This window comes from Anguilla anguilla, chromosome 17, assembly GCF_013347855.1.
Source record: "Anguilla anguilla isolate fAngAng1 chromosome 17, fAngAng1.pri, whole genome shotgun sequence".
Taxonomy (NCBI): Eukaryota; Metazoa; Chordata; class Actinopteri; order Anguilliformes; family Anguillidae; genus Anguilla; species Anguilla anguilla.
In genome coordinates, this window is record NC_049217.1 from 14772108 (window position 1) to 14844196 (window position 72089).

A 72089-nucleotide genomic window follows, 5' to 3' on the forward strand; every position below is an offset into this window, starting at 1 on the left:
GCCACGTTACTAACACATGTAAAGCACTGTCTATAACTCATTCATTAAAATTTAATGTCAATTTACAAGAAACATATTGGCTATCTTGCCTCACACAAATTAAACAAGCTGCATTCTAAAGCAATGCTAGTCAATGTTTTCACAATTCTGTGTGTACAGGCATACAGTTCATTAACATATGTGTGGATAGGTTTGTAAGAGTCAGGATTGATTCAATAGGCCTCAATATGTCGATTTTTTATCTGTATTTATGGGGTTTTTTCTGTATATCCACCTGGCCTTTCTGTTGCGTGAATGATTGTATGTTTCTTAGTATAAATGTCTGTTTGTACATGTCAATGTCATATGCTGCTAGGGAAATGTATCCATACGGATAATTATATGTATTCTACATATGTGTGCATGTATGCATGGATGTATAGTATTTATTATAAAATAACTTGTACATTTTGTAAAATGAATTTGACAACCAGGTATAAACATATTCTCTCTGGAGGAATGTGTTTTCTGTATGTATTCACCAGCAGTTTCACACATTAATTTAAATGTCTTGCATGAGGCAATTTGTGTTATTTGACACTTTCAGGTGACACAAATTTTGAATCGCCAAATTGTCTTCAGATGGTAAAATTAAGAAACACAGGGCCAAGTTACTTGAAACAATTTTGGAAACATTGGGTAGCATTGCATGGTAATACAGCTTCTTTTATTTGTGTGAGGTAAAATAGCCAATATTGTTTATTGTAACTTGGCATCATTTTTATATCAATACTTTTAATGCCAGGCCTGGATTTTGGCAGTTTGAATGAATGACTTATAGACAGTGCTTTGTACATGTGAGTAACGTGGCATCTTTAGACGCCGAAAACGCATTTTTCATCATATATCATTTCTTTTTGTACTGTGTTTGTAATGAGTAGCTACGTGATAATGGTAGGGCATATATACATGTAGGATATGACAGACATGCATAAACATACATGCATGCAAACACACATAGCCTACAATGGATTTGCAAAGCTCCTCTTCATCTAAAATGGGCACACCCATAAGTACATGGGTACATACACATAAGTACGTACATAATAACTTTTGCCTTTTGAAGTTGTATTGCAAGCTACAGTAGAAAAAATCTGTCATTTTTTCAATAACTAGTTTTGTGAGATTTGACGAACGGTTTCCCAAGGTGAAATGATAAAGAATCCATTATTCTATACTGCTTGTTTGGCCCCTTGAACTGTTGCTGGAAGCTTTATCTCACTTTTTAAAATTTTATTTTTCAAAAATGCATTTATCCTGCATTATATCTGGGCTCAGAGTCCCACTGAGATTAAAATAAAATCTCTTTTTTGAGAAAGCCCTTGCCCAGAGGTTTCAAAACAAAACTTGTATTTGACATTATTTTTTTTGAGATTTCATTCATTCAAAAAAAAAAACGTTTCAGATATCTAGATAGGAGGAATGCATTGTCCAAGTACAGGTCATGTCTCCCATGTCTGTGTTCACAGGACTGGTATGCGGTTACAGAGATTAATTTATCAAAGAACATGGGCTGCTGCCCTACTGCCGCAACAGGCACTGAACAGATTCATTAGTCTGCCGCAGCTGAGAAACGTGCTAACGTGCTTCCATAAATAAAACAGCTGCGTGCTAATAATTCATTTTGAATTTGACTAAGGAACGGCATCGGGTAGATTTTTAATTTAAAACTCAGTGCAGGCTGTATATTTCTGCTTTGTCTTTAAGAAGTGATTTGTGTAGAGCTTGAGGAAACATTATATCACCAGGCAACGGTGTCAGAACAAAGGCAGTGAGTAATAAACAGTCACAACATCTTATTTACCAGCACGGTGGCAACAGGAGTAAGTAATCTGAGCTGGTTTACATGGAGAAACAAAGATTAAGGAAGTATGTCTGGCTTTACCGACATCTTTCTTGTAAATTCTTCTTTTTTCCCCCATGTAAAATGATTTTTTTCTCCCTAAAGAACCCTCCTCAAAATCACAAGAATGGTTATTTTGTTACTTTCCCTGTAAGACAGTCAACACACTGTTACAAAAATGACCATGGTAACTCCAGCACAAATTACACCACAAAGTAAAAAGTTCAAAAGTTGTAATTCAGTTTGTGTGTGTCTAGTAGGGGCAGCATGAGCTTTATCAGAGTTCCATATTCTATGTGAATTTATTTAAGAATTAAGAATTAATATTTTCTGTGCATACCTAAATGGAATATACCCAATTAGACCGTAAATGTGGAATTTTCTTTGGAAATATAATGATACATATATTTCACAGCAGAGTAGGCTATTTGTAAAATAATAATAATAATAATAATAATAATAATAAAGATTTTTTTTTAAATTAAAAATGGCATCTGAAAAAAGATTTTTCAATATATTATGATGTGGTGAAATGTATATTTTAATTCAAAAGAATTTCAATATATTCCATAATCGTCATTAAGGGTGTGTATATCTAGGCTAGTAACACTACAAAAAAAATGTTCCTTTATTACTAGTTGTAAGCCTATAATATCTCACACACATCAGCTTCTAGTTGCACTTCTCAGTAACAATTTGAGCCTGGAGGTATGGTTGGGATGGGAAAAATGGTCAGACTGTAGGAGTGATTGACACAAACAGATCTACAAATTCTGAATGATCTAGTGTCATAAAATTACAGACATGCCCAAAGCATTGACTGCTCATCAAGGAAACACTTTAATCAGTATCCTGTTTCTGGACAAACCGAACCGTTCCCGGATTTACTGCAAGAAAAGCAAACAGGTCAAAGAGATAAGACACACGGCCATGGATTAGCAGTGTGATACTTACTGTAGATGTACCTAGCACAGCGGCAACAAAACAAACATTACAGTACATAATTGGACCTAGTTTACATGGAGAAATTAGGGAACTATGGCAGGCTTTACACATTTTTTTTCATGTAAAAAGTATGACCTCGGTTTCTATAAGGGAATCTAATTTATGGATTCTCTTCATTTGTTACCTCTTACTGTAGAAACCTGTACATGGACCAGAGTACTCATGGGGTGTTAAAGCATTTAAAACAACAGCTAAATCTTTGTGAAAGCATATACAGTACGGGCCAAAAGTATTAGGCCACCTGTGTGTTTTTTTTTTTTTTTCAACTTTAGGTAGAGAAGAATTCAGTTAATATACTGCATTTGTTGAATAACAAACAAACAAATATAAACATAAACAGTTTCTACCTACAATAACAAAGAAGATTTTTACTTTTACTAAAAAATAATCTTAGAAATGACTTTCCGCGAAGTACTTTCTCATGCACACACTGACATGGACTGTGAAGTCTCTCTCATACACACACACACACAAATGGACTGTTAACTTTTTACTTTTTAATTTATTTTTTAATTTTATTTTTATGTGCATGTCATCATTGTCTGTTATTTTTGTTCTTGTTTTTTATGCGTATATCATGGGTTTATGTTTCATGTATTGCTATATTTATGAAGATTGCTGGAGCATGTAATGCAAGACAAAGTTTTATCTTATCTTAGGCTTTTTAAATTACAATTAACCCAATTATAGGAAGCTTATCCAATAATTTTGCAAAGTGGGAGGATGCTGGTTGGGAGGGAGGTACAGGGATAATTAAATTGAGTGACCTATTTCTTTCAAACCGCAGGTAGCCTAATAGACTTTAGCCGGTAGTGCAAGTAACATTGGCACTGAAGTTCCAAGAACTACAGTAAAGAAATTAGGCTTAAATAAATAATTGTAAAACTGCAGCACAACTACAGGAAAAAGTCAACGCAATCAGTTTCCCTGACTACAGTGTAACGGTGAGTACGATCTGCTGGTCTAAAAGATGTGTATCTGCGAAAAAGCCCTTGCTATGTGCTGTTAACAAGAAGAAAATACACATCCTTTTACACCAGCAGATTGTAGTTGCCATTTTACGGTAGTCAGGGAAACCGGTTTCTCTCTAGTTGCATCAAGTTCGTCCTATAGTTGCGGTGCAGTTTTATAATGGTTTCTTTTTCAGGACACCACAAGATATTTGTCTTCTGCCTCTAATGTTATCTTCTTCCTGCTCTTCTTCTGTTACCATTACTGGCCATCAGCTGGACATTTCAGAGTGTGTACTGAACACTGCACCTGGAAATCTTAAGCTTCTTTGAATTCCTTGCATGGAGTAACTTAGGCAAAATATATTTACTTCTGTCAGCACATCAAACCTAACTCCTTCTTCTCCGTCATATTTCTTGCAAAAATTTCTTGATTTCAGTCAATTTGAGCAAACAGTATAGTCTGATTGCTCAATGTGAGGCAACTTAGTGTGTTATTTGTTATAGTGTGTATATTTATTATTACAACAGATAACCTCAAAAGTACTGATAGGACACAAGGAAATATTTAGAAAATGCCTTTGTAGCATATCAGTAATTGTCTGGAAGTAAAACCATGAACATGATCTGACAAACAGTACCCTGAATAGACACGGTTCAGTGTTTCGAGTAAGCAGTAAAGGCACAGCTTTTCGGGCCATATTGAGCAAGTGACCCCCCCCACCCCCCGTAATTTCCTCCTAAAGAATGCATGTGACCGCGATCAAACAAGCCATGATGCGTTCCCTATTTAACTGCCTTTCATGTTTGCTTCATATTAAAGCGCACTCATACCACCGCAATTCTACGAATGTGCAAGTCACCATCGAGGACGTCAACGACATCCACGCAGGCCACTAAATCACGCCTCGTGCTTTCATCCACAATATTTACCTTCCTAATGTTTTCACAGGGAGTGGTAACGGAGAGAATTATTTGGTAATGAAAATATCCTGGCTGCTTTTATGGATCTATAACCGTAAACTAAGGCTAGGCAGTCAGCAATCAAACCCTACGAACAAAAAAACAACGACAAAGCAATGCAATACATTTCTATGTGTATTAGCTCATGTTATGACATTGTTTGATTATGAATTCTATAATTGATCTGAAGCCATATTTAAAAACCTGACTCAACTCACTGGAACGGAGGTGGCGGTGATACACTAATGATAAGCTGGGAGTTTTCCAGAAGTTTCTCTGGAACAAACAAGGGAGGATAAACCACGTATAGTTTACACCTCATCGACCAAACCTAAATTGCACAATACCTTTTTTCGAAAGACAGGAAAAATGTTTCCACAGAACGGACTGCTTCAGTTTTTGTCATGGAAAAAAAGGGGACCAAACATTTCCGGATCAGTTCCTGAATGGGCAAGCTGAAGAATTTTATTTCTGTAACCTGTAAGGCCAACAAATTTACACATTTTTAAAATACATTTAACATGTATGTAATAATAAAAGATATTTCAGTATATATTTACATTCAGACATTCCGTAGATTCCCTTGTCCAGAAAAACCTACAGAAGTACACACAAAAAGGTTAGCCAAAGACAATTGAGTTCATCGGTGTCATAACCTAGAGCTAATCAATACATGAACAGGATAAGGCTCAGTGCTGCAAGAGGGAGACCAAAAATGTTGCGGTTTGAGTAACAAATAAATTTGAGGGTGTGAACTTAGATACAGCCCTGGAAGGGATGTAAGCCCTGAATAAATGATCAGAGTTCAGAGAAAGTTCTGCCAGCCCGCAGTGTAAACAGGCGTGTTTATCCGTGGCTAGTTTCGCCCTGAAGACACGCAAAGAGAGCGCATTTCGCTGTGCGCACCAGGTGCGGCTTAACCACCGCTTACACGGAAAGGAAAATCGTGTTCGAAGGACAATTCATTCCGAGTTGTGCATCTCCGCCACCACCATTGGCCAGACCTTTGTATTGGCTGCTCACATGACGCAAGAGTGTATGTGCTGATAATAGGAGAGTAAACAAAGTACACACACACCTGTCCAGGAGTCTCAACACGAGGGGACTCACATAAAAGGGAAAACCGATCCCTGACAAAAGTTCTCTCAAATTCAAATTTCAAACGAGAGTAATCGGTTCCAAACCTCAGTCTTCCTTTTAAACCTCGTCCCTCGTTTTCTCTTTCAGATTTCTCATTACTTCCTATTTTGAACGATCATCAGATGTTTCGGTGCTGATGCGTTAACGAAAAGAAAACAATTTCTCCAGTTGCCCTGGTGGATATGCCAAACTTTCTGGAATGAAAAAATGACAGTAGTAGTATTAAACATGACTGAAAATCATGTAGTAGCCAAGCACCCAATCTTCAGTCGTGATCGCACCAAACACTGCGACTTACTGCAGATCTTGAATAGTTGAGGACAGTTCAGTGCGTCCAATTCAGGAAGTTTGTAAAGCAGGAATAGACCTGGACAGAAAGGACAGACACCGACTGGAATAACACCAAAATAAACAGAAAGGAATTAGAAAAAGAAGAATGACTTTATTTATATCAAGCTCATCAAACAAACGTCCGAGGTACCATTCTAGTGCATGGACAGGCTCCGTGGTCTCGTACCCAGTCCAGTACTGTGCCAGTGCCGACTGCGGCCAGTAGCATCGCAGGGCAACACGGAGTGTGGGAGGGTTTTGGTCAGTTGCAATGACCTCTCAGTGACCCCCACTGGACAGTCACGCACCAGAGTTTGTCATGCGGAGCTGCAGGTGAAGAATCTTCCCCAAACCCGCAAACTGTGGTGTGACGCGAAGCAGCGGCTAGCATTGCATGCTTTGAAGAGGCGCCCATACGTGTTCACCCCCTCCTGAATTGGTAGCTGGGCTGGGATGACCACTTGTAGCTTGGGCTTGCCAAATCAGGGTGACAAAAAAAGATGGGGGCGTGCATCAAAACCTAAAAACAAATGATGTGATTAATAGTTATTATCAAAATGTGGGGATAAGCCAGATTCCCTAAGACTGTCACAGACGGAAGTGGGAGGATGTTTCTGAAGGAGAGGGCCTCGCATCACGGAGATTTCATGCCAACACAAGAGACACGTGAACATGACTTGGGCACGCAGGTCTACAGGAAACGCTTGACTGGTCAGGATGGAACCAAGATTTTTAAAAAGCGTGTTAGACGTGGGCAAGCTCACTCTCATAAATCACACCACCACATTGATACTTGCACCATTACAGCTACACACCACCACACAGTAGAACTATGGAGGTTACAGTAAATAGTAAGGCCATTGTTCCTTGGGAAAATATCAGGACTAGTGTCGCCATCCAGATAAAGGTTTCTGGAGCTCTTAGGTAGGGAACCATCAAAATTCACACTGGCATTAGTTGATCAAGCAAGGGGCAAATTCTAGACTTAAGAGTCGACTTGCCGCTCTTTTTGTACAGCTGAAACGCGTTTAATACCGTATCTTCTCTCAGACTCTGATGAAATCGTTACATTGATCTACTATATCAGATGTTCCAGGCTGGTTCACTTCTGGCCCTACCCTATTAATACAGTACAAGTTAATCTGGTTTACGTAGCTCACAATACAATCATTAATCACCGATAGATAAAGAGAGACCATATTCACACACGCAGTTTTCAATGGCTGACATTAAACAAACTGTGCGAGCGCAATCCCACACAGCAGATACGGAAAGTTCCGGCAGAAGTGTAAAGAAAGGCACACTTGTGTTAGCCTGCGCTACGTAGCGTACGGGAAGAGGTGCGATGTTCTCACTGTTGAAAACAATGAAATATTCCCGGAACGATGTACTACCCCTTTTAACATTAGCTCAGAGAACATGAGCTCTCACACGTAACAGCAGCTGCACTTGGGGAGGGGGTGGGGGAACAGAAGGAACTTTGAATTCCACCAGTGTCACAAATTACGAGGAACATTAAAGCAAATGACATTAAAGCTCCTGACAATTACTGCAGGAGATCCTTCTGGGGTACCGCGGGGACCCATGGGGCAACATAAGCTATGAAGCAAGCTTGGATTTTACACGTGTGCCAAACTAATCTACGAAAGAAAGAGATGGTGAAAATCAAGAACATACTTACTTAAAAGAAGAATCACAGCTATTGACTACTAGATGGACTAGATGCAGTAATGATAAGTAGCAGATTTGAAATGATGCTTTTATTAGGATTACCTCAGGTCTGCTGCAAGTGGACTCATTTGCTCTTACACGAGCGCAAGTCAAGCCTAAACTAATCTTGCAGACGGACTGGAAAGACAAACACAAGCACCATCTACAGGCTCAAAGGTGATCTGCAGAAAATATCCCGGAAAACAGTACACAGCATTCAGTTCTCACATACGTTTGGGTGCATGTAAGGCAGACTCAATTATTCATGAGCTAATTTGCATATGTTCCCCAAAAAGAGTCATGTCATAATATAAAAAAATGTTTGCATTTGTGTCCACATATAAGCTGCCATTCTGATTGGAGGAAAGGATCCCCCCCACCAGAGGTACCCCCCTGAAAACATCTCAGGGAGAAAGCAAAGTGATAAGCCTTTGCTGAATAAATGACAGAATCAAAAGTTAAGCCCAGTTCTCAAAGTGAGACACAATACATGGGTTGTGTATGGCACAGCCAAGGCAGCATACCAGACCAGTTAGTTGTCAGTGGTGAAAATGGATAGGAAACCAGAGCTGTTCATTTTAAATTGGCCTATGTGGAAATGGCTGAAGCTAAATTCCGCCTGATAGCAGGACGCATGTAGTCACAGAGGTGTCAAGGTGTCCAAGATCAGGTTTGATCCGGTATTCCATGCTGAATACCCCGGTTTATAGGTAAACGGCCTGTTCTCATTAGGCACAGTGTTCTTATTTTTTATTCTTATAAATATTTTTAAGTGATCATTCCGGTTCACAGGAGAGATTTGCTGATAAGAATTTTTTATTTTTTTATTTTCTAATCATTTATAAACTCATTTAAATGCAAATCATATCACAAGAACCCAGAACAAAATAAGAATGACAAAATAAGACGGGAGAGCGAGAAGACATTTGCTACAGGTTCGGTGTGGTGGTGACAACCAATAAAAACGTACAAAAAATCGTTCATGTCATGCGGATCTGAGCACAAAAAAAGAAAATAAAAAAACACACATTTTTAGTGTTTTTTGTACATTTTTGTAAACATGTCTAGATCGTTAAAACACAATATGGCAATTCGAAGGAAAAAAAATAAAACAATACATGGAAACAAGAAAATTCATTGTGGTATTCACAGGCTTAAACACTGCTTGGCAATAATGCTTTAGAGCCAAAAGTTATTATAGTACTTTAAAAATGAACCCATTTTTCCTTCTGCAATTGCAAACACTGTTTACAGTTTGTAATGTGATTCAAAACCTACCACAGTATCTGCGCTACATACATGGAAAAAAAACCTGTCCCTGGTCATGCCTAAACAGTGATATGAGGTATACAAAGGTCAATTTCATCCATTTTTTTTTTTCTCACGTCGTTAAAACATGGAGCATGATTCGAGCGGTCAGTCTTTGTTCCCTGTGACATCATAGCCGAGCGGTCTCGGGCTACGTTTTAGGGCTCTGTCAGTCAGAGGCTTGGGAGGAGGGGCTGAGAAAATAAAAACCGAACGGACAACCGCGTTGCTGTAAAAAAACAAAAAAAAAAAAAACAACCCAGCAGCAGTGGAAGACAAAGCAACCATTACTCCGCTTACAAACTGAAGAACTGCCATCGAAACCTAACACTATCCTTCATTAGGCATGCACATTGGGGTTCCCTCAAACATTTCTTTAAAAAAAAAAAAGTAATGATTTTTTTAAAAATATTTTTATCTCTGACCATTTTTTTCTTTTATGTTTTTTGGCTCGTTGTGAAGTAACAGGATGTAGGGTTTTATTTGTATTTTTTCCAAACAAATTACAGTTGCATCCACTTGCGCTCAATGCATCGGTTTTTGTGTTCAGTGGTACAATGGTCTCTGGGCAACACTTTTACACTTACCTGATTAAATGGCTATAAATTTACAAAGAGGTCCTCGTCCCCATTTAACCTGTTTTACATATCTGATAACATCCAGGTGACAACGCAAAAACAAATCCCCCCCCCTCCCCACCTCCCCAAAACCACCCACCCCATCCCCAGAGTGCCTCACGAGGCCATTCCAAAACTAAGAATCCCCTCCCCCGCCCACAATCCCCCGCCCACCCACCCCCCATCCCACCCAATCCCCGCCCGCCCCTACACCAATCGCCTGACACCTTATCCTCGAACAACTGGCGGCCCTAACCAACATCTCTTTTTAAAAGCAAGTCAGTCCTCTCTCTCTCTGTTTTTAATATCCACTATCTGAATGTTTCTTTAAAAAAAAATTTTTTTAAACTGGGGGAAAGAAGTGCTCGATAAGAAAGGAAAGGTGGAGGAAGTAAGAGGAGGAGACGAACCTAGGGAGAGAAAAAATCTTCAGAAACATCTCCTGCCAGCGTCGCTACGCAATCGCTAAGGAGGGTTTCGGTCGCGGGGGAGGGGGGGGCGTGGCCCGCGCAGGTAAGAGTTTCGCGACGCAAAGCTCCTCCCCCAGTCCGCACGCCATGGTAACAGTGTCTCTCTTTTTTTTGTTTTTTTTTTTTAAATGACCCGCGGCGCGCCCCAAATCCTGTGACGAACGGAACGGCGACTCCGCCCCCTTCCTCCGAAACGGACCCCGGGGGTCCTTCTTTTTTCCAAATTCCCCTCCTTTCTCACATCGCCGTCATCCCCCCCTCGCTCGCATACACTTTATAAATACGTATGGCCCTTGCTGACAGAAACGCGAGTGTTTCACATTGACGAGAAGTACCGTAACCTCCATTCAGCTAAGAGGAAAGTGTTCTTAGTGTAACCAAACGGGCAGCTTCCTCGTTTTTCGCACTCGATTGTAAAGGAATAAAAAAATTAAAAAACCCATCTCTGTTGCACTTGCAAACGAACAGCGCTAAAAAAAAGAAAAATGACAATAATTAAAACAAAGAGTGCTCCTGCTGCATCTCGCAATAAAATTCTCCTTATTACACTTTTTTTCCTGAGTTATACTTTAAATCCTTGTAACAGACAATATCTTTATTTTATTTTTTTTGCCATTTCATATCTGGGCTGTTCCCTGCCATCGTTTATCATTATTAATTATTTTTCACAATTGTAAAGTTGATTGCTAAAACACGTAGGTTCGTGGGGAAAAAGAAATGTCAAGCCAGTCCTTTGCTACACTACATTTTTGCTTAAAAAGTACTTTTTCCATCTATCGGTTAATGACCAGACCTAATTTTACACTAATGAATAAAATCGACTAAACACGGAGAGGAAAAAATAAAAAATAAAAACATTGCATTTGAAGGAGGTCACACAGACCCATTCCGGTACAATTTTATACAAACATTATAATGGCAGTGTAATAATTAAAACATAGCCTTATTTTTTAAAAAATTTATTAATAATAATAAACATAAGGAAAAAAAAAAATTTTTAATGAACAAACCTCCAAAACTAGGTCTCTACCGTCCTTCAGATCTTACCTGTAGCTTTGGCTTGTGGGAGTCTTGGATCTTGAACTAACTGGCTCATTGACATCAGCTAACAAACTAGTGTAACCTGAGAATTCCGGAACGGGTGTCCTTATCCTGTGGTCCACCTCCGTGCCCGAGTCAGGGCTGTACCCCAGGGGGACCCTGCCGCCCGCTTTGAACTGGGACCCGAAGGCCTGGGCGAAGTTCTCGATCTGGTAGGGGGACCGGAGGTCCACGCCCTTGGAGGGGTCGATGGGGGCCAGGTCCTGGGCGGGGAGCTGGTAGGCGGAGCCGCCCTTGGGCGGGGCGTCCTTGTGCCCGCCCAGGTCCGGGGGCGGGATCTGGAAGGCGCCGGGCGAGGGCTGCTTCTCCAGCTGCTCGGTGAGCTCCTGAGAGGGGGTGAGCTGCTGGTGGGCGGGGTCCAGGCCGCCCAGGTGGAAGCCGGGCTGGGAGGAGGACGAGGACGAGGAGGACGAGGGGCCCGCCAGCAGCATCCCGAAGTGGGGCTTGGGCAGGGGGCCCGGGTGCGGGGCCGAGGCGAGGGCGTGGCCGAAGCCGCACTCCAGCGGGGTCGCGGCGTAGACGTGCTTGTCGGAGAAGAGCGGCGGGCTGGCGGCGGAGGAGGCGGGGCCGGCGAAGGGCCCGCTGGGCGCCGGCAGGAAGCCGCCGCCGTGGCTGGTGCGCTCCAGCGCCTGGAGCAGGAAGCGCGAGTACTCGTGCATGATCACCGCCTTCTCGCCCACCTTGTCCTCCTCGTCCCCGCCCTCGGGCGCCTGCTGCGCCGCCGGGTGGAGCTCCACGTGCTGGTCGCCGCCCAGGTCGAAGGGCACGTCGTGCGGCCCCTCGGCCTTCTGGGAGTAGTGGTCCAGCAGGCTCTGGAGGACCTCGTCCGGGATGCCCGACTTGTCGTGCTTGGGGTCGGCGCCGCCGCCGCCGCCCATGGGGGACGAGTCCAGGAGGCCCAGCGGGGCGTGGTCTCCGTCCAGGGCCCCGCCCACCGCGCCCTGGATGACCGTGGGCTGCTGGGACAGGTGGGGCACGCCCACCTCGTAGTCGGCGTTGTTGGCGGCCGCGTGCAGGTAGCGGCGCTTCTTCAGGAACTGCATGGCGTCGTCGTAGTTGCTGCTGGGCGGGGCCTGCTTGGCCTCGGGGCCCTGCAGGAGCGTCAGGCCGTCCATCCCGCCCAGGGGCCCCACCTTGTGGGCGGGGTCCTTGTCAGGGCCCTTGCGGTTGACCTTCTTGAAGAGCAGTTTCGGGGCCCGCCCGTGCAGGCCGCTGCCCGACGCATCGTAGCCCTGCAGGCCCGGGTCCCCTGCCCCGGCCCCCGGCCCAGGCCCCGCCTCTCCGCCCGCGCCCTTCCTCCGCTTGCGCTCGCCCCCCTCCCCTTTGGGCTTGCCCTTCCGGCGGCCGGAGGTGCCGGCGTTTCCCTGAGTGAGGCCGTAGCCGCCCTGCCCCATGTCACCCAGGCCCTGGTCCAGGGCCCCCGGGTCCAGCCCCTTCTTTATGGCTTCTCCACAGGTCCTCTTGTGCTTCAGCAGCCGGTCCGTCCTGGAAAAATACTGAGACGGGATACAAGAAAATACACACGTCAGAATACAAGGGGTGGTACTCTTCCTGATTAAACAGGAAATACAGATTCTTTAGACCCTAAAGCCGGATTTATACTTCGTCGTACGGCCATTTTGACAAGTGTCACGCAAAAAAAAAAATCTAAGTGTCGCACGACGTTTTGCCTTTATACTTCAGCAAAGGGCTGTGGAGAGGGTTCTGCCGTCTATGGTCATGACACCAAACTGATGTTTACATCAGTTAAAACATTGCGGCACCCGGTGAAATTAGAGAAATAGGGGAGGAATATCTACTTTATATCTACTTTTGAGTCTGTCACTCAGATAAACCGAAAATAATGACGTTTCCGGGACAATGAATTTCGGTGTTCCATTTGGTTGTCCAATCAAAGCTGTATGACAAAGTATGAAGTTCTGCGACATGGCATAGAATTCTAGAGGTGTTCGACACTTTTTTTAGTGAAAAATACGTCATTGTCATCCAACCCTTGTCGAACGGGCTTAAGTGTCTCGACTAGATACAGGGGACATTGGTATGTCTTAAGCACACACACATCATGAGCTTTTCCTTTGAGCACTGATAGCAGATGAGAATGCTCAGCCATAAACACACAACTCTGACATTATGAGTCTGAAAATAATTAGTTTCTGATTAATCATAAACTCTGGGGGGGAACGCAAAAAAATCCCACAACATCAGCCTTTAATCTGGCTGACTTCCACCTGGATAACCAAACAACCCAGGCAAACTGCCAACACTGAGACACAGACTTATAGGCTCAGGAACTGACATTCATGGGAAAAAAACCGCACTCTTTGAAGAGGGGTTAAAGAAGCTTCAGTTAATCTGGAAGATGTGAACGGCCCCACCCACTCATGACTCACCTGTTGGCAGGTGTCACATTTGTATGGCTTTTCTCCACTGTGAGTCCTCTTGTGCCTCTCCATGTGGTACTTCTGAATGAACCGCATGTTACACTGGTCACAGCTGAAGGGCTTCTCTCCTGTGGCACAGATAGTAACAGATCAACCACGGTCACAGGAACACAAACAACCAACTCAACCACGGTCACTGGAAACCAAACAATCAACACAACCACGGTCACTGGAACACAGACAACCAATTCGACCGCAGTCACAGTAGCACAGACAACCAACTCAACCACGGTCACTGGAACACAGACAACCAACTCAACCACGGTCACTGGAACACAGACAACCAACTCAACCACGGTCACTGGAACACAGACAACCAACTCAACCACGGTCACTGGAACACAGACAACCAACTCAACCGCAGTCACTGGAACACCCTCAATCAAATCAACCACGGTCACTAAAACAACCTGTCCCAAAGACAATCATAGAGACTGCAGAGGCTGTAACAAGGGGTGTTCAGTCGGATCCAAGAAGAACATGGACCAAAAAGCCTGCACCCACACAGGCACAAAGAAGACTCAAATGGGGACTCCTAGACTACAGCTACTGTTGATCTGTACTTAAGAAGATGAATGCCACAATCCCAAAAAACAAACCAAAGCAGTGTCATTTTTTTCTGGCAGAGAACATGTTGGAAATGGTGGGGAGGGCAGAGGGCTATTCCAGGCATTAGGTGAGAAGCTCATTTACATTTTCAGTTTGGAATTTAATAACTCACAAGTGCTTGCATACAATAGGGCCAGAGAGGAACAGGGCAAGTCAAAGTCAAAGACAAGTCAAAAACAAAGACAGACTAATCTGAGTAGTTATCCCACTCATCCCAGGACTCACCACTGTGTATCTTCTCGTGTCGCTGCAGAAGGTACTTCTGGATGAAGCTCATGTTACACTGACTGCACCTGAAAGGCCTTTCTCCTGAGAAGAGACGGACAGGACACACAACTCAACGCCATGCTGAGCACCTCGCTCAAAACATAGGTTATCGTGTAGTGGCTGTAGTTCTCTTGGATTTCGCAAGTTTCAAAAAAAAAAAAAACTTGATCTTCACTGCACTTGATGTACGGTATCTGGTTCTGGCATGAAAGATGAAGTAGTGAAGTAGTCTTAACTTCAATGATAGTTTCATTGGCCGATCAAATAATTTGTGCAGTACCGCCAACTAAACATTTTCACGTTTATAGAATTTGCAACTCTTCATGACCTTCAAGATCCAACTTAAGAGACTTTTAAGGACCCATTTAACCTCAATGGATTCATTCATACGAGAGCTCCTAATGTAATATAAATGCAAATAATACTCAATGAAACATGTAAAAAGTCAAACAATAGGAAGCAGTGGCCGTCTTAAGAGAACACGAAGCCGCAGCAGTAGCAGCTGAAGGAGTAGCTGCGAGATACAGCGGGCAGAGGAGCTGGGCGAAGAGGCGGGCGTGCCGCGGCCCCGTACCCGTGTGGATGAGCACGTGTCTGCGCAGGTGGTAGGAGCTGCGGAAGGCGGCGCTGCAGTGCTCGCAGATGTGTGGCTTGGAGCCGGGCGAGAGGCTGCCCAGTTCGCCGTCCAGCATCATCGACTGCGGAGAGACGAGGGTGGGGGGGGGGGGGGGGGGGGGTTAGTTTTTACGATCTCCTCTCCCTATTCTCCCACAACAATGACCGCATGCTCGAGCCTGCTCCACGCACCACTCCAGAGTCCGCTGCAGACAATGCCACTTGGAGCTCATTGTTCCCCTGTCACTTAAGACACTGGTACTAGCACAGACGGAGTCTAGGGCAGCTTTGCGGGAGCAGACGTATCAGCTGCATAATGCATGCAAAATCAATCCCTTTTCAACACCAACCAGAGGCAGCAGCAGCATTACAGCAATTACAACAGCATACTGCACCTCCATCAACTGCAGAAGACAAAATCAGCGAAAAGGCTGATCCCTCAACTAGTTTAACAAGCAGAAATGAAAATGTACCATTGGAAAATAACAATATAGCCTCCTGAACTACAGAGGCTGTAATTCTAAAAGATGGGCAGCATTTTAAATGTACTGGAAATACAAATTTGCGTGTATGTCTCACAAGCAAATTGGGCTGCTCGCCTGTTTGCACAGTTCATACCTCTGATTCACCTGCAAAGCCCATCAATCATTATGACTGACACAAATGTATTTGGGAGCCATCTTGTATTTGAATAAGAGGCACGTGGCTGTATTTTGTATTTCTGCCCATGAAAATGTGTGGTGACACTCGAAATGAACGGTGGGCAGAATATTCAGGGGTGTGGCGCTGAAATGGGCGGAGCCGGCAGGGGGAGGCGGAGGCCTCGGAGAGAGGCGGGCCCCCGGCACCGCGCACCTTTGAGGAGTCTCCCCGCTTCCTCCGGGGCTTTCCCTCCTGGCCGTCGCCGTTTGACCTCCGACCCCTCCTCCCCGAGGGCTCTTTCACCAATCTCTGTGACAGCTGCAGGGGCGACAAAGAGAAAGGAAATCAGCACGGGAGACACAGAGAGAGAGACAGAGAGAGAGAGAGAGAGAGAGCCCAAATACAGGGGACAAAGGCTGGGCTTGTCCCATTGAGTGTGGGACAGTTTGCGGAGGGTCTGAGTGGTAGAGCAATAAACCTAAATTTACAGTCCCCTTCCTGCTGCCGCAGAGGTCATGGCTGTGCCATTGCGGGAGGGCTGCAGAGCTGCGGCACGTACCGCAGCCGCGCGCTAATTTAACACAGAATGCGCATTCACCTCCAGCACACGCTACACACAGTGCACCGCTTAAGAGCATGAAAGCGCTAGCATTTTACAATGACTCCTATGGACTAAGGGAAAAATTCATTTTAATTGTGCGCGTGCACGCGCACACACACACACAAAGGGAAAAACTGAGAACTGAACTCATTCAATACAGTTCAGTATGTCAAAGCTTCACCCTATGGGCCATGTAACAGTTCAGGCTAATTTTGACAATTTACCCAGACATTTAAATTGGTTATTCATTTCTAACGCTTGCTCTACATCTGACTGAAAAATCTGTGGGAGACAAACCTTTCATAGCGATAGTCAGCTGGCTGGTGTTTTGATGCGTGAACAGACAATGTGTGCAAAACAACAGAAGAATACGAGCAAACTACTATTTTGCAGTCAAGGTCATTTTATCTGCAATTCCACCGCTAACAAAACATAATTCCATATTTTAAAGCCAAGCATCAGCTCATTTAGAGTTATGTTAGAGAACAAAAGGTATAGCACAACCAAGACAAGTCATTTATGGCAGAAACAGCCCATTCTCTCAAAATACACTTGCACATAAGGCTATAAAATTTTACCTAGACCACATTAACTACAATTTTGGGTTTTTCCCAAAGTGAAAATTCACCAGCGTTACAAAAACACATGGCTAGCCAAATTCTAAATCTATTCAGTTGCTGCTCCATTCAGTTTAAATAAAATGTAAAAAATAAACTGGTGACAGAAGACTGAGCAGTGTTAAGTGTCACATTTGGAAGTATACATATGTATCATTATTAATATGTAGTCCTCTGAATATAATGCCACAGACTCTGCAGAGGAACTGACCTCCTGTGCTTGGCATAAATCCGTGAGGTGTTTATATATTCTGCATCCTGCTATGACTGGTGTGTTCGCAGCAGCGTTGTTTGGTCCATTTAAATTTAACTCTAGAGCGTTTACGCCTTGGTTTGGGAGGTGTGAACGCCACCCTGGTGGGAACCAAACAACCGCTATCTGGCCGGCCTTGAAGAGGTTGTCTCGGGCCGCTTCTTCCAATTGAACTCTGGAGCGGTTTAAGTCTGGCGAGAACGTCATTCGAACCAATTCGCAGGAAACGTAGCACTCACGCTGCATTTTATTGGTTAAAAACAACATCTTCGCTTCCTGTTTTTGGTGACTGGTGATACTAGTGCTGCATAGCCAGCTCACACGGTTAGAAGGGGACACAGACCAGGACTCACGACGAAGTGAAATTCATCACAGTAGGATCTCATCAGAGCCAGCCTTCTTCTGTGATATCGTCTGATTGCAGAGCGATTTTCTTGGAATGCCTGTATTATTAAATGATTTAATACGCGCATTCTCGACAGACGTTCATATTCGCGGTCCTCCGCTTTCTGCTGATATGCGTTTCAAATCAACAACGTGAACATAACCTGTGTTCCACGACGATAAAGTACAGGCAGAAACTGCGAAGGTTTCGTTGTAATTTTATCCGCCAACTGTCTGACTAATAATCGGAAGACATTACTAATAGTGGACAGTTTTTGCCTTTGTGAAAGCAAAACTGGCCAGCTGCAAAACTAAACTATGCATCACTCACACGAGGTTTGATTTTTTTTTTAAAAGAACCTTATGGTGTAAAAGCGCCCTAAAATCTAACCAGCCACGCCACAATATATAATATACACTACATTAAAAACAATCGTGTTTGGTGGGCAAAATAGCCTGTACAATCGGGTCTACAGGATATAAAGTTGTGATACGCTTGTTAGACATCTCAAATGCTTGTCACATTAGTGTTTGTGCTTCACGCATTTCTTGCCCGGCAGTTTTATCAAATTCACTTAGCTGGGCCAGTCTACCACATACGGTCGCGAGGCAATAAAATTAAGAATTGTTTAATGTACACATTCACTGTCAGTTGTGGAGCTGAAATCTGCCCGCGCTCAGCTACGGAATCAATCACACATCAGAGAAATTAATCAGAACTGACATATGCATCTCTCAACAGCCCTTAAGGTTCAAAAATACCGTGACATGATTCTTAGTCCACTAAGCTTACCATTGCAGCATACGCCGTGCACATAAAAATATATATTTTAAAAAACCTTAATTGCGCGGAGCTGCGCTGGCCAAAATAAACGGAGATTATTTTTTTCTAATCAAACGCAGCTGCGGCAGGAATCCAGGGTTACCCTAAAGAGAACTTAAAGGAATTCTTCAGAACACTGCCATTGAACCCTTCCTTACGGGTCTCCATTTTTGGCGTTTCTCGTGGACGCCAACCAAGGGGACGTCCAAAAAAACACAGGGCTGGAGCCTTCAGTTTCCACTCGCCAGCCTCCATTTTCTGGTTTGTCTCACTCTGACTGCAGTGGCAGTTTTACGCGCGATGTCTGTTTCTGGTGGATTCCGTTAACTAAACTACGTTCAAAAACGAATGATGAAGGTGCTGATTATTATTTAGGCTTCATACTCCCTGCCAAGACCCACGTATCTTGGCCTGGCTATTGTTAGACAAAGAGCGGAGGGTTCGACAGCTGGGCGCGAGTTTCCGCAAGACGCCGGGTAGTAGAACTAAGCAGTGATGAGTCTTGCCAGGATTCCTTTGTGCTGACAAATGCACAATGACATCACGCTCTATAGAGTAAAAGGTTGATTTCTGGAGCACTGAATCCATTTCTTTCACTGTTATTCCTGCACTCGGCAAAAAGGAAATGGGCATACCAGCATGGAATGTGGACCAACCCCCCCCCCCCCCCCCTGTCACCCAGCATTTGGTCTGATCCACTTTGGTCTTTTCAGGCCTTCGCCTCAGTCTATAACCTCCATTGCGTATTTCCAGAATGCTGTACAGAGTATGTTTCAGCAATATGATTCTAAAATAACACGGAACATACGGCTAATATTAAACTCTCCGCTTCCTCGGTTACATGGTTTTTTTCTAAACTTAAACTTGACATGCCTGATTTCAAGGGGTGTCGACACGCTACAAGAACCGTGACACCCTGAAATCCGCTACATGTGAACGCTTTCATACGCCAACCATAAGTACATAATAAAAATAAACGATATAATAAAACGATATTAGTCTTCGATTTCTTGTGTTTTGGCTATAACTACCGTGGAAATATATTGTGATTCGGCGTCCAAAATGTTGCAAACCAAGTGACTAAAAATTAAACTGACGAGTTTGTGTGTAGCGCTCTATTCCTTCCTACACGTATTTTCGTTTCTCCTCTGTATTTTGATATTTTCCATCGCCGGATGGAGCGAGGAAGAGTTACCACCATTAGCCACATTTACACCCTCGCGTGCTAACCTGTGTAAAGGTGATCCCTCACAAGCTTCCCGTTTACTAGTATTTTTAGATGTCGGGAGGAAAAAAAAGGCAGACCAAGCTCCACACAAGAGCACACGAGGAAGCACCTGGGATGACCTCAGTTCAGGGTGAATTTTTTCACCCCTTTGCATCTCCTGATGAAAGAGTATTCTTTTTCTGAAGGAGAACATATGTGAGAATTTTTCTCATTGTACCGATAACATGTCTGATCAGCTACTGAGATCTACAATATCCTGCTTTAATTTAAGTGAACGTTGCTAGGGATCTTCCAGCACACATTTCCCTGGGTTTGCCTTCTCCAGAAGAAAACACTGAGTGTTCATTTACTCACGGTGAACTAAACAATGGACCAACAAGTGGTGGCCAAAACTGTGCTGCATTACAGATTTTTTGGTACTAGGATAAAAATGGTTCTGCAGATATGCACGTCCTTCAGAACTTGTATGTGCCAATAAGTAACGGTGCACTGTAAGGCAAAAAGACTATTCATTCATGTGATCAGTCACCGCATCAATCATAGTACCGCTCCCACCAACCACGACTTGACCCTCTCTTCCACCCCCCCCCCCCCCCACATTTCTATATGATATAATGGCACAGTGAATTCTGAAACACAGGAAGTCCCGCCCCCCTCCCAGTACTCACGTTGCCCAGGCTCAGGTCGTGCGCCAGCAGGTTCTGCTGCTGGTGGTGGTGGTGGTGGTGGTGGTGGTGGTGGTGGTGGTTGCCGAGCGACGCCTCCATCAGCAGGTCGGCGCCCTTGGCCGAGCAGCCCGGGTAGAGCGGCAGGCGGTAGTCCAGCTCCGTCAGCTTCTCCTGCTTGATGGCGGCGTGGCCGTAGTCGCTGGCGCCGCAGTCGGGCGAGTCCCGCTCCTTCTTCAGCACCACCTCCGGCGGGGCCAGCTCGTGGAGCGCCGACTGCGCCGCCGCCATGCGCGTGAAGCTGGTGACGGGCGGCAGGTGGCTGAACATCAGCATGCCCGGCGCGAAGTTGGGCTCCATCGCCCCGTTGCGCAGGAACTCGTTGCCTAGCTTGTCTTGGATTATGCTCATGGCGGGGTCTTCGGTGGCGGGCGGGCGGGCGGCGAACTTAACTGGAGCACACTGCAAATACACTGGGAGACGAATGGGAAGTGAGACGAGGGGTTCGATTAATCGGAAAAGTCTTCAAATACAAATTTTAAAAAGTATATTTTTGGTTGTTTCTGCAACAGTCGTAGCGTGGACATCGGTCTTGGTGACCCGCACATGTACAGTGGGGTTGGGGGGGAGCGTTCACTGGATGGGTCCCAACACAGAATTGCAACCCCCCTGTCTATGATCGCAATTCCACATCCACCCCCCTCGGAGAGGCCCCAATAAAATTTAGATATTTATATTTTTTATAGGGCGCCCAAAAAGGTTAGGAACGACCCTGTTGGCATGCGCCTGATACTTCCAACTAGGCACTTCATTTTCAACTCCCTGAGTTTCGATTACGTATGGAATGTGTACAAGAGACATCTACACTTCAAGTCAAGATATCAGGAGGAGCAGAAAGTAAAAGATTCTGACTTGGTCAGGGAGAGGTGGCCCGGAGGATGTTTAGATGGCTCTTGGGGGTGGTGAGGATACAGTGTTGAGGATACACAGCAGGAACTCAGACACCCCCAAAGCCTGAGTTATCTGTCACACTCCAGTCCAGCACAGCTAGTATCCCTGTGTAGAGTAGGCCACTGCACACAGAGGAGACAAACACTCATCTAGTTTCCACTTTGATTTGCCAAGATGCTACACCACCACTACAAATGCAAATAACCGTTTCTGTTTCATTAAACCACAGCTTATTCATCAACAAGGAACACACACATTTTAACATGATTCTGAATTACAGACTTATTTAAATAGTTTTTTAAAAACCTGTTTTAGGTGGGGAAAACTCTGATAAAAGATCTGTTTATTGGGCATTACAAACACTTACACAGTATAAACACAGTTTTAAATTGCAAATCAAGTTGACAGGAGAGTATTATTTCACGGTCTGGTTGATAGGATTAGCAAAGACTAGATACCGCAACCCAATCAACGTGATTAAAAATCATCTACTGTCGATCAATGTGCGACAGCCCACATCATGGGGCCCAGGTGAAGCCCAGCAGGTCTTATCTGCGAGGTTATCACAGGACAAATTAAAGGCTAAATCCGGCGTCACTTCCTGACTGGCTAGATCAACGCAGATCAAAGACTGCTTAAAAGCTAGTTGGGCTTACCCTGAAGAGCACGCGCTCCAGTGATATGAACAGGCCTTGGGACCGGCACGCGTTGCCCGCGATAGAGCACCCACATTTCTTTAACTGAGCTGCCAGCGTGACTAAAAGTAACAGCTGGGTAAAGGATCATCTCCTCTCTGTGGGGCAGCGCTGATAGTAGTTGGCATTGAAATGCGTTGCCGGTGATCGGTACATTCGTTAGAGCCGCACTCTGCGAGAACTGGAAAAGCAGTCAGGGTGTGAATATAAACCACAGTAGCAGCTCAACCCGCCAAACTTCAATTTCTGAACGAGGCAGCCAGTTTGCCTAGAGCAAAATTCACGCTGATGTTCAGCAATTTGAATGCTACTTAAATGGCGTGTGCGCGTCATGTCACCGGTAGACATAATCTTATTTTCCCGTGTAATAAACAGACACGTGCACCGGATTGTGTCAGATCTGAGACGATACGTAATCTTAGGCATGCCCGCCAGGTAAAGATATTCTACCTGCAATTAAACTTACATTGTAGCTAGAACCAAGTTTCTACATAATATCTTCGTAGTAGGATTCTTTGTAGCAAAAAGAAAGTGCTAATATTTCAAACTTGTTAAACTTGATCTATTGACAGGGAACCGTTTATAAAATAATGGTTAATAAAATGAAAGAGAAAAAAAGTCTATTTTGACATTATTAAATGTTACTTCTTTCTAGATGCGTCTTGTTTGTAACACTATTCGTCAGATCAGTCCTCTATAATCGCCATATTTCCTTCGATAAACACAAGACAGCAACATAAGCTGTAAGCAGCTGAATTATTCAACATTGCTGAGCACAGCAGTGCCAGATAGTTTACATAATGCGGTTGAGAATACTGATCATTTCCTGATGCAACTCGGAGGTAGCCTACTGCGGCAGTAAGGCCTGGTGAAATTTTAGCTGCGTTTATGAAGGCATGGGGTCTCTCTCAAACATCCTTGTCTAAGCTGATTCTATGGGGATTAATACATAGGGCAAAGATGCGCGGACATTTTCAGGACCCCCTTGGTATACAATGGCATCACGTTTGTTGATTTTGCCAAAATACACTCCGTGCGTTTACAATGCCTGCACTGATATGCGTTGTTCAATCATGCATTGAACAAAAATTACCAGAGCACTGCGTTCAGGTGATCCTACCAGCAGTGATGCCATGGCCGAAATCAACATGCCTATTTTAGCCGCTTGATGTAAACGCCAAAGTGCAAATTAACAGATAAACTTTAGCTCGCTAACGTTTTAATAGACAGATTCGTAAAGTGTATGATGTTACTGAAGAGGGGGGTCAAAATCGCTTGAGTTAGATAGTCGTACGTTCAAAAAAGTTGATGACACCAAATGTTAAGTAATAGCCTACTGCGCGCCAACTCGGAAGATGAGAACATGGTTTGTGCTGAGTTAACCAACAAAAATAGTCAACGTACATACATGAGGCATGGTAAAACGTTTTTGTTTTATTATTATAATACACAGTGTATAAAAAACAGTTTAATTGTGGCCTGTACTAGACACGTCATCTCTCGTGGGTTGGTCTTAACCTTAAACCTTACCTCACGGTTAAGTTTATTGTCTGCGTTAGTAAACGAATATGGTACTAACAATAGCTTTACCCTCATTTGTTGAGGGTAAAGGTATTAGTATTACAGGGAGAATTCCAGCCGCTTGTGGTACATTTGTTGAATTCATGTACAGATTAGCGCGTTTACTTGCAAGTATTCAACGAACGTTAGATTGTTACATTTGCTGGTTAGGAAATGCGCAGTGCAGTTCTCAAATGCAGTCTTTGGTGTTCGCTAACATAAGATAGCTTGTTAACCATGGAAAGACAGAATCAAGGATCCAGCCAATTCGCTTGCAATCTAACGAGCTAGTTTTAGATAACGTTAGCAAGCTATCTAAGGACGTTGGCTAGCTAACCACTCAAAATTGAATAAAAGCTCTGTTTGTCTAGCCACTAGTCGAAAAAATCGAGCCAATAACAGAATCAAAATCCGCACATATTGCACAGAATGTGCGAATAAACCTGATAAAGGTCAAAGTGGTAGCTAACTACGGCTAGGTGTTAAACAAACCGTTATGGTGGTATCCATATTAATATATCGCCTTGTCTCACAAAGGGCCTAGCACGCTAACGACGTTAGCCAGTTAGCTAAGTAAACCACAACATAGAAGGCGCACATATTTTTCCAATCACTTTTCTTAGTAAGCAAGCTAGCGAGCAGGCACGCTGTCGATATTTTAGTGGGGAAAAGGTTGAAATATTCCACTGATTATATAATAACTAATGTACTATGGTAAATTAAACCATAATTTCCCAAATCAATCCACGTCGGTTGAAAAACAAAAAGACGTGGGATATTAAATAGACATAATGGTGCAGCTACGCAAGCAGTAACGTTAACCCCATAATAAATGGCCCATGCAACGCTGCCGAACAATTGATGCTCGGCTCTAGGCACATCTACCGCTAGCTAGCTAACTAGCGGCGCGTTTCTTCTTATGGTAATACTGGATCGTTTTCCCGGCTTGATTTTAACATAATGTCGTTTTTACGTTTCGCTCACCAGTGCATGACCACCGCTGGCCCTTTTCTGCTTGTATTTTTTCCTCTGGGTCGTTCCTTTGAGTCTTCAAAGCCCAAACATTGTTCTACTGCAGCTGCTACTTTCCTCCATCTTGTCTCAGCGCGGGGAATTATGGGTATAGCGGACGGGTCCTGCGAGGAGACAGACGAGCGCCGTGATCCGGGGCAGGGGAGCAGTGGCCGACAGTGAACTGCGTTAAAGGACACGCGGGTGGCCCCACACGTGAAGGAGAAGACGGTGCTTCCCCGCCAGCCTTTCCACATTATTCAGGATCTTTAAACCACCTCCCTCAGCTTTAGATCTGAAATGGTATCCATTATATTTTGGGTGTCTCAGGAACATATAAGCATATTATTTCTAACCTTTTGATCATTTCCCCAGATTTCTTAAATTCTTCATGTTTTTTCGTACTCATTAAATTACATTATTCTAATTATGATTATGACAACTATTATCAGTGTTGTTATTCAGTCGATGCCTAATTCCATGTATGGTAGGCTAAATGTGTGATATTTTGTATTTGCATAACAATGTTGCATTATAAAAAGTTTGTAAAAGTTATTTTAAATGGTAGTACTCCCTTCATTAAACATGACAAATGTTCATAAATTGTCCTAGATACTCCATCAGATTTATCAATACATAAATGCTCCTGAAACTGTTTGCTATCAGTTAGCAGTGAGAATCCCTATAGTGAATGCAGCTAGGCCTGCCATAGCAAGGCCAGTGTTACAGTTCAGAATCTGACTATAGCAAAAAGATTCACCTTTGGAAACAGTACTGAAAATGTGCACAGCTGGCTGGGGTCCCAGTAGAGTAAACTGAGGCTAGTGAGGTAAATGGCAGCTTTTTCTATCACCCCCAACCCCCCGCTTTTCTTTCTTGCTACGTTTGAATCAGCGATTATGCCTCCCGATTCACCACTGCTATACTCGCCCACACGAGAACCGCTGCGTTTGAAGTGGTAGCGCGCCTCTGACGCACTCGCCCGCAAACCAGGTGCAATTTATTCAAATTGCAGGCCACATAGCGCTAGTTAATGCCAGCTGTCTCACTGCACAAACAGTCCCTACCAATTTCACTGCCGTCTGTAAGTTTAATTGTCTGCGTGATGATCTATCTAAATCCAGTGAGCAAGACAGCTGATTCAGAGATGGTGGATTTTATGTAGAAAAGGCAGTAGGCTCGCTTGTGTCTGCTGATGAGACCTTGTATCACTGTCAGCAATGAGAAGGCTCAGGGTCCAGCATGTTTAAATATACATTGTTATTACTGGAATCTTCTCCAGCTCTGCATTCCAAGGGAGGTCACCCAAGGGAATACACCAGATCACAGACAGATATGTGATGACATCACTCTCCTGGGAAGATGGGTCCATTACAAGAGCTGTTATATGTCCCCATGTTTGAATATATACCGCGTATGAACTGATAAAACTCAGTAAAGCATTCTCTGCTTCAGTCATTTTCATCCCCAAACCCTGTAAATGAAACCATGGTCACAAAGCCTGTCATTTTCTAGTCAAAGAGAGATAGGGTGTTCATAAGATTTTATCCAACTGTTCAATTTAGGCCTTAGTAACTGCGATACACAATAAATAAGCAATTCTTTGCACATATTCCATGCAGAGAGGGAACAATTTCAGCACTGCAGGAGAGGAAAACCCACAGAAGGAAAACCAGGGAATACTGCAGCAGCAGTTCGTATTTCCAACTAGTGTTCATTATACACATATGGATACACACACACAGCTTACGCAGGCTATGTGACGTGCAAAGTCTGTTATACAAAACAATCAGTCTTATTTAAGAGGTAAGACATAGATTCATGGGAAAACCCCTGACATCACTGAAAAGAGGAAAGATCCAGCTCAGACCTCAAGGATTCCCTGGGATTTTTGAGGTTAACAAGTTGAAGAAGAAAGAGAAAATAAATGACATTTCCCAGTCATGATGTTATTGGGTATATAAAGTGGTTCCTCTGTCTTGGGACTGTGGATAGATGGTTATCCCTTCACATGCCACTGCCCCCCCCCCCCTCCCCCTCCCCTCCCCTTCCCCATATCATCTATAATTCAGCAGCAGGGGCATTAGTAGTCACATCCCCTGCGGAAGGCTCATGTAAAATTGGATTATTAAATATTTCATCACATTGTTTATTTATTATTGGAAGCCAGGGATGAGATGATTGACTGCCCAAGGTGAGTGATTATGGCTTTGAGCAGTGTGTGTGTGTGTGTGTGTTTGCAGCACACACTGCACTGTGGGGGACAGGGGGAGGGGGCGGGTTTTGTCAGAGCCTCCTCATTGAGCGGTGCTGATGACAACCATTATAGCAGTGCTGGAAATGCAAACCAATTTCTGATTTAAACGAATATGCTCCCATGCAAACTATCCATATATATGCACTTTTCAAAATACAATGTCATAATATACAAATACAAACACACACACAAAACAGATGCATTCTAGTGCTGTGAAAAAGTGTTTTCCTCTATTATTGAATATTTGTCACACTGAATGGTTTCAGATCTTTAGACAAAATGTAATATTAGGCAAAGCGAAATGGAGTAAACACAAAACTATTAATCACCCACATCACCCATGTGAAAAAGTTATCAAGCACCCATTTCACTCATGTGCCCCCTTAGTTTCCAAATGAACCAAATTTAATTGATAATTCAGCTGATTGAACACATCCAGACTTGATTGCAGCCAGCCGTGTTGAATCTAAACCGTAATCATATTGAACCTTACCACCACTGTGAAGTAGTCACCACAAAGTTCCTACAAGCACACTATACCATGATCAAAGGAAGTTCCAGAACCGATGAGAAAAAAGTAAAAATGTATCAGTCTAGAAAGGGTTACATACTTAATGTATCACGCTGTATTTTGATGCCAGGAAATGGTTTATGTTTTAAACGGTACACTTCCTCCTTCCAGAGAGGACTGTAAAGGCTTCCCAAGAATTACTCAACGACAATAACCATTTGAAATAACAATGTTAATTATCACAACACATGATGGTGGACCAAGCAACATCCTCTATCCAACACAGTTATTTCATTTGAGGAATACACATGTGAAGTATGTTTAAGAGGCAATAGTGACGACCAACCATTAATCAAACAAATTAATTTGCAGAGAAGGAGGGATTTCAATAAAGTTCTTTTGTTGAGAGCAAATAAAAACATTATCAGGGGAGGGGGGACATTTTCTCAATATGTAACATATCCACTTTTTATTATCTATCAGGGAAGGGAAATGAGTCTAGTGATGCCTCGTAAATAGCATGTATGTGTAGATATCGCTTTGTGTTAATTTTGGGAGGTGATGGAAATGGGTGAGCTCTGGGATGTGTGCTATTAATGCCATTCATGTGTTACTGATGTTCTCAAGGCAGTGGGGATGTGTGGAAGAAATAGGGGAAACAGCTTTGGGCCTACGCTGATTGTAATTGAAAGCAATTGCACATTGGTAAATAATAGTAATAATAATAATAATAATACATTTTTAAAAAGCACAGAAATTGACTAATTTTCCCTGGAAGCCAGAACGTCATCTGAAAGAAAAAGGTCTTAGTTCTTTCACTTCTGGGCAGCTGACTGGCTCTGATGGTGCAGTCTTCATTGCCAGTCTCTAGGGGGCGCCTTTGTTTGGCGGGCATGATTTACAAGCAGTTGTGTAGCATACCTCAGCCTCTCGTCACATGGACATATGCATCTTCCAAGTAGACCAAAGATGCATTTGGCATCGAATATGTTTTTACACATATGTATATGTAATATTGGTTCGTCACGTTTTTATGGTTTAAACTTCTGTCATCTGCTAAGCAGCCTGCATGTCCACCACTTTGACTGGAGTGTATAGACATAGGTTTTAACCTTCATTTTTTATATTGCATTTTTCATTTCACATATGCTATGTATAATTAATTTTAGTGACAATAACTCTAAGGAATGAAAGCGTAAAAGTAACAGTGGTTCACTCTGAAAAGTACAGAGGTCGTAGTTATTGTCCTTATTAACCAGTAACACCACCCATCTACAGCCTTCATCTTCAAGTCATTCTTGCACACGCTAACACAGTACGGACGTTAATTTCCTTTGATGGAAGGCATAGGCCTATCCTTCCGTATAACATGGTGATCTACAGTAGCACACAATAAGGCGTCCTCTGACAAACATGAATGAATGAACAGAAAATGTGGAATGGTGAATAGTCAGTTCTGATGAGGAGCTCAGGTACGGTGTGATATTTTACCCTCATTTCTCATTCAATGCCCGAATGTACATTTCCGGAGAGGCACAATGCGGTCCAGGCGAGAATGCGCGGGTAATAACACCTTACACAGTAATTTAGAGAAGTAATTTGTTTCTCTTTGTTGGAGCTTCAAAACGCAACAATGAGTCATCGTTTCCGGAAATGGTACGCAGAATCCGAGCAGCGGACTCAACGCGGAAGAGGGCTTTCTGGAGTATCTGATTTACTAGCAATCGCCAAATAAATAAATAAAACACTCATCCAAATTGTAGGCTACGTATGTTGAATTTTATTATCACGAACCTCAACAGGGGTAACAATTAGTCCGACTCCAGCCGTCTGCTGTAAATGATTTCTATCAGCAGTATTCCAAACACAAAACATAAATGACGAGGTATCCGGCCTTTTGTTTTTATTATTAAATATCTCGTGTTGATATAAGACCGAAACAGCAATCCCGAATGAATGCATAAATAAATAAATAAATAATGCGTTAGTTTGTCTGTACATCACTTTCCGTAGGTTTTAAACCTGCTCAAATTTTCTAGTCTACAACAAAATTCCTTTGGGTTATGGTACATTAAATCCCATTCATTAGCAAAATTGTCTAACATCAGCTAGACGAACGTCTGGAGAGAAAAACAACCTAACAACAATTACAAGTAGAAGCACAGAAACCATATGTCAAATAGCATATGTCCGTATATGTATAATAGTTTTCACAAACAACTTTGTAAGCGAGAAAAACTTGGAAAACAACATCATCGGATCCATTGTACTCGGGAGGAAATTAACAGTATAAAATTAACAGTATGTGTACTGTCGCCGAAGCATCGGCAGATGGCAGTACATCTCGCATTAACGGACAAACACGTTCTCGGCTTCGTTTGTGGTCTTTCTGCTCTCTGTGATTTTCTGCACGTGTTCTACTTAAATAGCCTATTATTTGCAGTATATTGACAACACCGTACAATCATGCATTATATTAATTATAATGCATGATTAATTGTACATTGGGAGAGGATATTCATCGAACAGACCCCAAAAAACCCACTAACAGCAAGAAAAAATATCACAGCTACTAAAACTAAAAATAAAAAACTATAAATATCTGAATTATTGTACAGAATATACAAAATAGTTGATGGCAGTTTTCTTATATTATGTACACCGATTAATACAAATAAAATATCTCGAGCTTTTTTCGATAGACCTATTTTTATTGTTCCACCCCAGCTTGGCGTGCTTATTGTCTATCACTTCGTAGGCTATCAGTCATTCGGCTGAAAAAATACTGAGATACTTTTCCACATTTCGCATAAAGCTTTCCAAATACCGATTTCCAAAAGACATGTAGCGCTCATATTTCTCTATATGTTAACTGACTTCGTCCTCCACATACTCCCCATAACTGTGAGAAGACAAGTCAATATGTTTCAGCTCCACTCCACCCCCTCTAGCGCGCGCATGCACGCACACACACACACACACATGCACGCGCTTCAAACACCTCAACCCCCTCCCCAAATCAAGGACAACAGTCATAGATTGAAACAGTATTTATCGTGGAGTATTCCACAGACCCGTGCGCTGTCTTCGTTGACATGCAACGAAAAGCGCCCTGCAACTAACATGCAACTCGCACGAAAGGTAAACTTAGAGTGAGAGGCAGAGGGGAGAGGAGACGGGACACCACTGATGCTTAAGGATGCATCGTTTTTTGCATTTTATTTACAAGACCAATTAACTGGAATTAATTACTTCACAAGACAGAAAGCGGCAGTAATATAAAATACTTGAATTTTTGTTCGTGTAGCCAACGCAATCAGGTTTTAATGTATGCGTTTTATCTGTTAGTTAGTTGTTTTTACGCATTGGAAACTATTTGTCGCAAATGAACACAGACGCGACCAATGGGTACCACCAGTAGCTAAGTGAATTATCTCCACGTAGAAGGAACAGGTTGGTTCTCCGACCGGAACGTCGCCAGCCTCCGTTGTCGCTCAAGTTATGTCTGCGCTACGGAGAAAATTTGGAGAGGACTACCAGGTCGTGAACACCAACAGGGGCAGCACTTACACTGCGCCCGTAAAGAAGAAGCGCCAGAGGTTTGTGGAGAAGAACGGCCGCTGCAATGTTCAGCACGGGAACCTTGGCGGGGAGACAAGCAGGTACATCTCGGACCTCTTTACCACATTGGTGGATCTTAAGTGGCGATGGAACCTGCTTATTTTCATTTTGACTTACACAATCGCCTGGCTGGTTATGGCATCCATGTGGTGGATCATCGCCTACATCAGGGGAGACCTAAACCATGGCCACGACCAGTCTTACACCCCATGTGTTGCCAACGTCTACAACTTTCCTTCGGCGTTCTTGTTTTTCATTGAGACGGAGGCTACCATCGGCTATGGTTACCGATACATCACGGAAAAGTGTCCCGAAGGAATCATTCTGTTTCTGTTCCAGTCGCTTCTGGGCTCCATCGTAGACGCCTTCCTCATTGGCTGTATGTTTATCAAGATGTCCCAGCCAAAGAAGCGCGCGGAGACGCTGATGTTCAGCCAAGATGCCGTTATCTCGCAGAGAGACGGTAAACTCTGCCTGATGTTCAGAGTGGGTAACCTGAGAAACAGCCACATGGTGTCCGCACAGATCAGATGCAAACTCATAAAGGTAAGTTAATATTGTGCCCTTAGCTCGTGTATACAGAGCGACGCTCTACTAATCATCAATACTGTATGTAATTTACGAAGAGGAAATTTCATATTGTATCATTAAGGTGAACAACGAATGAACGAATGTCAAAGGAGAATTTTAATTAAGTTCATCACTAACAACAATCAGCATTTATAAGCAGTGCTATTTATTTATTCTTAAGTTTTGTTCACACATTTACTCCCTTCCTAGTCAACTAATGCAATACATTTGTATATTATATACAATGTACTACACGTATATATTCAGGTGACACACAATTTGTTAAACAGTATAGTGTCTTGGGGAAATAAAATGCATTTTATAACATTTTGATATGGAGACTAATGCACTTTTTATTGCACATGAAGGCAAAAGTGATCACCACAACCTCATGTCCTCAAAAACTTCAAATTAGTTAATATTCTGATACGCTTCCTTCAAAAAGCAGATGCTGAAAACTCATACAGATTAATTTCCTTACCAAAAACTGCACGTGGCCCCTCGTTCTTAAGAATAGGTACCGCGCGGCAATGTTTTTAAATGAAACTCATTTATTAAAGTTGTGAAAAAACCGGTAGTGTGAGCGATTGGTTTGAACAGCACTGATGCCAGAAAATTGGGAAGAGAAGCCAAGCTGGGTTGATGGTGACTCAGTGTGAACTAAGAAGTCAGGCACGCATATTTTCTGAATTTGATGCTGAGAAATACCCTAGGCTCTGGCAGGAGAATAAATTCGTACGGCGTGTATGAAGTGTCCCAGCAGCAAGATTTATAAGCGTCATCGTGGCTGCAGTTTGTCAAACGGCCCTTACTGGTGGTGACGGTGAGATAGAGCTCGTGAATTAAATGACTTGCGCTTGGTCGAAATGGTAACACATCCCAGAGGTTAGTTCCTTATTAATTATAAAGCCTTAATAATGTATTGGTATAATTCCTAAGACAGGGGATTACATTATATGTGACAGCTTTTGTCGAGCCAGAAATGACAACCAGACGGTTTGTACTCTGTGTTTTCTCTGTCACGGTGGATTTGGCGCACCGTTCAACACAAATACCTTTCACACATTAACATTTTTTAAACCTTCACATTTAACTGTAGGACACAAACCTAAGGGAATATTTATATTTATATTAAGGAATTTAAAGGAAGCTACTACAAAATGCATGGTAAAATCACACAGATGCAGGTCAAGCTGAATAGTCAATGTAGCATACAACGATCCATACACGACTGTCACGCAGAGGTACAGTAGCTAGCCTGGAAACTATTCGAAACAGCGATAGCCTAAGGGTCGGGATTTTGTGGGGAATAACACTTTTGACAAGAAATGGTATTTATATTTGAAATACATGACTCTTTTGACTGTTTTTATTTTTCTTGACAACCAGATGATTTGATTTCTGTGTAAAACTTTAGTTAACCGTACAGCCTGCAGTGTATACTAAACGGAACTGTACAGTGAGACTGTGGAGTGTGTGGTATTCTGGCATATTTCCCTGCCTCGGTTGGGCGAATCTGTTACAAAGCCAATGACCGGGCTGTAGCTCAGCAGTGGTGTAAACCGAGGCTGGTTGGTTGAGAGCTACCGAAGGATTTACCGAGAAAAACGAACAAGAAGCGCTAATCTCGCTCGTCACTGTTGTTTGTTTTTCTGTCGCCCCTGTGCAACCACATTATTACAGAGAGCTGAACAGGCCACGAGTCAAATTAATGACACGTGAATTCCCGAGGGGCTAGGAAGAGATGAGCCTCGCTCTCTGCTAAACTAATGTCCCTTAACCATTGAGCAAGCCCCGATTGCAACTATTGCTTTACGTTAAAGAAAGACCTCATTTTGGTGTCGCTGTATGGCCTTGCTGCAGATCACCGAAGTGTTTCTGAGTCGGGGAAACCAAAGCTATTTGCTATATAGATTACCTTTCTGGTCAAAACAATACCAATAAGTGCATTCTGTATAAACTGATATTCCTTGTAGGTCTGCTGCATGAAAAAAACATATAGGCTATTAACACTTTTTTATTGACACTTTATTGCTGCTTTATTAAAACTGGGCCTAATTCAATTGACTGGCGTTTCAAAGAGGAGAGATGACGTTTTACCACCCTGGAGCCGCAAGGTCTTTTAAAAGGGAAAAGGGAACAGTGGCTGTGTTGATTAAAGGAATTTGCACACATTGATTGATTGAGCACAAATATGGCTGCAAAGAATGTGTAGATTTAAAAAATGCACTGTGTGCTCAGTTATCTCTGTTAGCTCAGTTAGCTCTTTATATCCCTTCCTCTGTCTCTCTCACCTAAAGCACGGCTCATATGTAATTTTTTCATTTAACATTTGCTTTTTCAAGATGGCCCTATATTGCCAAATTATTTTATGCTTAAAAAACAGTGTTTTAAACAAAACACAGACAATATACAAATGCTTTATAATAAGTATCAGCCGACAAAGTGTATGTACAGTAGGAGATGCAATGTATCGTTACTGTACTGCAGTACTGCATAGGTTACAGGGGTGTCGCTGTTGTGCCTTTTCTGTTATGCAGTCATTGGCATTATCTAACCTCACATTGCAAAAGTTTAAAAGACCTAGATCAAAAGAGTTGTCAATGCTCAAAAAAAAACCTGTAGCCAGAAGATATGATTTTATTGTTTTGCTGTCCAAAGCTCTGTTTTGAATTATTTATAGCACTTAAAGTGTGACCAGCTGAAGGTGATGTTCGAATTTGTATATGAGTAAAACCTAGTTAAACTAGGTTCAGATTGAGGTGACCAATTGCGTAGTGGGAGTTGACATAATTGTCTGGAATTCAGTTCAAAGATTTATCCATCGCTGTCCACATGTATGTGTGTTCTTGCTAAAATGGTAAAGGTTTTCAAACTGTGCCAAGTTTGAACCCAGCAGTTTAGTGAGCAATTACCATTTTGACTGAAGCAAGCCCAACATTGCTGTGTCCAGTTTGCGGTCTGTTAACATGCAACTGAGTTGACACAGTATGTCATTTTCAGCCTACCCCACCCTCTAAAGAATCGAGCCACCAGCATGGAGCTCACAACTGTTAGACTGACATAAGAAAGCTCAGTAGTCACGGGCGTAATTCCTGCCTTGTTTAATTTAATTACCCGCTCCATGTTCGCGTCAGCTTAGCATCACCTCGCTCGACAGCCATTTAATCTGTGCCAGAGCCATTTGAGAGAAAGAAAGCCCAAACAGGCAATGAAATGGCAGCTATTATTACCTCCAGCTTTACAGGAGGCAGATGGCGATGTGGCTGGACGAATGGACATGTGGACGACGGAGCCTTACTTTATTAGCCTTCTCTCCTTTGGGAAGTTTGGATCACAGGCTTTCACTTAAGTCTGTGAATCTATCCATGTCGTGAGGTAAACAGAAGGCCACATTTACGGCCGGCACCGCACACAGAAAATGTTAAGCGAATCAATGGTGAATGAGTTAGTTGTACTCCGATGGAGTGCATTTGATCTCTCATTGTCTCTAACAGATTTAAATGAACTCAGAACATTTCATTGGTTGGCTATTACACATAGCTAACCAATAAAATGTTCCAGTGCATGCACTCTTTGGAATCATATTCAGAATGGCATTGAGAAGGAACTTACTTTGAAGGACATCTACATAATTGTGGCGCTTCAAATCCAATAGACATTCGGTGGCATACCAAAGAGGTATTTGTCCAAAATTAATAAGCTCAGTAAAATCGAGTTACCAGACAGATTTGTTTGCTTACACTACTGGCGCCTACAGTATGTCTGCAGGATTCAGGTTGAAGTGTGGGAGAGCACACAGCAGAAGGCATTGGTTCCCATCAGCGAGCAGTAAAACCTTCCCTTCCACACTGTTAAGCAGTGTCACTCCTACAAACTTCTGAGTGGAACCCAGAGGTGATGCAGTCTATCTTTCATGAAAGCCCTAAGTTCCTGGGTGCCACTATCCAAATATTGTCCACACAAAATTTCATAAAGACAGAATTTTCCCCCAGTTCTGTTCATAGGAGGAAAGGGTTTCTCCTGCAAATAGAAGGAACCAAGGGGGAAGAGCCAGGGGGGAGGAGTCAGGGGTGGGGCCATTTACGGGTAGGGTGATTGATTTCCATTGCCGTTCAGGTAGACTGGGAAATGCAATTATACAGAGAGGCTGCAGCACGCTGGGGGATAGCCTTGCAGTCATTGATCTGATCAGAGATCTCACAGCTGGAGTAAGCACTGAGGTTTTAACCCTTGCGTGTCCGTAAGACTGCTACTGAGCTGTGCACACACTACAGGGGAGGGCACGCCCATCCAGGTCATGTGACTTGGCTGGGTCAGCTCTAACACAGAATCCCTGGTGTTAAGGCGGTATTCAACACAGATATGGTGGCACCATCATCCTAAGGGTTAAGGCCCAGGACCCAACTACCCTCCCCCCGCCCCCAACCCCCATGCCCTAGAAAGTGCCCTCGGAGCAGCGACGGGTCAGCGGTCGCCCCCCCAGCCGCCGTTAAACCCCTCCCCCCGACCGACCGCCGGCTATCCGTCCGCAGCAGAGCCGGCGAGGCATGAGGCTGTGGGGTGGGCGGCCGGCGTGCCGCGTCGCCGCTGTTTAACTCGGTCACGTGACCGGCGGCAGCCCAAAGGACGTCACCGCGAGCCAGAGGACACGTGAAGCGGTACACGGGAACAGCCAGAAACCGCAGAGCCCGGAGCGGGAAAACCGGAAGAAGAAAACATTACTCACAAGGAGAAGAAGTGAGCGGGAGGATTCGCGATGTTTCATAACCCGCCGAAATGACATCCGCGTTCAGTTCCTCTCATTTCTCTTTGGCCTCAAATCGGGACGAAGACACGCAATGACTGCGCCTCTCAGCAATTTCCCTGTCTCTCCCTCCTTTTACTTACGGCTGCTCGCTAAACTGTTTTGTCGAGGTCGCCGTGCATTATATGTGAAAAGAAAAAACGAAAAAGGTCAGTTTTCCGTTAAACAAAACTGACTTCAGATTTCAGGTCATGAACCGCGCTGTGACTGAGGCCACTGGAACTTCAGAATTCAGCCTGCGCTCTCTGCTCTGCCACTGATGCAATTAGACTTTTCGTTAATTACTTCTTTCAAAACAAAACCTAAAAACGTGTCATTTACTACGTGAGTATGATTAAGGGGGGCTTTTAGTACGGCAGCGTGGGATATAAATCGTTTGAAAGGCGGCCTCCCCGCATGCGAACAGAGCCGTTTGCTTCAGGAATTCGGGTTTCCATGGTATCGTTGTGAGTGCCACACGACAAATAGCTACGGGGTGCTTCTGGGGATAGTGCAGTGGCTTTAAAGAACAGGGCTATGCTCTCACCTAGCTTACGTAAGCCTTACGCGCTTCCCTGTCCTGAGAGCTGAGAAGATGAGCAAGGGCAATTTCCTGAAGTGCACTTTGTCGAGACATCTCCCGGAATCAGGGGGGGGAAAAATGTACTTAATAAATACAGAATGGCTCGGTAATTTTCCAAAATAGGTTACTTTTATTACGGGAAACTTGCAGTGCTCCGCAACAGTAGCGGCTACGGTGGAAGAAGAGACGGACTGAAACGATGGGAAGGAGAGGCAGAGATCACGAGCGCAGCATACTAATCAAGCCAGGCCTTCTGTGCCCATAGAAACCGTTTATTTCCGTCTTATTTCCCTTTAACACGGATTCCTCCAGCCAGACTCAATCATACATGCTATTGTGAGAGTACTTTTTTTCCATACGTGCGCCTTGAGCTACGGGAGGTGAGCTTTCATCAGCACATCTTTCATGTTCGGCTCCCGACCTCTTTTCCTTTCGACGTCCGGTCCTTCGGTTCTGACACGCGCCGCGCAAGCCTTCACGCTCCGCACCCAGTGCCAGGGGACTCTACCGCCATCTGCTGGATCACTGACAGATCACTCCAGTATCGTGCATAATTAATTTCATCCATTTACTTTGTCCTCTTGCCACCAGTCAAAATAAGAGACGGTAAGAGCATGTGTATTGATTGACACTTGCCCCCCTGTATGAGGTGGTCCTTACTTCAGGGCTGGCGGAGCTTCCTAAAATGCCCTGTCCAATCAGAGCACGTTGTTCTGGCCAATGAACACCGCAGTCGGAAAACTGTCATTTGCCTTTGACCTTTGGGCGATCTTGGTGACCTTTCTGTTACCGTTTCCCCCCTTTTCCAAATATGGCAGGAGGGCAGTTCGCTCATTGGCTCTGCTGCTTTTCATAAGGAGGGGGGGTAGGGGATGTGGGGGCAGGGGGTAGCAGGAGCTGCTGCCTGTCCCAGAAATCTGTGAAAAACAGTCCAGGCAGGCCAGCAGCAGTCGGCTGTCAGGCCAGCTACACTTCCCACACACACACGAGGGAGGCGGCCGTGGGCAAAGATCACGCTGAGAGCCTCCCGCTAACGAAGGGCCGGGTGCTAATTATGGTGGTTCAGCGGTGCTGTTAGAACTGCTATTAGGTCACAATCTGGGATTGCACTTTGATTTGGTTAACAGGCCACCTGGGGTCATCAGATGGACATTTGGAGGACTGGAAAAACTTACACGTTACTCACACACAGATACACAAACATATACACACGTCGCTTACACAGATAAACGCACATATACACACACATACACAGACAGATACACACACACAGACAAATACGCATACCCTGTATCCCACTTTTGTGTACTATAGAAACATTTTACCATACATACAAGCATGTTATATATTTCTGGAATTATGTACTGAGTAAATATATCTTTTTGGTCTTGCAGGTTTTCCCACTGAAATTACCATGTGAAAAAATAACCAAGAATCAGTAACTCCACTGATCGATTGTGATGAGAAATCTATTGTGATTAGATTTTTGACAAGGGCAAAACTTTTCTCTTACTCAAAAAGAGAAACTGCATTGATAGAAATGTAGGGATGCACCACAAACAAACGCATGCCTACACACCCACAAGTACAATCGCGCCACTTCAATTTTTCACGGGTCCAAACAAATCCAGATCCACTCATCCACTCATCAGTCCGTAGCGAGGAGAAACCACACGCTGGAGGAATTCTGAATGGTGGTTTGCGCACAGGGGAAGATTTAGAAGAGAAGAGAACGCACTCTCAGCCGGTCAGGGTAACGGAAAGGAAGGCTTTGCGTGCCGACATCGGTGACATCCTCGTTTCTCCCTTTTAATCTTAAATGGAACAGACGGGGGTGAAACGCGGAGCGCCGTGGCCCAGGGCTGACGTGATAACCGGCACGTGGGCGTCATGAGCAGTCACTGCACAGCGTTCGCCCGGGAAAAGAAAAAACCAAAACAAACTCAGCTTATGAAAATGAGCAACGTTTCACGTGCGCGCTGTCTTCGTGCTAACAATGACAGCCGTACTAACAATGACAGCTGTGCTAATGCCCCTTCCCGCCATATAGCCTGTGTTTCACAGATGCTCAATACGTTTATGTGACAGCGTAGCGCCTGAGGGAGAGTTAGCGGAAGGGGAGGCGCGTGCGGTTTCGCGGAGGCCGCGTTTCGCGGACACCGCGAATCCGCGGCGAGATCGGCGGTCGTTCCTCCGCGCTTGGCAGTGGAGTCGGGAGCGGGGGCGGAGGCCGCCGTCCCGCGGCGCGGCTCTCATCCGGAGGCCCGGGGAGAGGAGCGCGCTGATCCCTGGAAGAAGGGAAGAGTGTAAAGGAAGAATGCCAAGCGTAGTAATCCGCTATCCGCTTCCTGATGAGTGGGGGGGGGGGGGGGGGGGGGGGTTAGGTAGCCTGGGGGGGGAGGGGGGGGGGGGGCAGACACGGTGTGGGTTGCGGCAGTTCCGGGAAACGTTCCCAATCCGATGAGCTAAGCGGCTGAAATCCGCGTTCGCTCGAAATGTTTGCGAAGCGACACTTGGGAGTAATCTTGGCTCCAGTCGATCCCCAGATTAATTGGTCGCAATTGTCTCGCCGCTTAATGATGTCACCCCTATAGCCCAGGATCATATTCTTCACAAAACAGCGCTTGTGTCAAAGGAGCCAATTAAAGTGGAAGAGCACCTGAAGAGAAAGCACTTCACTGGGGGTGGAGTCTAACCCACCTGCTCTCAAGGGGCACGAGTGATTGGTTGATGACCTGTCTGATTACCTCCCCCTCTCAAGCCTTTCTGGTGCTCTGGCTGTAGCCTCAGAACATTTTACACCTCTCAAATTAAACCTGTCTCATTTGGTCTGGTTCGCTGTCCACGTGTGAATGGTGTTTAGCTGGTGGGGGAATGAGCGGGTCACGCTTCAGGTATGTTGAGCAGATTAGAGTAGACAGGGCTTCCGCAAGCTGCTATTTTCTCTGATCTTGACTAATTTCAGCTGTTACACAACACAGGCACCCCTTGTCATGTCATAACGCGTGTGTGTGTGTTTGTGTGCGTGTGTATGAGAGAGAGTTAGGGTGAGAGAGAAAGAGAGAGATTTCAGGGTTTATGTTAAATAACAGTCTCCTGGACCACTATTTTTGTGGTTTTTGCTGTGCCTCAGTACTGGTAAAATCAATAGCAGATTGATCTGATGCTAGGATTACGCCACAGGGGTGGTGATGGGGTTTGTAGTTCATTGTCTCTCCCTTTTGCTGAGGACATCCTTTCCTGGCAAGGGGCCGATAGCATGAAAGCTCCCTTTGAAGATCTAAAGGTTACATATGTATCTGTATTGTATGAGCTTTCTCTCTCTCTCTGTTGAAGAGTATTTTATGGACAGGACAGTAGCACAAAGGACAATAGCAATGCGAATGAATGATGTTCAATATACCGACATCATTTTCTCTCCCTTTTCTCTGACTCTCAGCATGTTGTGCGCAATGACTACAGAAGGAGCATAGCTCCCTTACAACAAAGGCAAGATGGCAATACAGACCATCACCCTCTGTGATTTCAAAGCCTGAAAGCATGAAGCAGACCTCAGTAAACCCAAAAAAAAAAAAACACCCACAGGACTCGAACGACAGCGGCCAGCTAATTTGTGGGTTTTCTCCACTCTTTTTTTACATTTTTTTAAAATGTTTGCGTTTCCGTGATACCCCACTGTTAACGGTTAATTGCCCTGGTTGTAATTGGCTTCATTTTAATTGGCTGTGTTCCAGCAGTGATGTGGAGCGCGGGTTCATCTTCTCCCCCTCTCCGCCTCGTAGGGCATCTGAACTGCCCCGTGTCTGGGGGGACCTCCTCGGGCACGCGCCCCCTCGGTGAAGGCCTTCTGACCCCCAGCCCCTATCCCCCCCCCCCCCCCCCCCCGCCACACCCTCCGTGGATCTGTCCAAACGAGGCTTCCCCCACCAGCCTGAACCCAGAGAGTAGAGCTCTGGCCATAGCCTGAAGGCAGGTCTGGTCTAAAGAGGACACAGTGTACTGAGCTTTAAAATTTACACAGCATACTGTTTAGCAGTCTGATGTTTCGGCATCCTTTTTTATAGGCCAAGGCCAATAACAGAACAATTATTTTATCATTTCAGGCAGCCTGTTAACTAAAATGTCAAGGGGGCTCTTGTACGCACACCCCCTTTTTAAAAGGCCGTTTAGTCATTTTCCTTTGGGCAGTCTGAAACATTTTCCTTCTGGAAGTCTGAAAACATCAGAGCGGTTTGTTTGTCTCATGAAGACAGTTCTCCCCCTCTGAAGGCCATTCTTTGGAGCGATGAACAACAGGCAGTGCGGGGGTACAATTCTGTATGAGATAGCTGTTGTACCAGCAAAGATTAATTAAAAATATGTAAATTTTCTGAATCCATTCATTTAATCCACTCATTTTTGACAAGTACAGGCATATCTAAGAGCTGACCGTGTACTTACTGGGTACAGTGAACTTACGTTGTTGGAAGCAACAAACTCTGCAGGAGGTAGGACCCGTAGATCGCCTGCCTAGGTTAGGGTATCAGCAGATTTAAAATTGCCCCAATCACATTTGCTTTGATGTTTCCGGAGGGGAGGACAGGCTGCATTCTTAGAAACAATATAATATTGTATCCAATTAGCTGTTTCTCTCTCTAAGGCCATAATCTAAACAATAGATATCTGACAGAGCCCATTACAGACAGAATCCATTAAAGACTGCAGGTGTGCAGAGCTTCTTTGCAGTGCTAGTCATTACACTGTGGGCTGTGTTTGACGGTAAGGTCCCTATATTGTTTGCATGTACACTTTGTGTATGTGTGTGCTTGTGTGGGAGTGTGTGTATGTGTATGTGTGCATTTGCATGGGTTTGTGTGTCTGTGTGTGTCTATTCTACTCCTTTCCCTTTTCTTAGTTTTTGAAATCTGCTTTCTATACAAAGTAAAATATCACAGACTCAAAAAGAGTCTTAAGTGATAGACGACTGAGAAAGGAGAGCTCCTTTTCACTTGAAAGACCATGAGTACACCAATGCTTGACGCCGATTATCCAGCCAATCACGTTTACACGCTCGTTGATCCTGTGTTGGCTGGTGCTCAGCAGTATATACATCCACCTAAGGTTGGCCCATTATGGTGCTACACATCAAGCTCGCTAAGGGTCTTGCTAACCCCCGGGCCTTCCCGAGGACCTTGAGGGTATTGTGCCCCATTGAGGCTGGTGCAGACGCATAGCTTAGCCAGCGTAGCTTACCGCTGCTCGGTTCCCTCTCCTGCTTGTCTTTCCGTGACTCATTCCACTCAGAACGTTCTGGGGCGGTAGCGCCATCTGGGACAGCGCCGGGGGTTCGGCGGGAGTGGGAGGGGCTAGCAGGGAGCCAATGGCAGATCGTCCTCACAGCTTGCCTGAATCAGGGAGGAGGAAGTGACACAATGACCCGGTCATAGGGTCATCAAAATCCCTCTCAGGCGAAATTAGCATAGAGCTCCACAGAGGGAGCTTACACCAGCTCTCTCCTGTTTTATTGTGATGTTTAAGGCAAGCGAGTGAAAGTACTTTATTCCTCTCAGTCATCCAGTGAATGAACATGACTTCTGTACAGCGAGCTAACAGATGTTCTCATAAAACCAGAACCAGTTTTTGCAGTTTGGGATTTTACTCCTTGATAAAACAATTTTCAAACATGCCATTGTTTAATTTGCCATTCGTAACATTTGTTCTTTCTGAAACATTTCTTTCTGCATGTTACTTCCTGGAGTTTAGAGACTTTTTCTATTCGGCTAGGGCTGTAGAATGAGTTGTGCTTGCTTTAGCACTTCTTTAAAACTGGTTATGACGGGCTTAACGGCAAAGGGTGTGAATCTGTTTCAAGTGACTGCAGTGTGAAGAGAATATAAATGACTTACTAGAATGGGAACACATTAATTCATCAGTTAATCAGTTTAACAAGTCATAAATATAGCAGGCTGTGTATTTCAGTCAGAACGGGTCTCCTGTGTGTGTTTCAGTTTGAAGGGCCTGTGTGTTTCTCAGTTTGAATCAGGCTATGTGTATTTCAGTTTGAATCAGGCTATGTGTATTTCAGTTTGAATCAGGTCGTGTGTTTTTCAGTTAGAATCAGGCTGCCTGTATTTCAGTTTGAATCAGGCTGGCTGTGTTTCAATTTGAATCAGGCTGCCTGTATTTCAGTTTGAATCAGGCTGGCTGTTTTTCAGTTTGAATCAGGTTGCCTGTATTTCAGTTTGAATCAGGCTGGCTGTGTTTCAGTTTGAATCAGGTTGCCTGTATTTCAGTTTGAATCAGGCTGCCTGTATTTCAGTTTGAATCAGGCTGCCTGCATTTCAGTTTGAATCAGGTTGCCTGTATTTCAGTTTGAATCAGGCTGCCTGTATTTCAGTTAGAATCAGGCTGCCTGTAATACAGTTTGAATCAGGCTGCGTGTATTTCAGTTTGAATCAGGCTACCTGTATTTCAGTTTGAATCAGGCTGCCTGTATTTCAGTTTGAATCAGGCTATGTGTATTTCAGTTTGAATCAGGCCGCGTGTCTTTCAGTTAGAATCAGGCTGCCTGTGTTTCAGTTTGAATCAGGCTGGCTGTGTTTCAGTTTGAATCAGGTTGCCTGTGTTTCAGTTTGAATCAGGCTGGCTGTGTTTCAGTTTGAATCAGGTTGCCTGTATTTCAGTTTGAATCAGGCTGCCTGTATTTCAGTTTGAATCAGGCTGCCTGCATTTCAGTTTGAATCAGGTTGCCTGTATTTCAGTCTGCCATTGTCTCTGTGTTCGTTTCAGTCCCGACAGACTCCGGAGGGGGAGTTCCTGCCCCTGGATCAGTGCGAGCTGGACGTGGGCTTCGGGACGGGGGCTGACCAGCTGTTCCTGGTTTCCCCCCTCACCATCTGCCACGAGATCAATCCCAAGAGCCCGTTCTTCGACCTGTCGCAGCGCTCGCTCATGAGCGAGCAGTTCGAGATCGTGGTGATCCTGGAGGGCATCGTGGAGACCACAGGTGAGGTCCGAAATACCTCCCCCACCCTTTCCTCTCATTCGCTTATTTGCTCTTTTTTTATTCTTTCATCCTCCTGAAAACCTGTCCACTGACTAATGAGATAAGAAAATCAGATACATCTAAGATCCCCATATTAGAACAGAAGTTAACATTCCACACTTCCCTAGCCTGATCAACTGGGAAAGGAAGTTTCCTTTCTTGTGCAATTATTTATCATTTTTATAACGGAAGTGCATTTTATTCCATACGTTATGAATGGGCTTGTGTGTTTGTTTGATGAATAACCGTGAATGAAGGTATCTCAGAAGGTTTATTCCATTATCTCCACAAAAACACATTTTCAATGTACAGTAATGCCACACATACATAGCACAGTCTAGAAGTCATTCATTAAAGCTGGCATAGGCTTGCCATTAAAAGTATTGGTATCAAAATTAGGCCAAGTTACAACAAACAAGATTAGCTACCTTAGCTCACAGATATTAAACAAGCTCTATTCCAAAGCGATCCAGTCCAATGTTTCCTCAATTATTTAATGTAACTCCCTCCACCCCAAACACGCTCGCACCCGAGAGAGAGGCCTCCACACATCTTCAGCAGGTGGAAGTGTTTAAACAGGAACAATGTAAGGTTTCCTTTTGATGAAGGTTGAATGGCGAACCACAATGTGCTCAGAGGGGTTGCGTTTTCTGCTGAGACAAAATGGCGAGCTCATATGCGTGGGCAGACAAGGTCTGTATTGTGGGGTCCTAAGCGCTTATTGATGGGCAGGGCCCATGCCGCTGACAGAAAGGTCAAAGGAAATCATTTGACAAAGAGAGCCGTAATGAACAGGATGAAGACAGATGGATATCGCGATCAAACCAGAGTCGACCCGGTTGCAGTTTTCCGGTTGACTTGAAGCCACCATTCTTAAGCCAACGCAAGGGGCTGTTTTCTGTGCGGAGATGTAGGAACAGAAAAACAGGCCCAATATGAAGCAGAGACATTTGCAGTTTCAATGATAAGTTAGCTTTGCAAACAACATTGAGACGTCAAAACAGGCTGCATTATTATTCGCGATCGTAACACGTCCGATAAATGAAATGAGTGTTGGCGATTTAATGCAACAGTGGCTGCTGCTCATAATGCTTCAATAAGTTGTAAATTCTACACTTTTGTAAATTCCATTTATTTTCTCATAAATAAATTTGAGCACATTTGAATTTCCCTGCATGTTCATCTACAGTGAAATTCTCGCCTTTTTTTTACTGTCAGATGTGGTTAACAGTCATGCACGTAGGTTTGTGGGGGGGGGAGGGTTGCAATACTATCAGTTGCTAGGCTAGCTAGTATGCTTCTGAGACTTGACATTTGACTGTGTGACACTAGGTGCTCCATCAGTGTGCCCCCCCTAAAGTGAAATGAAACCTATACCTTTGTGGACAGCCCTTGTATAAAAAAAGGCTTGGGACAGCTGAGAGCCTTTCAGCCAGGACAGTTCAACTGAAGTAGTAGCTGCTTTTTAAAAACTACAGCTTAAAAAACTACCACACCGAGCTTGGAGAAAAACAGTTTTAAATAAACTATACATTTATTTAAATAAACTGTACATTTTACTCTGACTGAATGTATTACATCCCTTGAATCTTGAATTAACGCTAAACCTGTTACTGCATTGCATCACATTGGGAAGTCGGCATGGTAACCCACATCTCATTGGGTGCCTGTGATGTCACCCAAGCAGCATGGTCCCTGTGCTGACTTCATGCACTGCTTGTGGCATGCGTGTTGATCCTCCCAGGCCGATGGGATGGGCCTACAAGTGCAACTGCACATTCCAACAGCACAGAACCTGAGCACACCTTTTAAAAAAGATTGTGATTCAATTGATATTTTCTTCTTCACAAACTCAGTTTGGCAAGTTCTGCTGTCACTGAAATTAGCTCCCTTTGAAGAACTTTGAAGAAGAAAAAGTGTGAGGCTTTCCTCTACTTTAAGTCAAAGTTTAGGACAAATGGGTCATTGAATGCCAGCCAAACACTCACAGTTAGAGGTGCGAGTGTTTGAACCCTGAGTGGATGGTAAGAAACCGAATGGATGTCAAGGAGAAAGAGAGAGGTGTGAGAGTTCTCAGAATAAACCTAGGGGTGAAACTGCAGTTTGCCAAAAGCGACACTTGTCAGGTTGTCTGCTGGACCCTCAGAAGTGCTGAAAGTTGTCACCAGGATGATTCATTAGCTGGGAAGCTGTGGCACTAAAATAAGATAAGAAGACACTTTATTGAACCCCGTGGGGTAATTTGTCCTCTGCATTTGACCCATACTAGTTACTTAGGAGCCGTTGGCCAGCCACAGTGCAGTGCCCAGGGGTCAACTCCAGTTCTGAGGCCAGTGCCTTGGTCAAGGGCAATGGCAGGAGTATGCCTGACCTGACACGCACGTTTTCCAGCATGGGAGGAAACTGGAGTTCCTGGAGTATGCCAACATGGGGAGGACATGCAAACTCCACACAGACAGGATTCAGTCAGAGTCAAAGGGGATTCAGCTAGAGAGAGGAACATCAGTCAGAGAGTCAGAGAGGATTCAGTCAGAGAGGAATATCAGTCAGAGAGTCAGAGAGGATTCAGTCAGAGAGGAATATCAGTCAGAGAGTCAGAGAGGATTCAGTCAGATAGTTCCAGAACATCTCAATTTTCGACTGAAGTTATGGTGGAATACAAGTTGCGTAGGTTGCCTATTTTATTTCTGACCTATGAAATACTAAGTTTTCTGTTTTTTTTGTGGTATTCCTAGGCACTAAAACTGAGTTAAACTGTATATGTTGACAGAGCCGTGTAGGCGCCTGATGTGTGGAGAATAAGAACGTCTGTCTTCAGTAAAGACGCCGCGCAGTAGGAGAACAATGGCGAGGAGGCTCTGAAACAGTTACTGACTTCAAGGGCAGAAATCAGGCGGAGAGCTCAGCCTTTGAATTAGTTCAGCTCGTGGAAAAGAAAACAAAGGTGGAAAAGAAAACAAAGGGAACAGCACCCTGGGAAAGGACTTTCAGTTTATTCACTGACGCTGAATGCTTGAATAACGTCCAGTGTGTCATAAAACCAACACACGCACACAAGCAGGCACGCACATCCTCTCTAATGCTCACTGTCAGCCCCTCTGTAATTCAGTAACTTGGTTGAAATGAAACCTTCATACTCGTGGCCATCAATGGCATATGACCGGGCACCACTGATTACAACGTGACATCATTTTTCTTGCTCTGTACTCCAACGCATTGGATTTGAAACGATACACTGAATATTAAAGTGGTTAAACTGCAGACTGTCAGCTCTGCGTTGAGGGTATATTTAGATCCATATCGGGTGATCCGAGTAGGAATTACAGCCCTTTTTATACATAGTCCCCCCAAACAGGAACTGATGGTACTCTGATGTATCAGGGTAGCACAAGGTAGTACTGCTCTCTCCCTCTTCTCTGCCACAATCAGAGCAGCCGTCCCATTAAGGTGAAATTCTCTCACTTTCACACTCTCTGACATTCACTCATTCACTCATGCACTCTCTCTCTCTCTCTCTCTCTCAGGTATGACGTGCCAGGCTCGGACGTCCTACACGGAGGACGAGGTGCTGTGGGGGCACCGCTTCCTGCCGGTCATGTCCCTGGAGGAGGGCTTCTTCCGGGTGGACTACTCGCAGTTCCACAGCACCTTCGAGGTGCCCACCCCGCCCCACAGCGTGAAGGAGCAGGAGGAGAAGGGCTCGCTGCCCTCGCCCGTGGCCACGCCCACGCTGTGCTCCGGGCGCGAGCGCGTCTTCTCGGCGGACTGCGCCGAGGCGGCGGCGGCGGGGGGTGAGGAGCGGGCGGGGCAGCGGGCGCTCCCCAGCAAGCTGCAGCGCATGAGCTCCTCGGGGAGGGACGAGCTCCAGCGGAGGGCGCTCACGCTCAGCTCGCAGCCCACCGAGAGGGCCTCCAGCACGGGGGACCTGCCGCTCCGCCTCCAGCGCATCGGCTCCGCCCCCGGCCACGGCGAGCCCGACGAGCGGCCCGGCCTGCGGGCGCTCAAGGTGGGCTCTGAGCCCGTCATCCAGTCCGCCGTCTGCCTCAGCCCCGGCTCCGCCCCCGGCCCTATCCCCGCCCCCCCTGCGGGAGGCCGGCTCGAGGGGAGCCTGCCGGCCAAACTGCGCAGGATGAACGCCGACCGCTGACGCTGTGTGGGGGGGAGGGGTCTGCCGGCTGTGGACCCCAGGTGGGCGTGGCCAGGGCAGGGGGGTGGGGCCAGAAGGGTCGGTTGACCAGAGCGGACTATATACAAATAAAGGACAATAAAATAAAGGAACCTTATACAAATAAAGGACAATGAAATAAAAGGAGAAAGACAATCTGAATGAAATGTAATCACGGTTAAGGGTGGAGGACTTAAAACATGTTGAACTGGGACTTCTGTGATCTGTGTAGTTCTCTTTACCTTTGACTGCTTAAAGGAAGCACTGCACTGGAGTCCACATTCATATCCACACTGGTACCCCTGTGATTCCACCCCTTCCCCCCCACAATCACCCCTCCCCCCGCACTGTGTGCATGCATTAAGCGCAATCTGGCCTTATCAAATTCTCATCTCATTAAATGACCAAACTATATTTGAACATAATAAACGGCACATTGAGAACTTTACATGGCTTTAATTTCAACTTATTTTAGGGTAAATCACTTTCAGCCTTTTTTTATTGAAGCAGGATTTGTAATAACATGCGTGTCCTTTTCTTCTGACACTTAAGCCTGTGGTTTCCACAGTTGTGCGTGTCACTCTAATCTGATTGGACACGGTGATCTGCATTTCAGCTGTAGCCCCTCCCACTTCCTGTGCCCTTAGTCGTTAGACAGCATCACAAGTTATTTTCTGGCACTGGCTACACCTTTCCCATGCGGCGTTTGCGTGTGTGGAAAAAGGGCGGGTTCGCTCGCCGTTTCCACGCGGTACTTTTGCTCGTTACGACGGAAGGAGAGCGATCCTGAAGCTCCTGCTTTCGCCGTTCCTTTTTCGGAGAGAGTCAACAGTGAAAACATCAGGGCAAGCGATGCCGACAGTGTGCAGGGGTTTCCAGGCTAACCCCCGGGGGGAAAAAAAACACATTCATTTTGCTCGCGTGAGTCACGAATAATACGTAAGCGAGGATGCGCTAGCAAGCACTACCAGGAATGAACCAAAACAAAAGCTTCCTGGCTATGGCATTCCACATAGGATAGACGCACCTACTTCTGTCGTGCTAGCCCGGACCCCGCGCTGACACACTCTCTCGGAGTCGCTGGGGGCTCGGAAACGTAGCTTTCAGCCTGGGTCCGCTCGCTATGGAAACGCCTCCGGTGCCGCCGACCCACAGCTCAAGTGGGTCAGTAGAAAAATTGCTGTATTCATCCCTTCCGGAAGTTTCCAAACGTCTCCTTCCATTTGTCCGCAGATTGCTCGAAGACATTCAAGATGCGCTCGTGCTTCTCTCAAACGACAATCAAAGCCTGGTCTCTCTTTTTTTACGCGTACATTATTTCAAACTGTATTTCAGTTGGACATTGTAATATACGTTTGTGTGTGGGGGTGGGTGGGGTGTTGACTACAAACTCAAAGTAAAAATATTTTAAGTAATGATTGACTCACATCAGGAAAATAAATAAAAACAAAGGCAATTTTGAAAAACGCATTGCTGTTTGTGGTCGGTAATTATTTGGTCAGTGATAATCTGCGACGCATGATAGATGCTAAATGACAGCTTTTTACATCAATGGTGAAGCAAGCCCAGAACTGACCTGTGTTCATTATATGTTCTGCACCATAATCGACCTCCTCAGTATTAGCACTTTACAAGTACTGGGGGAAAAAACCCAATTCTGCCATTTGCATCTGATCTGATGGTAGAAATTATGCACTTATTTTCAGTAATGAGCGCTGGGCTTCTGCTGCAAAGAGTTATGTTCGGGCATAACTGCTTGGTGTTTCGCTGAGATACGGATCCATTTTCTGTGCTCTTTCTTTTTAAATAAAATACAAGGGCATAAGGTCTGCCAGCTGCTTTCTGTAAACATTCATAAAACGATGAAGATAATAATAATAACCCATGAAGGGAAAGCATATTCATGTTTTCAGAAAGCATATTCTGAAAACATGCTGTTTTCATGCATTGTGTACATTGAAAATAGGTGTGAGAGACAGAGAGAGAGTGAATGTGTGTGTGTTTGCGTATGTGTGTATAGGTGTGTGTGTGTGTGTGCGTGTGGGCTTGAGGCTGCTAGATCAATAGCGTTAAACAGATCCAGGTCCGCTCTCCCTAACAGGTACTGTAATTCCAAAAGCCTGGATTTAGACGCAGTTACTACTATTTCCTCTGAGGGCAGCCATATTTATCACTGCGTTAGTGATTCTTTTAGAGACACTGAACATAAACACATTTTCTCATTAAAATTAAGCATTTAATACAAAACAAATTTGCCTCGGCTCAGCTGGGGAAAACGTCAGCCTCAGTGGGGGACGATGAGCTGGAGCCAACATTACAACAAATTAATAACAAATCTGTCTTCCTGCTCGGATCGCTGACTATATCATGAAATGAATTAAAAGCGTTGATGGCTTCTGGCATTTTTCAACAAAAGCACACATACGGGATGACAATAGATCTGAAACAGAATTCAGCGGATATGCCTAGTCATTCGTTTCCTCAGAATGCTTTCTATAGCTAGAGAATCTGTGCATCAAGCAGATATTCTTTCATTAATCATGTTTGATACATTTCTTGGCAAAATACTGCTCAGTAAATCTAGAGGGACGTAATATCAGGGCATTCTCATTTCAGAGGCTTTTCTAGAACTGGCAGAACTGATAAGATGTCTCATCTAAGTCAGCTTCAGATTTATTTATATAAATTCATTTTGCTGAATTTTTTTTTTTTTTTTTTACAAGATAAGCCCTGTCAAAAAAAACACTTAAATGTTGGAGGATGTGTATCGTGTACTTTAACACATGACTGAGCATTCCAAATTGCATACTGGAAGCTTAGAATGTGACTTGACTGCAGCCAGAGGAGGAAAAATTCAAAACGAAAGTGAATGCAGAATTAGAAATACCTGTCTTTGAAATGTTGTGTTTTCCACGAATGTGGAGTTAATTTCTGATTACTTAAACAATGAGATATTGCGCAAGGCAAAATAAACTCTTCATTAACATGCAATCGTTGTATGGCGACGATTTCACCATTTTAAAGCATGAAAGATAAATGAAACGAAGCTAAAATGAAGCTGTGGATGATCAGTGATGATAGGCTTGAAGAGCAAACTGGGACCAGAACACATTCCAGCAGAAAGCCATGCTGACCACAATTCTCACAGTGCCCTTCATAAGAACCACCCAAAACGAGCCTAAAATCAAGGAATATTGCCTGGGTGAAACAAAACTGCATTAGGTAACGCTAAAAAAAAACAAAAACAGGAAATTAATCAAACAACATGATGTGCTTTATAAGATATATCAATGATACATGGGCCTGAAAGCTTTAGAATACTGTTAGCTACTGAATTTAACCAGCTACACCAATTTTTCCCTGAGACCAGCTGGCGAGCTTACATCATAAAGCATGACTGCATACAGTGCAAATGTGCGTGCGCAGCCAGGAGCGATACAGTAGCGCATAGTCTACCATTTTCTGAAGTCTATATTTCAGCTCTTGAATTAAAGGCTGTAGTTGCAGAAAATCAATAGCAGAATTAGATTTTCTCGAGCGCTCGCGAAGCTGAGCTCGGCCTTTGGCTTTTCATTATGAACCCCGCTGGGAGATCGGAGGCTGCGTGAGTTACGTCAGTGCCACTGGCTGGAAATACCCGCCCGCAGTAGCCAGAGCACGCTAGCAGAGCGCGCGGAGCCTAAACCTACACCGTTTCACTCAAGGAATGACTCGTAGTGACGAAAATGAGATTAGTGAAGCAGCGTGCAGTGAGGTCATAAAATGAATCCAATACATGTTGGAATTGGGACAGTTATTCATTTTTATAGGGTGACCCTACTGTTTCTGATAGGAGTTTTAAAATTAAAATTCACGGCTATGGAGGAATTTTAAATTAGATTCATTTTGCATTTGGAATCTACATGATAGAATGTAGGGCTCAGTCAATGGTGAGTATAAGCAGGAAATTGAGTGGTTCCCATGGTGAGTATTAGCAGGAAATAAAGTGGTTACAGGGCTGAGTACAAGCAGGAAATAGAGTGGTTACAGGGCTGAGTACAAGCAGGAAATAGAATGGTTCCAGCGGCAAGTATGAACAGGAAATAGAGTGGTTACAGGGCTGAGCACAAGCAGGAAATAGAATGGTTCCAGCGGCAAGTATGAACAGGAAATAGAGTGGTTACAGTGGTGAGTATAAGCAGGAAATAGAGTGGTTCCATCGGTTCCATTGAAACAGAGTGGTCCCAAGCCGCTGCTCTCTGTCACAGAAGCCACACGACCATCGCTTCAGGGTGCACATGGAAGGAAGTGTGCAAGGCTGAGAAACACGTCAGCAAACCCCTAACACACACACACACACACACACACACACAGATGAGTCCGCTCATACCTCTTTATTTCAGTGACGGGGGAGTGACGCTTTTTGGACGGAGCCGCCACGTGACATTAGCAGTCGGCCCGCTCGAGCAGACGGAAAGTCGAAAAGATGTTTTTTTTCGCGGCGCAGCAGGGCTGATTGAGTTCAGCGGGTTCCTGACCCGGCGGGATGCTGTGGGCACAGAATGTTCCGCGGAGCGCACTGCCTGTGAGTGCGTCTGTGTGGGCCTGAGTGCGCAGGTAGGCCCGGGCCTCCTGGTCAGCGTGACACGGGCTCGCCGCTGAGCGCTAATCGCAGCACTCCTCTCACAGCGGGAATCAGGACATCAGGACATCAGGACATCAGCACTTCCTCCTGCGCACCGCCGCTGTGAGAGGGGCGGTGTGTACGCACGTGTACATGTGCGCACACACACACACACATGCATAAACAGGCATACGCACACGCACAGGCGTAAATACTTATACACACACACACAGGTGTAAACACACATATATGCACAGGTTACTCACACACACACAGGCATAAACAGGCATACACACACAGGTGGCACAAACGCACACATATAGGCGGCATACGCACCGGCTTAAACACAAACACATATGCACACACGCACACAGACACTTTCTCTCACACACTCGTTCACTCTCACTCTCTCACACACACACACACACACAAACACAGCTAATACATAAAATATATATCACCTACCTCCTTTGATTTATTAACACAATTTACATCTATGTACTGCCATGACAGCACCTTGGATTCTGGGAAATCATCACTAATTTCTTGAAAAAGGATTGCCAGGAAGCATATTTTCTCCAATATTTCAATCAAATATAAACTGTATTACTTGCATCAGGGGTTTCCCTTGCCTTTAAAATATATTAAGAGGAATAAAGATCACAGTTCACTGTACACCACACTTATCTAGTACATAACACACACTGTTACGACAACATTCATTTAAAGGTACATTTTCTTATTATGACATTAATATAACTGATCGACAACCCAGTACAACAGGGTTCTGCATCTATCTCTTCCTCAAGGCCAAGCAGATAAAAATTCATTGAAAAATTATGCAAATGGACCAAATGTTTTCCACATTACATTGTATGGGCAATTCAAAAGTGAGGCAAGCACAAGATGACTTGCTCATATGATACAGTATATGACTGCGTAATTGGATATATTCAATATCACATTCTTCGGTCTCTATGGCAACCCTACCTATGGTGTGTTCTCATTCATTTAGCTCTCTCAGGACCACTATAAGTCACAACCACACTCACGGTTCTTCACAGGTGACCAGTTCGTAAAAAAATGCATCTGAAAAACAGAGAACTTTGGGCTGTTGTTTAAGGTGCAGTGGTTTCCAGTGTGCTGGACAGAAAGATAAGCAGCTCTTGACTTAATGGTGACCACATATTTATTCTGGTCCCGACAATGCGAGTAAACTGTCCATCCACTCTCACATCATCATAATATGGATCACAAGAAAGGGCAGCTAGAAAATGACCTGAGATCTGACTTCAGATCATCAAAAATGTATTTGCTGCTGTCTTTGAAAATGTCTCATAAAGTAAATATGATCTTCTTTGAATTCATACAGATCACATTCCTAACAAGCCCAAAAGAGGAAAAACAAAAAAGAAAATAAAAACATAAAATACCATAATTTGTTCATACAAAAGATACAATTGGGGGGAATGGGCTGATTTGTAATCCGTCCACATCCAGACCTATCTGTGAATAACGCTCGCAGCACGCTTGCACAGCGCTGGACAAACGTTACGTCTGAATAATCACGGAGCCTGAACGTGACTCCCGCCTGGAGCTCAGGAGCCGGGCCCACCGACCGCCGACCGCCCAATCAGCTGCCCCCATCCCTGATTGGACCGGCCCGAGGCGGTCCGATGCGAGCGAGCTCTGGGATCTCTTGGCGGAAAGTTCGGTGCTGATAAACTGACAGCCGTTTTTCACGGCGGAAAGGAGTGAGGGCGCGATAGAGAGAGAGAGATGAGCGGCTCGCGAGGGAGGGAACCTGAATACGACGGGAGGCAGATGGAGAGATGGAGAGAGATGGAGAGAGAGAGAGAGAGAGAGAAAGACAGCGTTCACCAGAGGGGAGACACTGTGAGACACTGTCTGCTCGCCGTAATTAGGCACGGTTCCCTCCAGGGTTCATACAGAGGACTGCCCTGATTAAAGGAGGAACACCAGAAGATGAATGACCCCAATGTCCGTCCTCCCAACGCTCTGGAGAAGGACTGTGTGCAGAGGCACATTTTCTGTGCATCTGAAATTTCTTTTCTTTCATCATGATCAAGGGACCAAGAGTACAGGGTTGCATTCGAATCCACTCTACCTCATTCCCTTGCCTTCTTCCTTCGAGCGAGTGGCCTTGCGACGAAATTTGTGACGTGCAACAAGTGAACTTAACAGGTACTCTGCAAGTGAGGATAGACGAGGAACAAGCCAAAATGGAACCGAACAGCCCCATCCTCTCTTATCCACGTGTGGAGCGTTGCATTGTGGGACTCCCTTCCTGCTGGAAGCTTGCATTTTATACCCTGGGCGGGAGGGAGGAAAAAACGAGGAAGCGTTGGAATTTAATCGCTCCCTCCCCTTTCATAAATCGGAACCAAGCATCACTTGGTGTGGCTGTCATATTTTACCCTGGGATTTTAGGGATCCCCCCTTGAAGCAAGGGAACGGAACATCAGGAGAAAGCGTGGAGCTTGGATCCGAAAGCACACCAGCTGCATTGGTCACTGGTTTAGTACCTCTGGTTTACACTACACGAGCAATGCAAACCTGAGGCAAGCACCAAATAACTTGCTTGTATGATATATGACGGTATAATTGGATGTGTGCAATATCAAATTCATCAGTTGCAGTCTCTATGGCAACCCTACCTATGATCCATTCTCATTCATCAAGCTCTCTCGAGACCAGTATGAAGATGGGGGAATACTTGATAAGAAAGCGAACTCAAACTAAATGGAACCACAGCCTAAGAAATGTGTGCTTCGAACTGCGGCTTTGATTGATGACCATCCACGCCAGCGAGGGGTGTAGATTCAGGTCTTGGGGTTGTGATAACCACGGGAAACACGGTGGTTGCAATGTTTGCCACATCAAACAGCGAAAGCAACAATGGCTGTGGTAAAGGAGCGAAAACTGATGGACGTCGATGATTCCAGATTCACGTTAGTGTATTTAGCACTTCAAAAAAAAAAATTTAAAAAAAGAAAGAGAAGATGCCATGTTTGTCTGCTCAATCAGACAAGGAGAACATAGCCAAGCAGCTACCCATGTGCTATTTTAGACCAATCGCAGGCATTCTCTGCAGTTATGCTGAACACCTCGGAAAGTACGGCCAGCAGGGATGTGCAAACCACAGAGACGAAGGTTAATGCGGAGTTTTACTCTCTCCGCAATGTGTCATTTTAGTTCAGTTAGTCAGTACGTACTAGCCTAAGTTTGTTCCTGCAGCAAGCATACTCCCTGCACTGGTGCCAGCCAAACTCATGGTTCTTTACATGTAGCCAGTTCTTAAAAAATGTTTCTGAATAAAGAACTTTGAGCTATTGTCTAAGGTGCAGAGCTTTCAAGTGTGTTGGGCAAATTGATGTGTGGCTCGACTCGATGGTGACCACACATGTATCCTGGCTAAAACAGTGAATGTAAACTGTCATTCAACTCACACATAACCATTATATAGATTACAAGCAAGGTCAGTTAGAAAATTGCCCGAGATCTTGAGCATAACTTCAAAAAGCATGAGCCGACGACCGATCCCCATACCCGTCCTCCCAATGGGCAGGAGAGGGAGTGTGCAGGTGCTCTGCTCAGAGTGACATGATCCACTTAACCTTTGGTCACTGCGGCCCCCATCTCCCAGAACGCATCTCTTTACTGAGCATCTGAGGCAGAGGACTTGGGCATTACCGTGCGCAAATTAAGAGCCATTACAGTCTCTGACAGCCAACTGCGAATTGGAGAGAACGTTAAGCATTACAGCCAAATATTATACTAGTGGCCTCCAGAGACCTTCAGTATCTGAAAATCAGTATTTACCGATTACTCAGAGCAAATAACATCCCCGATAACAAAAAAAATTAAAAAAAAACATCCTATCAGAGAAATTGCTGAACAGATTGCAAAGAGCTTACTAGGAGCTGTGAATGGGCGGCCGTGTCAGCTAAAAACCCGATTTTCCCTGAAATGGCCTGAATCAGCCACAACCAAGGCCAGCCCAACAGTCCAACTGACACACAGAGTACTATGGACATCGGTTATACCGAGCAGTCTTTTGTTGGGGGGTCTCACGGCACTTCATTGTATTTTACCTTTTTTTTTCGTTACTGCTCATCTAGTGGCCGACTTTACAAAATTGTGAACTTGCCACTGTTTTGCTTTTTATTATAATACCACGTTAGTGGCCAAAAGTGTTGTCATAAAGACTAAAAAATAATTTAAAAAATTTTAAAAAACGACGGAAACGGTTAATTCTGTTTATCACGAAGTTAAGCATTAATAAGCGATACGTTTTTTGGCTCCGTCCCGGTGGCAGCTCAGCCAGCCTGTAATAAAAATGTCAGCAGTCCTTCTCTCCTGCGCAGATTTCTAAGTCTGTGAATCCATATTTGTATAATATAGTCTTCTTTTTTGCCATTATGGCTTTAATGTAAAATCATGTTCTAATGACCGCAGGGACATATCTTACATCTCTCTGATATATACCTAACTAATTGGTAGGCCTGTTTTGAATCATGTTTCATAGGCCGTGAAGAAGATTTTAAGCTCCGTAGTTTAATCATTATTAATCGATTAATGGGTGCCGACGATCGTTTAGAAAAATTGCATGAAATTTACATCCCTACGTCGCACACATGCCCAACAGTATCAGCCGCTGTATCCATTAAATTGGCCTGGATCCATTAAATTTGTGGTGATAACACAATATTGCCTATAACATCAGACACATTTTTTAAAACTCTGATCTAATTATATACTTCCCTCAATGCTAAATACGGTCAAAATGAGAATAACATTGAATAGCGAAGCGACTGTAATTTTTAAATACAACATAGATACCAAAATTTGAATTATTTAATTATTAATTATCCCCTTTCTACTGCTCGACACAGTAAAGCATGCTATAATCCCTCCAATAAGTTGAATGGCAATAAACATTTTGAAATACAACATATAGTAAGGCCATGACTAAGAATAAATGAATGCACTGTTGCGAGTAAATGAATTCAGACGCTAGATTAAGGCCCGTACAGCCAGTTCATCAGATGTCATCACGCAGAGGCTGCTGTGGAGTTTGACTCTGAAACGACTCCCAGTAGTGTGTGTGTTCTGCCCACTCCAGTGCACTCTTCCCTGATAGATGCAGTCTCCTGCGAGATGTTCCGTGTCTGATGCCTGTTCCCCAGCGGCCGGGAGGTCTAAGAGACGCGATATCCTCCGCGCAGAAACATTCGGCGCCGTCGCTTGACTTTAAAATGAGCTTCGTTTCGAATGCAACGAGCTCCGTTTGCGCATTCATCACAGGCAAGGCAATCTTTCTGTACTCTGACGGGAAATGTGATTGATGAAAGGCATTCTGGGGGTGGTGACATTACGTGTTGGAGGACGACATGAGGGAGAGACGTGGAGCAGCAGTCTGGTGGTGCCAAGGCCGTCTTTCTGTCTGTCTGTCTGTCCGGCTGTCTGTCCAGTCACCTCCGCGAATATATTCCAGCACGAAATCTTGGGAAATAACATTCACCTAAACCGCAGGCCGTTATGCAAACGCAAATATTTTTTTGTCTCGTTTTAAGGAACGTCAAATTCTTTTGTCATCACTGTGAATGTGCACAACCACCTTTGAGTTACGTTAACCGACATATTGAAACACAATTAAAGTCAAAATAGTTTTTTCTTAGGGTGCTCTTTGCTAGGTGAAAACAGCATTGATGAGAAACTGCGGTACCAGAAAAAAACACAAAATTCATAAACCGTCCCCAGTGAGCGGAAACACACACACAACCGCACCACCAGGAACAGAGCAACACAGCACGCTGTCAGGATCATGCATATTTAAACGGTGTTATCCACATACATTTCAGCGCCGAAATTGCTCATGTGTACGCAATCTGAGCTCAATATTGTGTGATCCATTCGCAAAGATGATAGCAAATTACAATCACAATAAACTCGGATTTTTAAAGGCAAGCTGAAAGCTTGGAGTGCTGTGGATCTTGCGCAAAGCGCTCTTGTTCGTCATTACAGGGTGAGTCACACAATTCTTAAATTGCTTGACGACAAAGATGACACTGAACCTGCCCCCTGCATTTTTTCTCCTAGAATTTAAGTCAGATATTACAGAGCTGTACAGAGACAAATATTCAGAATCCTACTACAATACCCATATTGCTTAAATAGAAATCGTTCATCCGAAATGGTCCAATTCAATTCATCGACATAGCGAGCTGTTAGAAGAAATTTTGAAGAGGTCAATTTCCTGGCTGTTCAGTCGAATTTGTTTGTGGTTCAATGGTTCCTTTTAAGCCATTGTTATTTTTGCAGCATTATTTGTGTCACATCAAAATCAATCCCTTGTAGAAATAAATTGTTTACTGAATCAGGGCTTGCTCAACTTCAAAAACAGGTGTGGGCAAAAAGATAACTGGATAACTAGATGCATTTTCAAGGCTTAAAAAACTGTGCTCAGACAATTGAGATCAAGCACAGCCTTCAAGCAAGAAATATAACAGCAGAGAATAGAAAATGTGGCATTACACACTCAGAAACTAATAAAGGTTGGCCTGATGGCCAAAATATCATGTTTGTCACTAAAAGGATATATTAGTGTACTTGTGAACTGCGCTCACTAAGTATTTGGGAGTGGTTGCACAGTTAGGCTACTTGATTTGTATCAATGAACTAGTCATTAATATGGTGCAGACAACATTCACAGCTGTTGCTCAATAATTAGCATGAATTAGCATGAATAGCACTCAATATTTTTTCTTGGTGGACCTAACCCAAAGTAGGTTTTCACAGAGCAACGCATTTACCTGTACTGCAATGACATAAGCAGCAAATCTAGTGTCCTGAACTGCATCCCACCTGGCAGTCACCTTTCAATCCATAATGACTCTCATTCCTGTGCATTTGTGGTAAAACGCCTCCTCACGTTGTTAGTGTTTTCTTGAGCTGAGAGAAACCCACAAAATCGATAATACTCTACTTGTCCTGCTTCGAATGTTCAGAATGCAAAACAGCTGCCTCACAACCTTATAGAAGTATAGTACAACACATATGGGGTATAATGTGCACTCTAAACACAGGGATAGTTTTCTTACATTTCAAACATCAAGGCAATGCAATTTAAAGTTTGTGAAACGGTGTTATATCATGCCAGAAGATGAGGGGGGGGGGGGGGGGGGGGGTTAGACATTAAAATAATCATTTAAAAAAGCATTCCATTCCCTTGATTACTTGGTTATGTTATGAGCAGATAAAGAAGGCAATCAAAAGCAAAATTAGCTTCTGCCAAACTCCACCAGACTACTACGAAACTCAATTAGACCTTCTAGACATTTCCGATATCGTCACCGCCCGCACCTGACAGCAAAGAATCACGACTGGACGACAAAAAATGCAATGTAAACAAACGGGGCTGAATTATTCAAAAGCGATAGTAGGCCAGCGGAAGGACGCTGCCCTGGAAAGATGGCCGACGCATCATCGCTGTGATCCACTGGACGACCGGGTATATAACCTTTACTTCTGCTGCGTTAAAAAACCACACAGCGGGACGTACGGCGTGATTAATGCAAGGCACGTTCTGGGAGGCGGGATCTTATTTACATCAGCAGTACGACGCAAACACACACAGACTGACCCCCGCTGTAACGTTCCTCACAAGCCTTTCTCCTATCAGGGCCCCAGATTAGAAAGTCTGGACGTCAGATATCTGTAACCATGAATAATGGCTCCCCTCCAAAGTCTGCTTATTATTTTCCTCGTGTTTTCTTTTCTTTCCTTTTTGGCTTCCGGCTCGTTCCAAAGCCCTTTCCCTGGCAGAGCCGACAGGCTTTTATTACATCGTACTGCGGAAACAACGCAAGAATTTACGAGACCTCGACACCCTTCCCGCCCAGAAGTCCGCTTTCTGGCGCACATTAAGGGGATACACAGCAGCACCCAAGGCCGTGAAGTTAGGTTATAAGGGCCGTCAGAAGGGATGTAAACCTCGGCGCATCGATCACATTTGTCGTTAAACGACACGTATAGCTGCAGTTAGGGTGTGACGCTGAAGCTAAGTTCCATTTTGCCAAAAACGGCAAACTATTCTGTCAGTGCATTTTATCAAATGGTTCGGTTCCCCCCAAAGATCTGAAAAACCCAAGGAAACTTGTTTCTTTTATTTTGCTATGGAATTCTAACAGAACTATGAAACTTATACATGAACCATCAAGAGAGGGTGCATGAGTAAGTTTATACAAACTGTACAGGTTAGTTTATAACACAGAGCCTATGTCAGAAATTTAAATATGACATAGTGTGCAGTCAATCAGAATGGAACAGCACTTCTATTACAGTCAAGCCTGAGAATCTTATTATTGTATTAGCTTAATTAGATACAGTATGGTCGAACCTTTTCAGAAATAATTGGTGAGCTTCAGATGGCAGATGATTTATGGGAAGTCGATCGGGGACGGCTCGAACGAGGGCCGATGTCTTGCTCATTACGAAAGCAGCAGCTCGGCCATGCTCGTAGGAGACATCTCTTTTATCATGTTTATGATGTTAATAGAGATGAATTGGCACTTCCAAGTCTGTTCTCCATGCGAGAATGGTTTCTGTTGCACTTTGGCTGCCATTGCTTGTGTCTTAACCATTAGCTCATTCAGCAAGGCTGAAACCCGCTCGCGCTCCCGCGGTCCGTTCTTCTTCTGAGGAAGAAAGCAGACAGCCAAAGTCACGGTCGCTTGGTTCACCCGCCTCACTCACAAAAAGCTGCAGCGCATTCACCCAATTAACGGCCGTGAGCTTTCCGGGCATTTTCAGTTCTGCTTCGTCACACTTATGCTAATTGGGTCACAAAGGCTTACTTTTGCATGCAGTGACCACGAGAAAAAGTCTTTTTTGCAGCCTAGTGTGATGTTTTGCCGTGTTAACCCGCTAAAGATGGATTTTAAGTTCAGTTTGGGCCAGATTTAAGGGGGGCGCATGACATCTCAGAGGCGAAGCCGAAACATGGAAGGAGAAGCAGGCCGTGGGGGCGAGAGAGGGTGGGGGGGGATGTCACACAAATGGAGGCATGGCACCCTGTCGGAAGGCGCTTGTCCATTGACTACGGAGGGGGTCGTAAAGATCGGCGGCTATCGGGCGCTCTCCTCCGCAGGCCGAAGAGAGAGAGAGAGAGAGAGAGAGAGGGTCGAGGGCGACCGTGTGCCAACCTCATTAAACCCCATCACTCCATTGAAAGGGAACGGAATCTTATTACTTTTTCTCTTTTTTTTTCCTCCCCCCGCTGGCCTTAATTGGATTCTCCGCAACGTAAAAAAAAATTTAAGGCGAGAATTAAAGGCCCCGCTCGCTTTGAATACCAAATTAGTCACCGCGACTAAGCGGGCGATACATCACGGGAATTAATACCCTGTCGCCGCCGCCGTAATTGCCGCAACAGGGGCGGCTTTGTTTCGCGAGCGGACGAATTGTCTGAGGCGTCATTGTGAAGCAAATGAGGCTAACGGCCGAGCGCGCTCCCCCAGAGACCTCGGTGACCTTTCGCTGTGTTCGGGCGTCAGGGGACCCGCGGGGACGGGGACGAATTAGCCAGGGCAAAACGGAAAAGGGGGGTGGGGGAAGCGTCCCCTTCGCAAAACTGCCAGCGTTGCCGTGATCTTCGGTCGCAAATAAACAGCGTGCTGTCGACTGAAGTCGAAAACGTTCGGCTGATAATGACCCGCTGACAACATGAAGATTAATGGCGTTTCCAAAAGTCCTAATCGATAAAAGACCAATGTTCTCACAGCATAAACAGGCAGCTTAAAATTGCTTATAGCGTACGTCTTGTGCTGGCTTCACCTGTTAAGGACAGGAAGCCTGTCGATCACCCACTGTATTTCAGCTTTGCCTGGGTACGGAAGCACCCGGAATTTTCGACTCAATAAAGGTAAGCTGGTGATTCCCAGCCGAGGCGCATTCCAAAAACGCTCCAGCCCTTGGTTTGATTTTGAACCTTAACTACATTGCAGAATTTTTCAAACCGGTTCCACCTTGCAGAAGAAACTGGGCAGAAGTACTGTCCTCACTCGATTTCGTCCTCGTCTCCTCGACCAGCGAAGTTCCGCGCTCCTGAGGCACTGTGAAGACTCCGCCGTCTCGCACATTCGTTCTGCTGCTCTGGCGTGTGCTATGTCTCGCACCCTGAACCAGGGAACACACGCTGTGGATGCTGCTGTTGTAACTTTAATTCAGGGGATTAGAGACAAAATGAGCGTCTTATAGAACGCCTCACCGCATAACCAAGGTAGGGGTAGATTCCATCCATCCATCCTTCCATTATCTATACTCGCTTTTCCTGGGCAGGGTCACGGGGGGGTGCTGGAGCCTACCCCAGCGTGCATTGGGCTGGGTAGATTCCAAAGACAACTAAATTAACAGCTGTGTTCTGTTTACTTTTTAGCACATGTGAAACTGCTAGTCTGGGTCAAATACACCCAGGACATTATTGAGAATTTAAAGCAATATCAGAAACAATATGTATGCAAAAATACGGAATATATATTGTCTTTATCTCAATTACAAACAATATAAATAATATAAACAGTTAATGGTTGCCATTTAACTCCATTAGATCACATTTAATAATGAAAAGGGTCATTCACTTTGTGTGATAAAGATGTGATTTATATAAATCCATTATACTGAAGGCATCATGTTTATCTATGAAAAATTAAAATTTGACGTTTTTCATGCAGGAGATTGATGATATTTGTTTTGAACTGACATTCTCAATTATTTTTCATCTTGATCTTATATTATATTCAAAGAAACCATACAGGCAAAAAAAGATAAAGCAAATACAGATGATGAAGAACAAAGAGAAACATAAGAAACATAAAGAGAATCGAATTTACCCAGGTTTAGTCACTGGTTATGAAATACAGTGCATCACTCTAAGGACTCATACCTCTTTTGCTAAAAGTTCAAAATGGGTCGATTTGGCCCAAACCAAATGCGAGAGTTAAATCAAACTGTGAGACAGGTCAGTCAGTGGCAAATTAACAAAGGTGCCAATCCAATCTTTAGAGGTCTGTGCTCTTCTTTGCTGCTGTCAATCCAATCTTAGCTCTGCGCAGCTCAAAGACCAAAGTAATCAATCTACATCAACTCTCATCATGTTATGTGAGTACAAAGGCAAAATGTTTAATCTGTGGGTCAGATCTTTTCCTGAACTGTAAATTACGGATTGGGTTGTGTAGGGGGGAATGTACTAACGAGTGTGATAATTAAAAAAGCAATGATTCCCTAAAAAAATGCAAGATCAGAGAACCAATTTGATGGCATTCACAGTGTTTTGAATGAATTATGCTGCAGAGGGATTAAGCAAAACTTAAGTCACTCAGTGACATTATCCACTAATAAGAATAATGTCACCGAAGGCCTGTCTGGCATTTTTATACATAACCAAAGGCATGCTGGGATGTCATTTGCTTCATTAACCCTTTAAGGTAAAAGCTCACAAATATGTGTTTCTTAGTAAGAATGTTCTTAACTGAGTATTCTAATGCTGATGTAGCAATCTCTGTGGGTAACTGAAAGCAATAAAGTTCTAGGACACTCCCTTGACATTTTGAAAAAAAAACATTCCAAAGAACCTACTCTTCAAAGGGTTAACGGACAGCCTCTGCACTGAATATAGTTTCCCCCAGATGTATCCAGAGGTTTTTCTTCACGACCCGTAAATATTTCATTGCGTTTCTCTCCAAAAAACCTACACTGCGCCCAGCAGAATTAAATGCTCTCTGCGCCTTTGTGCGAGCCCATTCCTCCAGAAATGCCTTCTCCAATTAAACGGCGCTCAAAGAACAATCCCCAAGTGCAGCGGCCTCGCTTTTCACGAGCAAAAACAGCTTGAACGATTAGAAAAATAAAAAAAGGAAAGCCTAGCCCACTCACAAAGTGGCTTTAATCACATGAGCACAGAGACTCCAGGACTCACAATGAGGCACGCTCCAGTTTGAACACCTGCTCCCCCCGGAAGAAGCCCCGTGGGACCCCTTCGTGTCCGAAAACAGGCCGAGCCGCCAGATCGAAGAGGCCGACGACGAGGCGCTTCGTTTGTTTGTCCTCCCCCGTTTGGCGGCCTTCGCTAACGACTAGCGGGCGAAGCGCATGATGGAGCGGGTCAGCGCGCGGCGCTCGGGGGCTGCTCTGGTCCCGTCGTCCAGGCAGGCCCTGCCAGCAGACGTCCGAGCCAAGGCCGAAACGCAACACGCCTCCAGCAGAAAGGTGAAAACAAAGGGAAGCGGCATTTAAAATCGCCGGTCCGTTTAACAGCGGATGTGCAGTGTTACGTAACCCTGCGATGCCTTTGTGTTCTCTCCTGGAGAACGGCCTGTAATGTGCGTCCAATCTCCCTGCCCATTTCCCTGGTAAGAGGCGCCAGAGTTTGGGGCGGTTCAAACAAGCGCTCGAAATAATACGCTCCATCTGGTGAGTAGAAGGTGGCACGATGGTGCAGTGGGTAGCACTGTCGCCTCACAGCCGGAAGGTCCTGGGTTCAAATCCGGCCTGGGCGTTTCTGTGTGGAGCATTTTCTCCCTGTGTCGACGTGGGTTTCCAGTTTCCTCCCACAGTCCAAAGACATGCAGGATGGCTATTTGGAGACTCTAAACTGCCCATAGGTATGAGTGCGTGAGTGAATGGTGTGTGTGCCCTGTGATAGATTGGCGGCCTCTCCGGGGTATATTGCCTCTCGCCCAATGCACACTGGGATAGGCTCCAGAACCCCCCGCGACCCTGCCCAGGATAAGTGGGTATAAGTAGATAATGGATGGTGAGTAGAACAGAGCAACTGATCCATACTGTAGCACTATAAACACTTTTACTGTTATTTTCAGTTTGTCCATAAATCGCAGAAGGAAACGGGGAGTTTCATATTGTGATTTTTTTAAGCCTTTTTTCTTGGTTTCTGCTCCTTTTATTTCATGGTGCATAGTTTTTTTGTAGTTGTTTTATAATCCTGTATGTGCAGCATTTACACTTCACTGTGCTCAGGAAACCCAAGTCTACATTCTCCAACCATTATAAAAACTTACTACAAGCCCAAAAAGTGCTTCTCAGTTGATAAAACTACTGAGAACAAAAAAACTAGGAAATCCTATTGTAGTTACAAAAAAAATACTTGCTCTCAGTTTGCTTTTGTGGGGACAAAGTTTTTGTAAAATATGTCACATATATGTATCTTGATTTGATTCAATGATCATCCTGGTTTATGCACTAATGTAGATTTGCCAGTGTTCTCCAAACAAGGATTGTTTCTTCAGGAGCAAAAACTTTTTTTTTTTCTCGAAGTTTGCTCCCTGTGTTCGCTTTTTTGGCCAGTTTCCCCATTGGCCAAAAAAAGGCTACCGTGCCTGACCTCCTCCCAGCTGACCCCACCCTCCAACCCCAACCCCAACCCCACCCCAAGGGGAGTGAAGGCCAGGGCAGATTGGACGAGGTGTTTGATTGGCATTGGGGATGAGCGGGGGCTCCAGCGCTGTCTACCCCTGTCAGTCCCCGTCTCTCCCGCTCTCTCCGCTCGTTCCCACTGGCTGACTCCTGTTCAGAGCGTCCGCTCTATTCCGAGCCTCAGATTGCTTGTGTAAGCATGCTTCACGAAAGCTCCTTAGGAAAGATGCTTGAATAGATTGTAATGCAACCCCCCCCCCCCCCCTTCAGAATATTTCCTTTTATCACCAGTGATATTGCTCGCTGTTTTTGCTCATTTCCATAGTCCCATTTCTCATTTAATCCTTTCCTGAGCACTTAAAGCAGGGGCTCTCAGCTCTGGTACGGGGGAATTGCAGCATCTGTCATTTTTGTTTTGATCTTAAAATCGGGAACCAGTTTAGATCCAAGAGGTGAACTAACCGTATAATTAAACGTTTTAAGTGATTAATTGCTGTAAGGGTGAGTAACGATGAAAAGTAGCAAACCTGCTGTCCAGAGCAAGGGCTGGGAACCTCAGTTATGCACAGCCTCCAAAGAAAAGGATAATCAACACTTCTATCACTGTTGAAACATTCTATTTTAGACAGCTTTAAGAGCTCAGCTTTGTACCTTGAGGTCCTCCCCAGATGTGATATGGTTTGATCGTTTAATTCCGACTTCAGACTAAGTCAAGTACAGGAAGTTAAAAGTTTTCCACACCTTGGATATCTTTATTAAACACATTTTAGCACTAGACAAGCAAATGCATAAAGTAAATTAAGTTAATAAAGAAATGTAGCACTTCAATTAGCACATTATGAGCACAATTACCAGTACTGACGTCAGCTAACACTTAAGTTTATCACCTGGAGTTTTGTACCATTTCTAATTTTAAAGGAATCTGCCATCAATGAAAGAGCCGGCTGGTTGCTGGCTGAAATGACAGGCTGAGAAAGCTACGGGTTCTTTTTGCAGGAAGCATAAATGGTCTAAAGTGATACATCATGATTGATAATAAACTGAAATGATTTCCCAATTTTATGCACCGATTCATTTGGTCTCCCTCCCCACTGTAGACCCACCGAAGTGATACACAGAAGCCATTATTCTCACAGCACATTAACAGAGGTATCTGGGGAGTCATTTATTTAGCCAATTAAACTGCACACCAAACTAACAGAGCCAAATTTGGAATTTGGCCAGAATATCAACAAGCCCCTTACATTCCGCAATGATATCCCTTTTTGAAATAAACTGGATTTTAAATGAGCTTTTTAAATTCTTAGCTAGGCTTCAGTGGGACCTTAGTTTAACGGTCAATCCAAAAGATGCTGCCTCTGGGACTGGCTGTGTCCCTTACTGCACAGAGACACTGTTTGATTTGCTTGCTGTCTGGCCGTACTCAAAGGATGCCCACCCCCTACTGGCCAAGTGTCTCCACTTCAGCCCCAGGAGGTCTCCCATCCGCTTATTATATCTAAAGCCAAACACGCTTAGTTTCAATCACTGAGGATGAGAACGTTAAACAAAGACCACAGCTTCCAGTCTAGGGCGATTACAAATGCTGTTCGGCTTCTCTTTGTCCCCGAACACCATTAAAAACATTAAGAGTATTAACAGTCCGGTTAAATATTAATTAAGGACACGGCTGGAGGGAACCGCGGGATCAGATTAGCGCTGCTGTGCATGGCAGCGTGTTCAGTGGGCAGGCCTTTATTTTACCGCGAGCCCCGATAACCCTCGAGCCGTATCAAAAGCCGCCAACTAGCGGCTCGTTCTGGCTGATCGGGCGACACGACAAAACGAACACGGAACGGGTACAGAATCGGCGCGCGTCTCCGATTAGTTTTGATGGCAGTGTCCTTCTTGGTAATGTGGCGTGACAAACCCATTCGCGGACTGTCAGTCACACAAGCACCGGTCCCTGCAGTCCAAAAAGGACACGTGTTTCTGCAAAGTGGAACTCAGACAATTAACGAAATGACAATCGAGACGGGAATGTAATGAATTCCAAACACAAACCGCGACAGGTGAGTTTCTTCCCTTTGCACCACTGGCAGGTTTCTCCGTTGTGTTCTACCGACCGGTCTTCGTTCGTACTGACCGAGAAGACGGTGACAAAAGACTGACTTAGCGCCCACTTGATGGGCTCCATGACAACACCCTAATCCAAACCCTTCTTTGATGATTTGGAGATGGAAACAAGGATTTCGGTCAGGACAACTCACGTATTTACATGAAATATATTATTGAATGCGCAAAGTAATTATTTTTGGTTTGGCACTGAATAGATCTGCTTCAGGTGCGACTATACACGCACCAGCATGCACTAACCTATCACACAGGGATCACAACACATGTTTCCTACTAAACGGAAGAAATAAAAAAATCCCCCAGTACCTACAAGCAGAGCCAAACAACAGGTGGAGGCTGGGGTGGTGGAGGATGAGTACAATTCTCTGAGCTGTAGCAAGCATAGCATGCAAAAAGCAGTGCAGGCAATAAGCAGCATCTGAGAGTTCTGCCTATTGGTTTTAAAAGGCACTCCATTAGTGATGTGTGCATGTGATAGGTTGACTATGAGAGTATGCAGTGATGTGTGCATGTGATTGGTTGAGCATGAGAACATGTGGTTGCTTGACCCCGACCAATGGTCAGCTGCAGCAAGAGTTTCTTGACCTACCTTGCTCTTGGCATTTCATGCACGTCGCCAATTTCCCTAAAATACTAGGGGCCCAGGACACAGAAAATGAGGAGTCGCAGCTGGGCATAGCAGACAACAATTGATTTGATTTCAGCCACATCATTACCTGATAATAACAGACAGTGGGATGGAATCAGAATGAACTGTGTTTGGAAGGGCCACAAATTGAAATCCTGATTACTTCCAACCCATGTAGCTTTCCGCTATCCCATGTTACTCATGCAAGCTTGGGATATATCAATTATTAGCATCATTTCGCCACCAGAATGACAGCGTCCTTTTAACAAAAATTGAAATCCCACTTCACTCCATACTTATGAATTCATAATAAGGAACTTGTTCCATATGAATTTCGGGAGGTATAAGGAACTTCTAATAAATGAAGTATTCAGGAGAAAGATTTATTGAGCAAGTTATTTCTGCTCTCTTTTGGCCTTCAGGCTTTGGCAAAACCATGTCTGGGAGAGTTGCTCTGGATGAATTGAGATGACAACGTGAGCGTTTTGAAGCAGACGTCCTTATCTTTTCTTCCTCTTGAGCAGGGGTGTCCAATCTTTTCCAGAAAGGGCTAATGTGGGTTTAGGCTTTTGTTTTAGCCCAGCACTGTTGAATCGGGTGTCTTAGTGCCGAGCTAAAACAAAAATGAGTGCCCACAGACCCTTTTCAGATAGGACTGGACCCCCCTGCTCTACAGAACCCAGAAGATGGCAGTTTATAGCACTGTGGTAGGCTGGCTTCTCGTGGTTTTTCTTTCTGAGTAAAAGACTGGGTTTGGCCCAACATCAGCAACCACTAACTCTTTGCACCTACGCAGGTCAGATTCATCAAGCTAATACAATTTAAGCTGCTTTATTCTTCAGAGTTAGCATCAAATTGAACCAACTGTTGCTGTTTGTACATATAGCAACATTTCTAATTTCTTAATATTAGCCACAACTGAACTTCAGAAAAAATTTGACAGGTGCTTTAAGCCTTACTAAAGCACATTTCAAGCAAAAGGCGAAGACCACAAGACCAAGCCAGCAGCAAAGTTCCAATCATATTAGTGCCACTGAGAAGGCATCGGCCTCAAGTTTTTAAATAGAAACACTGAGGTCCATCCATTATCTATACCCACTTATACCTGGTCAGGGTCGCAGGAGGTGCTGGAGCCTAGCCACTCCATCGCCGGTCACACACACCATTCACTCACGCACCCATACCTAGGGGTAATTTGGACTGCGGGAAGAAACCAGAGTACCCAGAGGAAACCTATGCAGACACTGGGAGAACATGCGAACTCCGCACAGAAAGACCAGGATTCGAACAAAGGACCTTCTTCCTGTGAGGCAACACCGCACCACCGTGCCGCCCAAAACACAGAGGTACAATCTGAAACTGAGAGTTTTTGGACATTCACAGAAAACAGCCAGGGAATAGGCCTTCTCGATTGATTTGGGAGTACGCTTCCTCCGTAGGGGAAGGAGGGTAGAGATCACCAGGCACACGGGGGATGGCTGCTGGGTTCTAGAAGAGATGGTGCGATCCATCCAGTTGGTGAGAAGATGCTGAGTAGAGAGGTCTGGTTGGACAGTAACCACTGCGTCACCATTTTCTGAAGACGGGAAGGGGCAGTACCATTCGCAGCTTGGTACATTGGACATTGCGATCATTTATATGCAGGTAAGATTAAATGCAGCCCTTTGTCACTCGCCTCTCCGAAGCATTTGTATTAGTTATATTTATTAGCATATATATTAGCATGCTTTCTGATTTCACTGATATCCTGTGTGAAACCACTACCTTTGATACAATTCTGACAGCGCAGCATCAAAAGCCCGCAAAACTAGTGAATGGATTTCTCTGACAAATAGCAAGCCCTATCAATAGCGCTATTTCATGACTCACAGAGATGACATAAGCCATCACGAGTGACTCATATTCATATTCATAATCTGGACGTGCCCTCCGTTTCCCTGAAAGAAGACCCTGTGATGGGTAACAATGGGCTTTGTCTGACTGAAGAGCTGCCAGGTTAATACGTTTCCAAAAAGCTCAGAGGAGGTTATGGTGTTCTACTGCCGCGCGGTGAGAGCGGCACAGCAGCACAGAGAAACTGAGAGAGGGAGAGAGAGAGAGAGAATGAGAGTGAGTGAGTGTGAGAGACTGAGAGAGAGAGAGAGAGAGACAGAGAGAGAGAGACCTTGGAACAGCTGCTTTGATTGTGGCAAAGAAGAGGGAGAGTGGAGTACTATCTTGCTACCCTCATATATCAGAGTTCCATCAGTATCTGTTTGAGAGGACTATGTATAATAGGGCTGTAATTACTCCATGGATCATGAGAATCATGTGCATACTCTCAAATTAAAGATGAGTCAGCACTTTAACCTCATGCCCATTGTTTCATTTCAAATCCACTGTGCTGGAGTACAGAGCCAAAACAACAAAAAACATGCCACTATCTAAATACTTATGGACCACACTGAATCTACTGAATAATAGACAAAATACTTCACTGAAATCATTACAAAGGATGCATACAGCCCAAATGAAAACGACTGATGAAACATTTATAAAGAATCTCTTTACTTCAAGGGCAGCAAAACACCCTTATACATGACAGCACAGTAGTCGCATTAACAAAGGATTCTGCTTTATATACACAAATGCAGAGGGGAAAATACACTGCATTTATGAGCACAGATTTTATTTTTTTAAGATTACAAGGGGCGATAAAACCCATACTTGAACCAAAACAAAATAACTATTTCCTGTTTCTTTGAGCCAGTCGTCCTTGGGTGTCTGACATTTGTGTTGTTTATTAATCACAATATTTACACAGCCGTTTGGTAGCACTGCGAGATTCAGAGAAAGCGCTTAATTGGAATGAAAAGTCTGAAACGAGACGTCATGCTCTAGCTAGCTTGCTCAGCATGAGTAAATAAAAACAGAAATCGCTCCAAGAGTTCTTTAAT

General features: G+C 44.4%; 2 protein-coding genes across 3 annotated transcripts; one reads left to right on the forward strand and one right to left on the reverse strand.

Annotated features, from left to right (window-relative positions):
- Positions 1-10480: 10480 nt before the first annotated feature.
- On the reverse strand, positions 10481-25057 carry LOC118217344 (zinc finger protein 281-like). 2 transcript variants are annotated; one of them, XM_035399261.1, is made up of 8 exons: positions 24812-25057; positions 21534-21694; positions 20625-21094; positions 16264-16368; positions 15368-15491; positions 14752-14835; positions 13867-13985; positions 10481-12972 (listed from the first exon to the last, which is right to left on the reverse strand). In XM_035399261.1, coding segments are annotated over exons 2-8 (2457 nt in total). In that variant the 5' UTR covers positions 21535-21694; positions 24812-25057; the 3' UTR covers positions 10481-11418. The 2 variants fall into 2 exon arrangements, with proteins under 2 accessions (XP_035255152.1, XP_035255153.1); XM_035399262.1 differs by lacking the exon at positions 21534-21694 and having other exon boundaries at positions 24812-25056.
- A 6050-nt stretch (positions 25058-31107) lies between these two features.
- On the forward strand, positions 31108-49823 carry LOC118216079 (G protein-activated inward rectifier potassium channel 1-like). The gene is made up of 3 exons (XM_035397098.1): positions 31108-31773; positions 43935-44151; positions 47715-49823. The coding sequence occupies exons 1-3, from the start codon at positions 31108-31110 to the stop codon at positions 48335-48337; spliced, it is 1506 nt and encodes a 501-aa protein (XP_035252989.1). The 3' UTR covers positions 48338-49823.
- Positions 49824-72089: the final 22266 nt, after the last annotated feature.

What these genes read in the sequence shown, in the direction of transcription:
- LOC118217344 (XM_035399261.1), bottom strand. An exon ending in ACGACCTGAGCCTGGGCAAC is followed by an intron (nt 16,369 to 20,624) that starts GTGAGTACTGGG and finishes TCGCCCCTGCAG; the next exon opens with CTGTCACAGAGATTGGTGAA. An exon ending in ACACGAGAAGATACACAGTG is followed by an intron (nt 13,986 to 14,751) that starts GTGAGTCCTGGG and finishes TCTGTGCCACAG; the next exon opens with GAGAGAAGCCCTTCAGCTGT.
- LOC118216079 (XM_035397098.1), top strand. Translation starts at nt 31,108, where the DNA reads ATGTCTGCGCTACGGAGAAAATTTGGAGAGGACTACCAGGTCGTGAAC. An exon ending in TCAGATGCAAACTCATAAAG is followed by an intron (nt 31,774 to 43,934) that starts GTAAGTTAATAT and finishes TGTTCGTTTCAG; the next exon opens with TCCCGACAGACTCCGGAGGG. An exon ending in GGGCATCGTGGAGACCACAG is followed by an intron (nt 44,152 to 47,714) that starts GTGAGGTCCGAA and finishes TCTCTCTCTCAG; the next exon opens with GTATGACGTGCCAGGCTCGG.